The sequence below is a fragment of the Eumetopias jubatus genome, unplaced genomic scaffold (genome assembly GCF_037043125.1).
Source record: "Eumetopias jubatus isolate StellerSeaLion01/CBP00866 unplaced genomic scaffold, mEumJub1_p1.0 scaffold_11, whole genome shotgun sequence".
Classification (NCBI taxonomy): Eukaryota; Metazoa; Chordata; class Mammalia; order Carnivora; family Otariidae; genus Eumetopias; species Eumetopias jubatus.
In genome coordinates, this window is record NW_028274817.1 from 29,059,815 (window position 1) to 29,124,245 (window position 64,431).

General features: G+C 45.0%; 2 protein-coding genes across 3 annotated transcripts; one reads left to right on the forward strand and one right to left on the reverse strand.

Annotated features, from left to right (window-relative positions):
- Positions 1 to 29,892: 29,892 nt before the first annotated feature.
- LOC114196951 (A-kinase anchor protein 17B) lies at positions 29,893 to 37,496 on the forward strand. Of its 2 annotated transcripts, none has more exons than XM_088028934.1 (4): positions 29,893 to 30,735; positions 32,154 to 32,281; positions 33,758 to 34,025; positions 35,853 to 37,496. In XM_088028934.1, exons 1-4 carry the CDS (start codon positions 29,893 to 29,895, stop codon positions 37,494 to 37,496), a joined length of 2,883 nt encoding a protein of 960 aa, XP_087885060.1. The 2 variants fall into 2 exon arrangements, with proteins under 2 accessions (XP_087885060.1, XP_027943570.2); XM_028087769.2 differs by having other exon boundaries at positions 33,758 to 33,992.
- A 5,274-nt stretch (positions 37,497 to 42,770) lies between these two features.
- On the reverse strand, positions 42,771 to 51,185 carry PGRMC1 (progesterone receptor membrane component 1). The gene is made up of 3 exons (XM_028087785.2): positions 50,768 to 51,185; positions 47,253 to 47,408; positions 42,771 to 44,159 (listed from the first exon to the last, which is right to left on the reverse strand). Exons 1-3 carry the CDS (start codon positions 51,093 to 51,095, stop codon positions 44,056 to 44,058), a joined length of 588 nt encoding a protein of 195 aa, XP_027943586.1. The 5' UTR covers positions 51,096 to 51,185; the 3' UTR covers positions 42,771 to 44,055.
- Between the last annotated feature and the right edge of the window lie 13,246 nt (positions 51,186 to 64,431).

Genomic DNA, 64,431 nt, shown 5'->3' on the forward strand with positions numbered 1-64,431 from the left:
CATTATTCATAATAGCCACGGTATGGAAATGACCTAAGTGTCCATCAACAGATGAATGGATAAAGAAAATATGGTATATACATACAATGGGTTATTATTCAGCCTTAAAAAAGAAAGGAATCTCGCCATAAACGACAACATGGATGGACCTTTAGGACATGATGCTAAGTGAAATCAGCCAATCACAGAAGGACAAATAGTACATGCTTCCACTTAGATGAGGTATTTAAAATAGTCAAATTCATGAAACCAATGAGGAGAATGGTGGTTGGCAAGGGTTTGGGGAACGGGGGGGAAATGCAGAGTTGCAGTTCAAGGGTATAAAGTTTCATCCTGTAAGATGTGTACATTCTAGTGATCTGCAGTATAGCACTGTGCTTATTGTATGCCTAAAAATCTGTTAAGAGGGTAGATCTCACATGAAGTTCTTACCACAATAAAAAAGAAGAAAGAAGAATAGCGCAGTGTTTAGGAAGTCATTTAGAGCTTTGTTTAACCCATGCTCCATTTGAACTAGCTATCCTACCTTGAGCAGCTTAACTCTCTCTCTGCTTCAATTTCCTCTCTGAAATGGGGATAATCATGCCCACATCACAGGGGATACTGAGAATTCAATGAAATTTTCCAGGTAAAGCAGGTAGAACAGTTCTTGGCACATGATAAGCAGTCAATAAGTGGTAGTTACTGTTAAAAAAGAAAAGAGGGGCACCTGGCTAGCTCAGTCAATGGAGCATGTGACTCTTGATCTCAGGGTTCTGAGTTTGAGCCCCACATTGGGCTTGGAGATTACTTAAATAAATAAATAAATACATACATAAATACTAAATAAATAAATAAAAGGAAAAAGAAAAGACACTTCCCAACACAGTTCCATACAGGGGGATTGATAAAATGTATAACTTATATTAAGAATAATAGAAACTAGTTATCTCATTGTCTTAACTTGCTAGAAATACAGAAAGTGATCAAATTAGAATGAGCCCTGTGGTGTTGGATGGGATATATCATGGTGTTGGATGGGATATATCATGGTGTTGGATGGGATATATCATGGTGTTGGATGGGATATATCATGGTGCTGGATGGGATATATCAGGGTGCAGATGGGATATATCAGGGTGCAGATGGGATATATCAGGGTGCCGGATGGGATATATCAGGGTGCCGGATGGGATATATCAGGGTGCCGGATGGGATATATCAGGGTGCTGGATGGGATATATCGGAGTGAACTCACGGTTAGATAGATAGATACAGAGATAGCCGTAGCTATAGATGCAGTTATAAATATAAAATCTGTGAGTGTGTGAGTGTGAGTGTGTGAGTGAGTGTGAGTGTGTGAGTGTGAGTGTGTGTGTGTGTGTAAGCATGTGAGGAAAGGTATATAAGTGAAGCCTCTGAGAGGATCAGGGAACAGCAACACACTGATAGCAATATCTACAACTAGCACCCAGATTTGGCTCCTAAATGGTATTTTCCCCTAAAGGGAACCAGGGCTTCTCAGAAAGATGGCTGATTTCAGGACTGAGTAAGTGAAAGCACAAGATGAGCCTAGACTATCTTGGGCCAGAAAATAAGGAAGCACTCAAGGAATGATGGGGACATGTCCAAGGGACACAGAAGCCAGCTCAAAGGAGCCCCCAGTAGCCAAATCTAGGACAACTTGAGCATCAAAGTAAACAATGAAAATAATGCATTACAACCCATAGAATAAAATAAGAAACCATAAGGCTATCCCGATATAAATAAACAAATGAATACACTGAAAGTTTGATGAGAAATGGAAGATTTACACAATTTCAAAGCACTTTCCCATAATATATTCATGAATTAAACACCATAACATCCTGGTGGAAAAGCCTGGCACATACCACTTGAGTCAAGTGATCATCCAATGAACACCGTCAGTAATGGCGCACATAGAAATCGCACTTCACCCTGATGGGATGCCGATTACAGTGTCCCTTCTGTCATAGTCCCGCCAAAGACGCGTAACCTGAACCTAATCATGAGGAAACTTCAGACAAACCCAAATTGAGGGACATTCTCCAAGATAACTGGCCTGTGGTCTTCAAAAGTGCCGCCAAGGTTTTGAAAGTCAATGAAGGACCAAGGAACTGTTCCAGACTCAAGGAGGTGAAGAAGATGGGGACAATGAAAAGCACCATATGGTTCTGAGCTGGATCCCTTTGCTATAACGGACCACTGGGGACAACCGATGAAGCTTGAGTGGGACCTGAGGATTAGATGTTAATAATCTATTAATGCTAATTCCCTGATTTTGAGGGCTGCATCATAAATAGGAAGATATCCTTGTTGGCCACAAAACCCACACTGAATTACTCAGGGGTAATGTGGCACCAGGTCGGTCGGTAACTGATACTCAAATAGTTCAGGAAGAAAACCCCAGGACATTCTGTACTGTACCTCCAACTTTTCTGTAAGTTTGTGATTGCTTCATCATCATCATCACCATCATCATCATCATAAGGGGCGCCTGGCTGGCTCAGTCAGTGGAGCGTGTGACTCTGGATCTCGGTCGGGGTTGTGAGTTCGAGCCCCACATTGGGTGTAGAAATTACTTAAAAATAAAATCTGAAAAAATATAAATAATAAATAATGAAAAGAATGGCATGGTCTGAAAGGCAGAGACACTCTGAGGGACTATTTCAGATTAAGGGAGGCTAGATGGAAATGACAAATGTCATGTCTGATCCTGAATTGCATCCCCACCCCCAAGTTCTTTTTGCTGCAAAGAATATTATTTGTACAACTGAAGAACTATGACTATGGCCTATAGGTTCAATAACAGTATTTTATCAATATTAATTTCCTGGTTTTAATATTTGCGATGTCCTTATGTAAGAGAAATATTTTGTTCTGAGAGATACATGCTGAAGTATTTAGGCTTAAAGGAACCCTGTGGGTAAATTTATTTTCAAATAGTTCAGGAAAAAAAGGAATATCATATTATCGAAAGGAAATGATAAAGCAAATTAACAAACTCAACAATTGAGGAAAATGGGTTAAAGAAACATGGATGTTCTTGCGACTGTCTGTAAGTCTGAAATTATTTTATAATAAACAGTGACCAGGGGGCACATGGCTGGCTCGGTTGGTAGAGTGTGAGACTCTTGGTCTCAGGGTTGTGAGTTCGAGCCCCATGGTGGGCATAGAGATTACTTAAAAAAAAAAAAAAGTTCTCAGGGCATAACATCTCTGATCTGCTCTAGAGATAGGACTGGGATTCTCAAACATTTCCTCCCGAGCTGACTTCTAGCATGCAAAAAAAAAAAAAAAAAAAAAAAAAGGTTACCAAAAACACACACGCTCTTCGTCCTGGCAATTGCTCTGCTAAAAAGTACCCAACATGTATATAAAGATATTCATACATCGGTGTTGATTGCAGCATTATTTGAAATAGCTGAAGACCAGCCTCCATCCAACTGTCCGTTGATAGAGGTTTTTTTCCATACCATGAAACACCATGTAGCTGTTAAAAGTAAGGAGTCAATCACCTCACACCTATTAGGATGACTACTCTAAAACAAAACAAAACCAGAAAAACCAGAATATAGTAAGTGTTGGTGAGGATGTGGAGAAACTGGAGCTCTTGTGCCCTGCTGGTGGGAATGTACAATGTTGTAGCTGCCGTAGAAAATAGTATAAAGCTTCCTTTAAAAAATTAAAAATAGAGCTACCATATGACCCAGCAAGCCCACTTGTGGGTATAAATGCAAAAGAACTGAAAGACATTTGGATACCCATGTTCATAGCAGCACTATTCACAATAGCCAGGAGTGGAAGCAGCCCAGATGGCCACTGACAAATGAATGGATAAATAAAATGCCATGTGTCCATACAATGGAATACTATTCAGCCTTAAAAAGGAAGGAAATTCTGTCGCCTGCCACAACATGGATGAACCTTGAAGACATTATGCTAAGTGAAATAAGCCAGTCACAGAAGGACAAATACTGTATGAGACTACATATATGAGATCTCTAACCTAGTCAGATTCATAGAAACAGAAAGCACGATGGTGGTACCGGGGGCTGGGGGACAGGGAAAACAGTGGTGAAGGGGTATAGAGTTTCAGATTTGCAAGACAAAAAAGGTCTGGAGATCTGTTTTACAACAGTGTGAATATACTTAATGCTACTGAACTGTACACTTTAAAATGATAACAAGGGTAAATTTTATTTGTGTTTTTTACCACAGTGAGTAAGGTTCCCGAGGGAAATCATTAAGTGAAAAAACAAGGTGTAAAATGGTGTGTATGCTACGATTCTGTGTTTGCACACAAGTGTGAGTTTAAAAGATACGTGTTTGAGGTTGTCCTTAAAAATTCTGGAAGGATAACGTAAGAAGCTGTTAACAGTGATTACTTCTAGAAATAAGGCTGGGGGTTCAAAAGGGGAAAATTATTTCTACTTTCTCATTTTACCTTTTATTTTAACGTCTTCTGTACTATTTTTTTTTTACCACATGCATACATTATATGTATAATAAATGTTTAACCTTTTAAATTATGGTTAATATTGAGTGCTTACAATGTGCCAGACATTGTTCTAAGCCTTTACATGGAGTAGCTCATTTAATCTGAAAATTACTCTATGAGGGAGGTTCTTTAATAGTATTATTGTTATCTTATAGATGGGAAACAGTCTCAGAGGGATTAAGTAACTTGGCCAAGGTCACACAAGGTCACTCAAGGTGGTAAGTCCTCTTTGAGTCCAAATCAGGCAATCTGACGCTAAATCCTACCATTTTAAATACTACTCTATGCTGTCTGTGAAAAGGATTCACTCTTCCTTCTGTTAAAGATATATATATACATATATATATATTCTTATTATAAACACAACGCATGCTCATTAAGTGTAAAAACTCAAAGCGAAAGTGAAGGGGAAAATCTAACCCTCAGTTCTGCCAGCTAAAGACCAGCCTGTTAACCTTTTGGTCGATGGCCATCCAATCTGTGGTAGATGCACTATTTTTTAACCTGGTTGAGATTATATTGAACATACAGTTTTGTGTTCTGCTTTTCTTCCTCTCTGTATAATGTCATTTTCCTTTTAAAATACCATTTCTTGGGGCACCTGGGTGGCTCAGTCAGTTAAGCGTCTGACCCTTGGTTTTGGCTCAGGTCATGATCTCAGGGTCCTGAGATCGAGCCCCGTGTGGGGCTCTGCATTCAGTGGGGAGTCTGCTTCTTTCCCTCTGCCCCTTCTCCTCCGCTCACATGCTCTGTCTCTTTCTCTTTCTAAAGTAAAATAAATAAATCTTTAAAAATAAATAAATAAATAAATAAATAAAATACCTTTTCTCAAGTCCTCTTATAAATAGTCAGCGTGTTTTCAGAGCTGGCAGTGAAGGCCCCACATTCATTTCAGAGAAGAGGCAGAGTAATAAAATCTCTGGAAAAGAAAAGCATGGAAAGGTGGGAAGAGGAAAGTATGGGTCAGCAATTTCTAAGGAATGGCTTCCCTGGTGCATGAATGTGGAAGTCTAGATTTTATTTTTTCCCTTCTTTCTGTATCTGTATCATATTTTCCTCTATTCATGTTGGGACAGTTTTGTGGGGGTCAGTATACCTAAGTGACTGTGTCTGGGGAGCAGCAGGACATTGTGGAAATTTTTCCCAGAATCCAATTTGAGGAAAACTAAAAGTGGATGATTGCTATTTTAAGCTACTAAAAAAAAAAAAAAAGTATACGTATAATGATGGGGAATCCTAGAGCGTTAGAATGTTAGACCAAAAATAGAGAGATAATCTAGCCCAATTCCCCCTCATCTTACAGGTGGAGAAACGGAGCCCCAGGGCAGGAAAATAAATCACTATAGGCCACAGAGCTACTGAAGGCAGAGCCTGGACTAAATCTGGGTCTCGTGATTCCTCCGCCTCTGTTTTATAAAACTTCTGACACCCTTAAAACCAATTAATTAATCGTCGTAAGAACTCAGTGAAGTAGGTTAGTGTTATTTATTCTGACTTTAGAGCCATTTACTGAAAAAAATGATTAGACGTCTGTAATTGAAAACTGATTCTACTGTAATTAAACACGTTTTTAAATGCTCCAAAAAGAACAGACTATTAAGTGGGCTTATCATCTTAGGAATTAGCTTTTGGTTTCTTGCGCAACCAGTTTAAAGATCACCACTTCTCACCTGGCATCTTAAATTCCTTTTATATTAGGCATGAAGCCTGTCTTTGCTTAGTAAGATTAAGCAAACACAGAGTCATTAGATGAGCTGCATCTCATGCTCTCAGCAAATGAATAAGTGGGGGAGGGGTAGTGGGGCACCCCACGACTTGCATAAATTATTAGAATGCGTCCCTTTGCCTGTTGGTTTTCCTTCCAAATGACTTCCTTGGGCTGCAGTTCCTTATCTGCCCTTTTGTTACATGGAATAAGCAGGGCGGAATGTACAATAGGCTTATGGAATTGAGTATGGTAATTTTTATCTGAATATGATAAAACAGTTTGCCAAAGCCGACTTTAATTAAGCTTTACATAGAAGAGTCTTTCACCGTTAGAGCAAATGGGTTGGAATTTTTAGTTCAAAATCTGAATTGAAGTGGTTGCATTAGAGACCCAAGGAATAGGTAAGTTTGGAGTTCAGGGCGTCTTGTCTTTCCTTTCTCAGATGTTCTTCCTTCTAGTTTTCACTGCCCTCATGCAGGAGCTTCTCCCTTCCAAGATGTACTTCTGGTGCCCCAAATATTTGCTGCCACCACAAAAATGCCCAGGGTCCCAGTGTCCTGATCTCAGCCAGCAGGAGTGGAAAGATTATAGACAGAGCTGAAAGAAACCTTGGAAAGCATCTCATTTGATTTTATTGATGGGGAAACTGAGGCCTAGAGTGACCTGGTCCCTTGTCCGAGGTTAATAGCAGAGCTGGGATTTGAGTACCCTGAAGAATGATTTAATGGAGATGAGTCTTAGCTTCCTCCCGCATAAAATGGAAATCAAGAGATTTTACACAGGTCACTCTGAGGATCAAATATGACACCATAAGTGAAACCACTCTAAAAACTGCACCTTAAAACGTTTCTTTTTATTAAGCTATGCTGCTTTCCTTGTGCTAAATGTTAATAATTAAAAAATGTTAGCATGTGGCTCTTCCAAGTGGGGTTTGCATTTTGAAAGGGGAGATCCTGAGGACACATCTCACCCTAGAGGAAAACAGTGGACAGAGAAGCATTCTGGGTGCTCCTCAAATGCCTTAGTTGTGTGGAGACAGTATTTTAACAGTAAGAGCACACCCTGTTTTCAGAGGCCAAGGAGCTAAGAACTTTGTAAAAAACTGCCCACATAGTAGTTTCTAGCATCTAGGGTGGAGTTTGATTAAATTAACTTAAAAGTCCCTTCTAACACTGAAGTTCTGTAGTTACATGATTCCAATGGATTCGTTTTTTAAAAGATTTATTTATTTATCTGAGGAGGGGAGGGGCAGAGGGAGAGGGAGAGAAAGTCCCAAGCAGACTCCTTTGCTGAGCACGGAGCCCGACACAGGGCTCGATCCCACAACCCCAAGATCACGACCTGAGCTGAAACCAAGCCAGATGCTTAACTGACTGTGCCACCCAGGCGTCCCTGGATTCATTTTTATAACATACAGTCAGTCCTGTTCATGTGCTTTCTCTTCAGATCCAGAAACATCAATGCCTATGGTATGTGACAAATTGCTACCCTGATCTGTTTATCTAATTGTTTGAGATATAATTGACATATAACATTGTGTAAGTTTAGGGCGCCTGGGTGGCTCAGTCGTTAAGCGTCTGCCTTCGGCTCGGGTCATGATCCCAGGGTCCTGGGATCGAGCCCCGCATTGGGCTCCCTGCTCGGCGGAAGCCTGCTTCTCCCTCTCCCACTCCCCCTGCTTGTGTTCCCTCTCTCGCTGTGTCTCTCTCTCTGTCAAATAAATAAAATAAAACCTAAAAAAATAAAAAATAAAAATAAAAGGGAAAAGAACCCAACATACGCAATAAGCACATACTCTCTCACATACAGAACATCTTAACAAGTTGGGGTTTTGTAAGTTAAAGTGAAGGAAATGAAGGAAAAGGGCCATGACCTCTGGCCTTCAAACTGCCAACCTTAATGGAATGAGTCTGAATATTATTTAATGACACTCCGCAGGAAGACAATCCCAGTCTCAGCTGCCTGGAGGAATCTGAAGTCCAATCATTACAAATAGCTGCCTGATGTCTGTGTGGCAATGGGAATGGAAGCAGCATCATTACCCTCTATTCGGAAGCACCTGATGAAGGGATCAAGTCAGATTTTTAAAAATCACATTGTTATGCCTCCATACCTGACACATGTAGGTGCTCAGGATATGTATTCAATGAATGAATCAAATACATCAATAGGTCAGGATTAGGAGGGTAGGGAGCAGTTTATTCCAGACTTTGTATCAAAAGGGCATAGAAGTGGTTGGAGACTGTGGCTCATTTGAGAAACAGCAGGAAGTTCAGTCGATCTGAAGTATTGAGTGCTCTGGGATGGAGGTAAAACAGCTAGGAATGAGGCTGGGCGGGTGAGGCCAGATCACCAAGGGTTTCACAGGCTCTGCGGGGGTTCTGGATCTCATCCTGGAGGCAAACGGTGGGGGGGGGGGCTGGAAAAGAACTAGGAAAGGATTTGAAGCTGGGGGTGGGCTTTTAGGCTGCGTGGGGTGACAGGATTATCTGTGTTTTTAGAGACCACTGTGGCTTCTGGTGTCAGATGGATGAGGACAGGAGCCCTGGCAGGCCACCCAGGAGGGTACAAGCCTAGAGGTAAGGTGCTCTGTGAGGAGACTCTTTGGCAGTTGTGCACACAGGATGAGGGCCTGAGCTTGGCGGTGGGAGCAAGACAAATGGAGAGAGATTAAGTACAGAATGAGCTGGCAAAGAGGTCTTGATAGAAAACAGTGAAATTAGCACCCCCCCCCCCACAAAACCCAATGACATTTACCAGCTAATCAAGTAGAAAACAGAGCCTTGTGTTAGCAGCAGCAGTGAGAAATAGCCCCGGGGGTTAGTTGACAGTAAATCTAATATTCGTCAGCTATGATATGGCAGTCAGGAAAGCAAATGCCATCCTAGGGAGCTGGACTAGAAAAATCTACTGTCTAGACAAGGGACGTGACTGTCCCAGTCTGCTCTATGCAGAAGGGCCTGTGCCTCCAGGCTGGCGGTTAGGGGGGAGGAGAGACTTATTTCCCACCTTCCACTTTTGAAAGATAATAAAGGAATTGGCTTAAACTCAAAGAAGAGCCTCGAACTTGGTTCCTTGGAGCAACAGAGCCTGGAATAACTGTGGGGCCAGATTTGTCTTCAAATTGTTGGGCCCTTGTGGGAAGAGGGGCAAAGCTGCCTTTGTGTGGCTTCAAGGGGGCAGAAGTTACCAGGGGGGCCTGTTTCACTCAGCCTCGTGCTACCCAAGGGGCTGTTCGTGGTGCCAGTGAGTCCTTGTCCCTGGAAGTCGTCCAGCCTAGAGGGCAGAGCCTCTGTACACAGGACAAACAACAACAAAACACAAACAAAACACGCAGCATTGCGGGGACAGGGTCAGTGGATGACCTTCGAGATTCTTGCTGACCCTGTGATGTGCAAGTTCTGGCCAGGCGGGTGCACATTTCGCGGCAGCCCTGCTGGGGGATGAGGAGGACAACAGTACCTCTCTCATTAGCTCTTTAAATACTCACTTATTCAAAAGACTAGGTCGCGTGGGGGTCGGCAGACCAGGTGAGTTGCAGCCTTGAAATCAGTGTAACTTCGTGCGGGGGCTTGGGGGTGGGGGGAGCCTGGGCACAGCCTCGCCATCGTCAGGAGCAACCGCGCAGGGGGATAAACTTTGGCTGCAGCTTTGCCGCACGAGAGGGGCGGGGTTACTTGAACGGGTCCTCAGGAGAAGGCGATTGGCCCCAGGGGAATCGAGGGGGCGGGACTAGCCCATTGTTGCCATTGGTCCTGCGGGCCAGTTGAGGGATGGCAGCGAGGGGGCGGAGCCGGCCAGGGGAGGCAATTGGTTTGGCGAGAGCCCACCGAGGGGAGCAGGCGGGCGGGCGAGCCCGCAGCCGGGAGCCGGGAGCCGGGAGCGCGGGGCCGGGAAGCAGCCGCGGCGAGCTCGCCAGGGCCGCAGCGGGGCGAGGGGCGCACGGGGCGTTGGCACCGGCGCGCGCGCGCGTCGCCGACTTGGATGCGACGGGGACGCTTCTGCGCCGGGTGCGCTCGGCGCGAGCCATTCAACAGCTGGCCTCGCGGGCCACAGTCGCAGGGAGAGACCGGGAGCGTTGGCCGTTACGACTGCGGCGGTTGGAGGGAGACGGCGGCGGCAGCGGCAGCAGCAGTAGCAGTCCCGCTACCCCAGCGGAGGCCGGAGTGGAGACGCAGCGGCTCCTTAGACTCCCGGTAAAATGCCCACCTCCCCCCCACCCCCCCGCTCTGCTCGCAGGCAGGCAGCCACGTCCCGCTGCGTCTCGCCGCTCCGGCCTAGGGGAGCTCCGGTACCTTGCAGAGCCACGCGGGGCCCCGGGTGGGGGCCGGGGAGGGGATGCGCGGGAGACCCGGGCCACCCCCACCTGCCCCTGCAGAGTCAGGTTTTCCAGAGATGCGCCTGGGCTCTTCCCCTGGTCCTCTCCCTTCTCCCTAGACCGTGCCGCACCTCCTCGGGCCCTGGCGCCGCACTAGGGGGCGCTCTGGCACCCGCTCCGGGGCTCCCTCAGGCCGCTGTTCCAGCAGAGGTCACTCGAGGCACTCCCCTGGGCTACGCTGGCAGTGGCATCCCGCTTCTGGGAACTGAAGGTGCCCTCTCCTGTTCGAGCCACACGCCAAGGGCCGGGGCTTCCTCCCCCGGCTCCGCCTGCACTCACCCACTTAATCCTGAGCAGGGCTCCACCGCCTCCGCCCCACTGGTGACCGGGTCCTTGGCTTCACTTGTCAAGAGTCTCGCTTGAGGTTTCTGGTACGGGTGCAGTAATACCATTTCCAGTCTGACTGGGAGAGCGGGACTCACCCACGGGGCACGAAGCCCCGGGTCCTGAGCTTGGGTTGGGGGTCAGCGGGGCGAGGGGAAGAAGCAAGTTGGAGAGGCCCAAGCTGTGGGAGAAGCTGCGATTCCCGAACTGGGGGGGGGGGGATCAAGGGTAGTCTTGGTCCTTGGGACCCGCGTCCTCACGTTTGTTCTCCTGCCTTTTCTGCGTTTTTTTTTTTTTTTTTTTTTTGGGAAGCCAACCGTTACCGGAGAACTTTTGAGGGCCGCTAACACTGAGGCGGGACTTACTTGTATTGATTGGAACACGGGCTTCTTACCTTTGGGGTCTCTTCATTTTCCCCGTGTCTTTTCCAGTTTGAGAATAAGGTCTCAAAGATCAGGCCCATGTTGTGCTTTTTTTCTTGCCTGCTTCTGCTACTAACTTTGCCACTTGGTGCTGTGGAAGTAGTGTAGACTTGTCCGGCGGCCTCGGTGGGGCTCAGTCCTCAGGCTGAGGAAACCACTCCTTGGGGTCATCTAGTTGGGACCTCTCAAGGGTTTTTGTTTGGTTGGTTGCTTGGTTGCTTTTTAAAGAGTATGGCATTCCAGGAGTCACATTTTTCTATGCCCCGTTTTTGTTTGGGAGGGAGTCACTCAAAGCACGAGTAACTGGAAGGGGGGGCGGGGTGGAAATTGCACCAAGGTATTTTTACTCTGATTCTTGTTAAGCCCAGAGAAAAGTGAAAGTGACAAGTGACCCAGGGGATCCCAGCCATGGTGCTTGTGGCAGGATGAATGGGCCTGACCTGAGGTGGAGTAACACTGGGGGGACAGGGCCTGCAGAAGCCATCTTGAAGCCATCTTGGCTCCTGTTGTGAGTCACGGGCTTTCCATTTAATCCCAGCCAAAATGACGCTTGCTGTGTGGCCCATTTGTCCAGGTTCCCCCGCATCATACACTCGTGTGAAGAGAGTGGACACTGACTGGCTTTGTGTATCATCTCCAGCATCAGAAGGAAAGGTGAGGAGCCCGGAGCAGGGAATGTGAAGGAGGTGGTGAGGGGGAGGGGGAGAGCTTGTTTCTCTCTGTCCCTGGCTACGTGTGTCTCTTCCCAGCATGCATTTCTGCCGCTGCTTGAGAGAGGGACTTTTACGGAGTCGTTTCAGAGCCAGGGTTGGGTTACTTGGGCAACTCTCGGATTTAGTGTCCTCTTGGGTCTCTGTGAGTTCTAGGTTCTATCCAACATGGCCCTGGAACTTTAAGAAGCGTTAAAGCCAAGCTGGGAACTGAGGTAGACCAACGCCCGGGGCTCATTCTGAGCAAATGTGGGCCCTGTGGAGTCCATTGGTGCTTTGCCCAGAAGAGAGAGACAGTGTAAGGCTAGAACACTTTATAGGAGGAGAGGGAGGTCAACCATAATAGGAATAAGAGTCCACATTAATTGAGCACTTACTGGGAGTTAAGTATTTTATTTGTATCATTTCCCTTAATCCTTCACAATTTCTGTAAGGTAGGCACTATGACTGATCATCTTCTGAAGCTCCAAGAAGTTTGGTAAATCATCCAGCTGCTTGATGGGAGAGGTGGAATTTGAACCCAGGTCTCCTAGGCACGAGCCCTTGAGCTCAGAAGCATTTTCCTCTTTACTGTCACAAAGGCTTCTGAAAGGAGGTGGGAGGTGAGCCAGGCTTTGAAGGGTGGGTGGGATTTACATAGGGAGAGAGGACGTCTGGCTGAGGGGATTACTGGTTTGAGTTTGAAGGAGCTTGAGGAACGCTGGCCCAACTAGAATGGAGAAGGGACACAGGAACACGATGAAATATAAGGCTACTGAGGTGGGTGGGCTCACATTTCGGAGAGCCTGGACAGAAACTTGGGATTTGATGTTGTAAGAATTAGGGAGATGCTGAGGATTTTTCACCAAGGAAGAGCACAGTGAAACCAGTGTCCACCCCTTGGCGGGCCCTCCTTGGGTCCCCGAGCCTATCCCCTGTCCTGCTCTTTCTTGAGAACCTTGCCCGGTTGTCAGCATATTTAACTCTTGTTTTTGAATTTCCTGAACCCTCGGGGAGCACCAGTTGCCTGCAAACAAACAGATTCCGGGGTTCAGTGTACAAAAGGAGCAAACTAGGTGAGGGGCCCCAGATCAGCCTCAGATGAGTGTGCTTCAGCCTCCACAATATTTTAAAAAGCCATTGAATTAGGGGTCAACATTGAAAATCCAAAAGATCTTGGGGCGCCTGGCTGGCTCAGTCGGTGGAGCATGGGACTCTTTGTCTCAGGGTCATGAGTTTGAGCCCCAAGTGGGGGGTAGAGATTACTTAAAAAAAAAAAAAAAGAAAGAAAAAAACCAAAAGATCTCAGTAAAAATCGGGATTTCCAGTTTCTCTGGAAACCTCAGAAGGCTTGATCCATGTTCCATCTGTGAAGGGCAGAGCTGTGCCTGACGGACTCCCTTAGCTGGGGCCTGAGTGCTCCACATCCGCCCAGTCTTGGGACCTCCTTGCTCCCTGCTGCTGTAGGCCCCAGACCACCACTCTAGGGAAACAACCCCCACTCGGGAAGACTGATTCAGGATCAGCTTCTTGTCTTACTAATTGCTGGACATGCAGTAGAGCCGACTCAGAAATGCAAATAAAGATCCCCCCCAGGGAGGTCAGTGTCACTGGGGACAGTCTGATGGCCAGGGACTGAGCATTATCCACAGGTGGCACCTTTCTTTTGGGCTGGGGTTTTGAAGCCCACGATGCTAGGGCCCCAAGGAGACATTTTGGCGGGCCTTGCTGTTCCCCTCCATCCTTTGCTTGGACTCGGGTTTCCTTTCTGCTGCGGACCTGGTGGATACGTATAGCAGGTACGTGGAAATGGTAAAAAGAGTTCAGGGAGAGAAAAAGAACTCAGGAACGACTACCTAGTGACCAGCATGTTAAGCGTGTCAATCCAGAAGTCCCCGAAGGTACTCCCTGTGTTCTGGATGGACAGGCGTAAGCCATTTCTGCATTGGCATTTGGGGTGGTGGCCTCTTCATTGTGCAGAGGACGTTTGGCACCTCTCTGGCCCCCAGCTGACCACATGGCAGGGGTGCCCTTCCCTCTGCCGGCCCCTGTGACAACTACAACCCACTGTTGCTACACACGTCCCAGCGCTCTTGAAGGGAGCATATTCCAGAAGCCCAGAAGCATATTCCCAGGGCCTCTCACACTCATTCCGTGTGAAAGGGTGTTCAAACCCTATTCGCTTACCTGTGGCCCAGAAGTATCCTCTGCTTCTCGTGGCACTCGCCATTTGATTTCTCACATTCCAGTTTGCCTTTGTTTCTTTTCCTCTCAGTTCTTTGAGGGTGACTCCTCACTGTAGCCCCTAAAGTGTCACAAACAGCGTAGTTGCTTGGTAGGTACACCTGATGGATCTTGACGACATTCGTTCCCTGATTAACATTAATAGCTCTAGAAGCCCGAAGGAGCATTTCGCTGTTCAGCTCTAGGCGCTATTATTAGTATTTTCAATATGGAAGTAACACCATTTAAATGTAGCTGATGTGCATCATCTCCGAGGTAACGTTTAGCATTATGAAGTTCCCTCGATGTGCCAGACACCATTCTAGGCTCTGAAGATAAACTGGTGACCCAGACAGATGCCATCCCTGCCCTCAGGGAAATTCCAGACTGGGGGTGGGGGCAGGGCAGATAAAAGCCACATTAACAAATGCACCCGACTGAGCCTGTCAGTGTTACAGTGGAAATAAGATGGGTGTTATGCCTCAACACTATGGGCTGGGGTGGGGGCGTGGGGAGGAGGGGGAGCCGTGCTATTTAAGATAGTGTTCTGGGAAGGCTTCTCTGAGGAGGTGACATTTAAGCGAAATCTGAGAAATGAGAAGGAGCCAGCCATGAGAAAATCTTAGGGGAGAGAGCACTTGAGCCAGAGGGAACCGCAAGTGCAAAGGCCCTGTGGTGCATTGGAGGACCAGTAAACAGGCGGAGATGGAGAGAGAACCAGAGCAGTAGGGGAGAAGGGTACAAAATGAGTTGAACCAGGTGAGCAGGGGCTGGATTTGAGGGTAAGCAGTTTGAATTTTGTTCAGAGCATGTTGAGAAGCCCCTGGAGGGTTTTGAACGGAGTGACACGATCTGATTTAAGGTTAAAAAAAAAAAATCATTTTGCCTGTCACTTCTTAGCATAGACTCTATGGGAGCAAGGACAGCAGGAGAGACTGGTTGGGAGGCTGTGGCAGTAATCCAGGTTCCAGATGACGCTGGCTTGGACCCGGCGGCAATGGTGGACCTAGCCTTGGAATGTGGTAAAGGTGGGGTCAGGAAGACTTGGCTCAAGGGTAGAATGTGAGGGGAAGGGAGGGACAGCTCCTGATTTTGAGCCTGAGCAACTGGGAGGAGGGTGGCTCTGGTTAGGGAGATGGGAATCACTGGGTGGGTGGGGGGCAAGTGGAGGTGGAGAGCAGGTTGTTGGGGCGGGGAATGGAACTGAAGAGTTCTGTTGCACTTGTAAGCTTGGGATGTGAACGGGACCTTCAGGTTGGAGACCTCGAACAGGCTGTGGATTATCAATGTGGGCTGGAGCCAACCTTTAATTTTTATTTAGTTTCATAAAAAACGAAATGCAAACTCAAGTCACTTCAGGTGGGCTCTTTAATACTACTGATGTCATGATAAATTGTCATCATCTTTCACAAGAGCAGTTTGCCAGTATGTCATGAGCTATATATAAGCCCATTCCTGCCCTCCGACACGGTAACATGTTTTGAGGAAATGATGTGTTAAGAGACGTGTACAAAGATGTTCATAGTGGTTCTCTTTCCCATTCTAGTAGTATAGAGTAGCAGTGGTACCCCTTTGGAAAGAGTGCTCTTTCAGTCAAAAAGACAAACTGGAAAATGCAAATCCCTGGAGATGGGGGAATAGCCAACCAAATACATAGTAAGTCTCTCCAGCACTTCTATATAGAGTTTCTTTCTATATAGAATTTCTGCAGAAATTTGCGGTGGCCACAAAAAATGAGAAGTGTGTTGACCACGTCGATATCTGGAATTGCTATTAAACAGGTACAAAAACAAAACAGAACGAACAAACAAAAAAACGGTCACAAAAACCAGATCGTGATGGTCTGTAAGCACAACTACGTAAATCTCAGCGCTGTCTGTGCCCAAAGTCATAAATATACAGGTGCCTTATTTTCTCAAGTCATTTCATCTGCTTTTGACTTTGTACCCCTTTCTCTCTTACAGCGTTCGGTGGTCCAGATGCCACGACGTAGCAGGCTACCGTGACGAGCTCACGTGAACTGTGGCTTCTCCAGTCTTTCCTTCCTTGATCACATTTTCGCCATAAGGTATTGGGAAATATCCTCTTCTGTAGGACTTGTATTCAAATAAGTTCACCTCGGGATTATAAAAAGGTGGGGAAATAACTGCTTAGTTGTACAAAGCCCAGTCCCATGTATGGCTTACTTTTCCCCTGTAGGTGGCGACTAGCGGGCAGGGATTTTGTTGGTCCTTTTCAGATGGGAGGGTAACACTGAGAAGGAAAACATTGGTTACGCCATGAGATGCACTTCCCGCAAATCATGCCCTGACTGTTCAGTGAGTGAGGTAAAAAGATTCCCAGCCACATTCCTTTAAATCCCTGGTAGCTCTTATTTTGTAACGTGAAGGAGAAGTCTGCTTCAGGAGCGTTATAGTATATTAATCTAAGATATGAAGTGGTGTTCCTGGCTAGAAAGGGTTGTTCTACAACAAGAATGTTTCTGGTGCTGAAGAAGGGGCCAGAGACCAAAGGATCGGTCAGCTGGGTCTGCTGTCCTGTGCATATTTAAAAAAAAAAAGCGCCCCGTCTCCAAATTAAAAAATAAAAAATAAAAAACCAGCTTCCTCCCATGCTCCTGTCCTCACCAATATATAGCATTATGTAAATGCATTTGCATGGAGAGGGCTAACACATATCTTTCCTTAGGTTAATTTATTTTTATTGGTTTTATTTATTTATGTATTTATTTAAGATAGAGCATGCGCACACAAGTGGCACAAGTCGGGGAGGGGCAGAGGCAGAGGGAGAGAGAGAATCTCAGTGCGGGGCTCGATCTCACAACCCTGAGATCATGACCTGAGCCAAAATCTAGAGTCAAATGCTTAACCGACTGAGCCACCCAGGCACCCTGATTAATTTTTATCAGTTTTAGAAACTCTTTACTTTTACAAACATTATCACACCAAGGAACCATTTGTATGATCTTTCAAAATAAGGAAACGAAAACAGGAAATTAAGTTGCCCAAAGAGATGAATTAACAGGAATCCAGGTTTCTTCAGTTCAGGGTCAGAATTTCCTGTACTCTTAGGGAAATGCAAATCAAAACCGCCGTGAGCTGTCTATCACCTCACACCTCACCTGTCAGAATGGCTAGTGTAAAAGACAAGAAATCACAAGTGTTGGCCAGGATGTGGAGAAAAGGGAGCCCTTGTGCACTGTCGGTGGAATATAAGTTGGTGCAACCGCCATGGAAAACAGTGTGGAGATTTCCTCAAAAAAATTAAGACTAGAACTACCATATGACCCAGCCAGTACATTACTGGATATTTACCTGAATATGAAAACACTAATTTAAAAAGATATATGCACCTCTATATTTATTGCAGCATCATTTATAGTAGCCGAGATAGGGAAACAACCTAAATGTCCATTGAGGGATGAATAGATAAAGAAGATATGAAGATATGTGTGTGTACACACACACACACACACACACACACACACACACACACACACACACACACACACACACACAGGAATACTACTCAGCCATCAAAAAGAATGAGATCTTGCCATTTGTAACAACGTGGATAGACCTAGAGGGTATCATGCTAAGTGAAGTAAGTCAGAAGGAGAAAGACAAATACTCTATGATCTCACTCATACGTAGAATCTAAAAACCAAGCCACACGAAGACAAGCAAAACAAAACAAAGCAAAAACAAATTCATAGATACAGAGAACAGATCAGTGGTTACCAGAGGGGAAGGGGGATGGAGGATGAGCAAAAGGGGTGCAGGGGGTCAAGTGTAGGGTGATGGATGGTAATTAGACTTTTGGGAGCGATCACTTTGTAGTGCAAACAGATGTCAAATTACAGCGTTATACACCTAAAACTTAATAATAAAAATGGTCGAACTGAACTCTACCTGAGAGCAGATTTTCTTTGAGTGCTGGTAGAAGAGATTCTCCCTCAGCAGGACTCCGGAATTCAGTGGTCACTAATTTATCACTGCTGCGTGGCTGTGGGTGCCCAGAAGCCCCTTTCTCTCTGTCCCCAAAGCCCCCAGTGCCCCAATAAACCCTCTGGGACCATCTTGATTTGTAGTCATTTGATGGGTCCCATATTGGCTCTATTTCTGTTACTGCAACACTGAGTGCCATTCATTTTAATGATGTGATTTTTAATTTTGTTAAGATCAGAGCATATGGTCAGCCTCAGTTTGAAAATTGCTGTTTGGGTTAATGGTGTGTCAAAACATATGAATGTTTATCTAGGACCTCTCGACTGGAGAGCCAGGGAATATTTCTCTTTGGTCAAGAGTCCCTGGGTTCTGTACTAGCCAGGAACCGAAATTGGCTAGGTGGCTTTGACCCGAATACATTTTGGCTGCCCCACTGACTGTAAATATGTTGATAGAATCTTATCCATCTTAAATGCTTTCAAAATGAACAACTTTAAGGTTCAAAGGCCTGGAAGGAAACACAAAGGCAGCAAAGAACTACTTTGAAAGACGATATGCAGTTGTGCAGATGGTCCCATTTTTTTTCCCACTGTTTTTAAAAAAAACATGCCTCATTGATGTGGCCTCGCTAGCACTCTGATAGCAAATATTTATGAGCGTGAGGAAAAGCGAGAGAGGATGAATGATGCATACTTTGCTTATGATTGAAATGCTTTTAAAGTTGTAAAGTTATACTTCTGATCTAAAAGCCCCGTGACATGGGGCGCCTGGGTGGCTCAGTCGTTAAGTGTCTGCCTTCGGCTCAGGTCATGATCCCAGGGTCCTGGGATCAAGCCCCGCATCAGGCTCCCTGCTCAGCGGGGAGCCTGCTTCTCCCTCACCCACTCCCCCTGCTTGTGTTCCCTCTCTCCCTGTCTCTCTTTCTGTCAAATAAAATGAATAAAAATCTTTAAAAAAAAAAATAAAAGCCCCAAGACATAGCAGAGGACTCTTTCTGAAAGAAGGTATTGGAGTGGCTTTGGATGCAGACCTGGCAGAATTTCTGGAATTTTCACTGCTGGTCAGAAGAACCATTTTACACTTGACCGGTTTCTTTTCTCTGTTCTCTTATCCTGCTGCTGTTTGGTCAGCTTTGCCACCAGGTATAGAGACAAGAAAGGTGAGGTGAACAGATGACTAGAGAAAGCAGTCTTTTTCTCTGCAAATCTGCTAGAAACGTTCTGGCACTGGGAGCGAGTTGAGTGAAATGCCTGTGTACGCAAGATACCGCTGGAATGCACGCTGTGTAAACGTTATTGAATGACCATCATTTCTGAAGGCTGGAGGAGCTCTTGTTTGCTTTTGCAAAGGTGTTAAAGAATTAAGCTTTCTCAGAAGTGTTGCTTTTAATCACAAGGACTAGAAGAAAGGTGTGGGCACGTGGGGGGGGGGACTGGGGAGGTCATGGTGGAACATTAAGAGAATGTGAGAAGAGTTAAACTTTTTATTAAAATTCAGCTTTTTATAATTTATGGAGGCATAATTATGGCCTTCCTTGCGATCCGGGCTTGGTTGATACGAGGCTGTCAAACCTTCGTCGAATAAAGTGATCTGTGCCACTGACAGCGATGGGTGAAAATGAAGGGAAAATTGTCAGTGAATTCTACCACCACTGTCAGTTGAAGCACAGATGTATGAAAGGGGAATTTAAAGGGCCAATTAGGATGTGCTAGAGAATCAATGTTGTCATGGCCTAATAACTTGATCTTGGTGATTCCATCTATTTTAAGTAGATATAGGTTTATTCCTATGTATAAATATGCATAAAGTATACAACTGTATCTACTAAATAATATATCTCATTTAGAACAGATAGTTTTTTGAATGTTTGTTTGGTTTAACCAGGGTTAAGAACAGGGATTGTATGGGGACAGCATAAACCATTTTAGATCTATTTTTCAAGAGCAAAGTAGGGCCCTATACAGCTTTTTAAAACATTTTAAAATTTAAATTCAATTTAGTTAACATACAGTGTATTATTAGTTTCAGGGGTAGAATTTAGTGATTTATCAGTTGCATATCATACCCAGGGCTCATCCCAACAAGTGCCCCAACCCAACAAGTTACCCCATCCCCCCACCCACGGGCCCTGTACACTTTAACTAGATTCAAGGACTGGCATATTTAAACTTGGAGTTGAGAAACTATCGTGACAAAGAAGAAAGCACCTGTTAGTTGAGTACTAAGTGTAACTATGAGTATTTTCCAGTAACATCTGTGTGCTTTTGCTAGAAAATAAAAATCAGTTGTGACTTAAACATTCTGCAGCCAGATCAGTGGTTGCTGGGGGTGGGGGAAGGATTATGAAGGGGCACGAGGAAACTTTTAGGGATGACGAGCATTTTCACTATCTTGATTGTGGTGATGGTTTCATAGGTTTGTGTACATAGGTCAAAACTCATCAAAATGTTTAGATACACATGTAGTTTGTCATGTTATGAAACGTGGCCAAGTGCTTCCTCATTATCCAAAGTTCTAATCTCCCAGGCTTCAGTCATGACTCACACAGATTTTGGTTATGGGAGCAGATGCCTGTGGGCCCTTCCAGTGATGGCGGACTGAGGGGTGTGTCCGATTGGGGAAGGGAGGTGCTATTCTATGACTGTTTTCATCCTTTCTGGGCAAATTTAGATCAGCAGTTGTGAACTGCCTCCTTTTAATCGTTTATCACCATGTGACTTTCCTCTTTTTCATAAACAATTTTAATATAGGGGCGCCTGGCTGGCTGAGTTGGTAGAGCGTGTGACTCTTAATCTCAGGGTCGTGAGTTCAAGCCCCACGTGGGGTGTGGAGCCTACTTAAAAAATTTAAAAAAACCTCAAAACAGTTTTAATACAAAATTAACACATGCTTATTGTAAATATTAAAAATCAAAGGAATAAGTGTACAAAGTAAAAAGGGCAAGCCCATTCCTCTCCTATACTTTTAGTCCATTTACCAGGGGAAATAGTGTTCACAATTTGATGTCCATCTTTGCAGACTTCATATGTAGAGGGACATGTATGTGCCTGTGCATACCCATGCATGTGTACTTATATTACTTTTATTACTTTATTATATTACTTATACAAAAACAAGATAATATTGCACATTATCCTGCAACTTACTTTGTTTAAAAAAGATTTTATTGAGAGAAAGAGCACAAGCAGGGGGAGGGGCAGAGGGAGACGTGGGGCTTGATCCCAGGACCCCGGGATCATGACCTGAGCTGAAGGCAGACACTTAACCGACTGAGCCACCCAGGTGCCCAATCTTGTAACTTGCTTTTAATTTTTCCCTGTAATAAGTATCACCGGCATCCTTCCATGTTAGGGTGTACGGAACTAGCCCTCCCTCCCACCCTCCCTCCCTTTCTTCTTTCTTCCCTCTTCCTCTCCCTTCTTCTTCCTCTTCCCTCTGTCCCTCCTTCCTGTCTTCATGGTAGTAATCCTCCTCTTCTCCCTTTGTTTTTTGTTAGTTTTTGGCTGAGTTCTTAAGGAAAAAGCATCACAACAGGAATTATTGTGCACCTATAAGCCAGGCACTGTCTAGTTAATTTTTAGTGATCTGGCAGAAGTTGCCAGTGACATTGCTGTAACATTGAAGCCATGACATACATAAAAAGCCTACTTCTTGGTACAGACTTGGTCCTCTCTCTATATATAATATATATATATATTATATATATTATATATATATATGAGAGGGGGTATGAGGGAGATATTTATATATAATATATTTATATTATATATATTTATATATTATACATATATATAATCTATATATATATTAGAGAGGGGGTGCAGAGAGAGAGAATCTCAAGCAGACTCCACACCCAGCGTGGAGCCCGATACAGGGCTTGATAAGGGGCTTGATCTCACGACCCTGAAATCATGACCTGAGCACTGAAATCAAGAGTCAGACACTTAACCGACTGCACCACCTGGATGCACCCCCCCATATATATATATATCACAAGTTTTTAATTGAAGTATAATTAACATACAGTGCTATATTAGCTTCAGGTATACAACATATTGATTCACCAATTCTATACGTTACTCAGTGCTCACCACAATAAGTATTGTCACCATCTGTCACCAAAGAACGCTATTACCATCTTATTGACCATATTCTCTATGTGTCAATATTTTTATACTTCTTTTATGGAAGCATAATTAACATACAGTGTTACATTCATTTCAGGTGTACAATATAATGATTCAACAATTCTATACATGGCTCAGTGCTCATCACCATAAGGATATTCTCAATCCCCTTCATCTATTTCACCCGCCACCCCCCTTCTCTGGCAACGAGCAGTTTGTTCTCTGAATTTAAGAGTCTGTTTTTTCTGTTTGTCTCCTTTTTCCTTTGTTTGCTTTGTTTCTTAAATTCCACATATGCAGTAATCCCATCCTGAAATTTTATCCTAGGGCAATAGTTCAACAGAAGTTTGATTCTAGATTCACAAAAATACATATTAATAATAATAGTGCCCATATTTATTAAGTGCTTACCATGTGCCAGGCACCGTTTTAAGCACATTACAATTATTTACTCATTTAGTCCCTGCATCAGTTAAATTACATGCTGTGATTGTGATGATACTTATACTAAAATGAACAAAGTATAGAGGACTTAAACAGTTTGCCCAAAATTACAGAGCTAGTAAGTGATAAGAGTCGGGATTTAAACCCAGGCAGTATGGTTCTGGAACCTACAATCTTATCCCTATGCTGTATTCTGTCTCTACTATAAAGGCAATGTCCACAAGAGAAACAAAGTGAAAATAACCCAGACCCTCCATGAGAGGAATGGTTCTATAAATTATGGTAAGATCCTTCATAAACAAGACATTTCTAAAACAATACAGCATGAGTTTAAGATTATTCAAATTCTTGGCATCATCCCCCGAAATTCTGATTCAGGAGGCCTGAGGTGAGACCCTGGAATATTTATTTAAGACAAGCCTATCTGGATGCAGGTGATTCACATGACTATATTTTGTGAAACACAGCAACAGACCATAAAGTGCTTGAGGTCGGGGAATCCAGACATTCCTTCTTAAAACCCCAGCACTGAAGGACAGCACATAGAGCAGAAGAAGTGCTCGTCTGTCTCTTGAGCTGAACACCTCTCAGAGTCTCTTCTTCCTCCACTCTCTAAATGAGGGTGTTCCCCAGGGTTGCGTCCTTAGCCATCTTCTTTCTGGATTTCTCTTTACACATATGTAGCAAGTTACAATTTCCAAATCACTTTCTCATACATTATATCCCACGATCCTTAAAGCCTGAACTGACCATATAACATGCTCCCAATATTGCCTGCTTGCTTGCTTGCTTTCTCTCTCTCTCTCTCTTTCTTTTCTTTTCTTTTCTTTTTTAGTGAGCTCTATGCCCAATGTGGAGCTCGAACTCACAACCCCGAGATCAAGAGTCCCATGCTCTACTGACTGAGCCAGCCAGGCACCTCTGCTCCATTTCTTAAAATCATAATCTACACACTATCTCTGCTTCTCTACTTCTTTTTAACTCTTCAACTTACTATAATTTGGGTTTTGCCCTCAACAGCCTCTATGCTGCAAAATTCAGTGGACACTTCTTGGGGTGCCTGGCTGGTTCTTTGTTTTCTCATCCCAAGAAGAGCTCATCTACAGCTGTCATTTTAAACACGATTTATTTGCTGAAGACATATTACATATAGAAAAAAAAACCCAAAGGCACAACCAAAGTTAAGGGGAAACTGAAGGCAAAAACCAAGGCACAACAAATAGTTGAGGGAAAGGTAGATGAACAGGGACCCACAAAGAAGACGAGGAGGACCAACTAGGAAAGTGAGAGGAAAGCCAGAAGAGTGTGGTGGCCTGGAAGCCAAAGGGAAAGCAAGCTTCAAAAAGGCACAAGTGTCAGCTCCCATCTGTATTCACGGATGCACAGAAGGAAGACTGTAAAGAGCCACTGAAATTTTATAAAGAAGGAAGTCATTGGTTAGTTAAAGAGATATGCAGTGGAATGGAACAATAACACAAAGAGAAACAGAGATGAGAAATCATATGGTCCCTGAGAGAGATGAAAAAGTAGCAGCTTCAGTCCCTTAGCAGCTTCAAGAAGAAAAGTGAACTTGGCAACAGTACAAAAAAAAAAAAAAATCTAGTGCCTTGGTGGACCATAAGTTCATTATGAACTGACATGTGCCTCAATATTTTTAAAAAATAAGATTGGAAAATTAGCTCCTTATTCTGGAAGAGTATTTTAAAATATTCATAAACATTTAATCTTAAAGCCTGTGAACAAGAGGGGAAGAAATGAGAACAACTGTTTCATTTCTTACTGTTTTTGGGAAACAGGGATTTGCGTTGGGGATTTTATTTTTTTAAGTTTGTTTGCTTGTTTCTTTTTCTTTTCTTTTCTCTTCTCTTCTCTTTCCTTTTCTTCCTTCATATAATCTCTACACCCAACCTGGGGCTTGAACCTACCACTCCCAGATCAAGAGTCGCACACTCCTCTGACTTGAGCCAGCCAGATGCCCCTGTGTTGGGGATTTTTTAAAAAAATATCTTATTTATTTATTTGACGGACAGAGAGCACAAGTAGGCAGAGCTGCAGGCAGAGGGAGAGGGAGAAGCAGACTCCCCGCTGAGCAGGGAGCCTGATGTGGGGCTTGATCCCAGGACCCTGGTATCATGACCTGAGCTGAAGGCAGACGCTTAACCAACTGAGCCACCCAGGCACCCTGGGGATTTTTTTTTTTTTTAGATTTTATTTATTTATTTGACAGCACAAGCAGGGAGAGTGGCGGAGGGAGAGGGAGAAGCAGGCTCTCTGCTGAGCAGGGGGAGCCTGATGTGGGGCTCAATCCCAGGACCCCGGACGACCTGAGCCAAAGGCTGTCGCTTTAACCAACTGAGCCACCCAGGCACCCTGTGTTGGGGATTTTAACGGAGGCTGGGTTTTGATTTTTAAGAACAGCTGGGTCCTCTTGGGCAAGTCCGAAAATAACTCAGATGCTTCCTAATCCAGGTGTAGAGTCCTATCCCTGGAGAAACAGCCGAGAAAAGATAATCTAGAGCAGAGAGCTCAAGGACTGGCAAGCCTGTGAGTCATGCAGATATGTTTATTTGCACCCGGCAGTGCTTTTAAATTGTTTAAATTGATTGCCAACATCTGAAAATCAGATTTCACATAAGGACCTAGATTGCTGGTCTCTTTGGAATAATAGGAGTATCTGGCCATCCCAGGACCTTCTTCTGTCACTGCAGCTGGAGCTGAGGAGCGGCTGCCCCTTTAGATCATCCCATTCCTCGGTCTCTGCTCAGTACGCTTTGCTCCCTGAGACCATCTTGCTGTTTGCTGTAGTTACCTGAGTTATATCCTCGGCTCTAGAATTTACTGCTTATTCTGACTTTGAGATGGAGGTGATAGCCAGTTTTTTGAAAACTGTCAAAAATTCAGTTCATCAAACACTGTAGAATAGTATTGGACTCATTTCTGTCCAAATTTGATAAGAGCCTTTTTGACACTTCAGAACAATGGAGAGATCTGGCTAAAATATAGACACTTGTTTTATTCTGTGGAAATTGCCCTTGTGAGGGACATGAGGCATATGGCAAATCTCAAAAAATTTATGATTTTTAGTAGTCTTTGTGAATTTAATTTTAAGTAGAAGAACTTTTTAAAGAAGATCCATTTATAATTTGAAACGAGTGACTAAAAAACCTATTGAAAGTTTGATTAAATAGAACATTTTTATTAAAACTACTTCACAAAAAGTCATAACTCAATTTCTGGACTTTATTCCTGTGCATACATGGTTAGGACAAAATTGTATCCAAATGACACTGTAATAAGCAGCTTTGAGCATTTTTTTTTTTTTATAGCAGGCTCCATGCCCAACGTGGGGTTTGAACTCACACCCCTGAGATTAAGAGTCACACGCTCTACCTACTAAGCCAGCCAGGTGCCTCATGTTTTTTTATTTGCAATTATTTCTCTAGGATAAGTTTCTAGAGCAGGTTACTTGATCAAAGGAAATGAGCCTTTTTATGGTTCTTGGTTTGTTTTGCTAAATTATTATAGAAAAAAATGATTTACATTATCTCTAGCAAGATATGGATATGAAGGTACCTGTGTTTTTCTTCCCAAAACTCTCCCAGAAATTGGTCTTTATGATTTTTACTCATTTGTGTAAAAACTATTAAGTGGAATTATGTATCTTGAAACTAATTAGGAGCTAGATGTTTGTATCAGTTAGCTATTGTTGTATAACAAACCATCCCCAAACTTAGTGGCTTAAACAACGGCAATTTATTATTTCTCACAAGTCTATAGGTTGGCAGGACTATTGCGCTTGCTCACCGGTCTGTGGTTAGTTGGTGGGTTGGGGACTGGCTGGTTTAGGATGGCTCATCTGCCACAAGGGGGCTCTTTTTCGTGTGGTCCGGCATCTTCCAGCAGGCTAGCTCAGGTGTGTCTTCACGGCATGGCTGGGTTCCAGGAGAGTAAAGGCCACTTGAGACCTAGGCCTAGAACTGGCACTTTGTCACTTCTGCCACATTCTAGTGGCTGGGGAAAAAAAAAGGCCAGCTCACATTAAAAAACTGGGGGAAAATAGACTCTGTCTCTCGATAGCGATAACTCAAAGTCACATTGCAAGAGTATGGATGTGGGGCTGGGTGGGAACCTGGGATTATTTTTGCAACTGTTACACCACGACATTCAAATGAATGTTGTCTTTCAGAGTTGTCATCTTTCAAAGCTCTAAACTCATTCCAACGATGTATGAACTAATTAAAAAAGAAAGAATTAGGGCCTTTATTGGAATCTCCTTTTAAGGGGGGGTGGTTATAAGCCAATTAAGAAAATCAGGGTTTTTTTTTTTTTTTAAGATTTTATTTATTTATTTGAGAGAGAGAGCGAGAAAGCGTGAGAGGGGGAAGGTCAGAGGAGAAGCAGACTTCCCGCTCAGCGGGGAGCCCAAGCCGGGTGTGGAACTTGATCCTGAGACTCCAGGATCATGACCTGAGCCGAAGGCAGATGCTTAACCCACTGAGCCACCCAGGCGCCCAGGAAAATCAGTTTGTTTTTTATAGTCACCCATTTTGTGCTACATTCTTGATTCTAGGTAATTTTTGATAATTTCTAAATATCAAATCCATGAGAAAAGAATTTCAAAATTGACCTCCATCAAGACTATTTAAAAGAATATAACCCAGACTTGGAAATCAATCCAAAAGGAAGCATTCGAAAATGTTTAACACAAAGGCAGTATCACTGGAATAAGTGGGAAGAGCATGACAAACCTGATTACTTTGAAGTGATTAACTATGTGTGCATTTTTTTCTGGAATGTTTTTTCAAACCTGTTGCTTTAAGGGCACCTGGGTGGCTCAGTGGGTTAAGCATCTGCCTTTGGCTCAGGTCATGATCCTGGAGTCCCGGGAGCCCCAGGATCGAGTCCTTCAGTGGAGAGTCTGCTTCTCCCTCTGACCTTCCCCCCTCTTGTGCTCTCTCAAATAAATATAAATAAATAATAAATAAATAAAATCTTAAAAGAAAAAGCTGTTGCTTTAAATTAGGTTGTATAAACAAATACCTATTGACTATAGATACATTTTGGAGTTGAGTATATCTTAGTTGAATATCAAATTAATTTTTCTTCTAAAGGAGCTTAGTGTTAACTCTTACTTAGGTTGCAAATTGCAGCAAACTAACTGGATTTTCTTCTTCATTTTGCTATTTAGATAATGTTTTTGGAGAAAGAGAACATGCTTGTTTTCATAACGTCCCAGTTCAGTGTTGCTATTATAAGAATTTTTAGTATCTTAGTATCTTAGATATAGCCTTTGGAGGCCTTTTGAAAAAACAGCTTGGGGCGCCTGGATGGCTCAGATGGTTAAGTGTCTGCCTTTGGTTCAGGTCATGATCCCAGGGTCCTGGGATCGAGCCCCACATCGGGCTCCCTGATGAGCAGGGAGCCTGCTTCTCCTCTCCCTCTGCCTGCTCCCCCTGCTTGTGCTCTCTCTCTCTCTCTCTGTCAAATAAGTAAAATCTTAAAAAAAAAAAAAAACAGCTTATGCAAACTCAAGGAAATTGATTTGGATTGTCCTTTATGGACAGTTATTTTGTAAATGGGTATTACATGCAACTGATGAATCACTAAATTCTGCCCCTGAAACTAATAATACACTATATATTAACTAAATTGAATTTAAATAAAAATTTTTAAAAAAGAATTATGTACTTATAAAGTTTTTATAACTTTATAAAAACTAATTTATTTAATAGTAAATTTTGTGTTAGAATTTCCATCAGCTAACCGTATATGTTTGAGTCTAAACCTCCCTGAAGTTGACAGTGAGAAACTCAGGTTATGTGGGGAGTCTGAATATATACACTTTAGAAAGAACCCCTCTTTTGGGAAGTTCTCTTTGAAGTCAGCAAATAGCAGAAATCCTTAAGTCCCAGCATTAGCAATCTTATTCACATTGGGGCAGCTTAAAAGAGTTTGTTAATATGAAATGTCAGCAAGCACTCTTGTTTGGGGGGTTTTCCAGTCCCAGAGTAGAGGGCAAATTCATTTGGTCACTCAGTAGAGGAGGTTGTCTCCTCTGTACTTGAACTTAGAGTTCAGTTTAGTTCATGTCCATAGATTATAGAGGCCTCCAAGCCAGTGTGTCCACGTATGACCTAGGATGCTCAGTCAGGTGCATGTTTGTGAATGCGCTACAGGTATTTCACCCTTGCCCTGTTTCTGTAGCACCCCCCGCCAGTTTTTATGGGAGTCTGCCTTTGAGATCAGTCACTCAATAGATTGGAGATTTGGAATCTTGGGGTTTCAATGTGTGGGCAAGTCATTTCATTTTCCTGAATCTGTCTGAATTTCCCCATCTGTAAAACAGGCATGAAAATGCCTACTTACAGGTTGCTTCATGAATCAGCTGAGATAAAGTAAGACCAATGCCACTAATAAATAATCATTATGGTTTGTGTTTATGGAGAACTTCCTGTGTGCCAGGCACTATTCTAAGGATTTCACATGTGCTCGCTCACTGTATCCTCTCGGAAATCCTAGAATCTCCATTTTTCAGTGAAGGAAATGGAAACACACAGTACAGTTGACCCTGGAACAGCATGGGTTTGTACTGCATGGGTCCACTTATATGTGGAATTTTTTTCGATAAATATAGTACTGTAAATGTATTTTCCCCTATGATTTTTTTAAAGTAATCTTTACCCCCAACGTAGGGTTTGAACTCATGACCCTGAGATCAAGAGTCACACACTCCACCAACAGAGCCAGTGAGGAGCCCCCATTTTTTTTTCCTTCCTTAATGATTTTCTTAATAACATTTTCTTTTCTCTAGCTTACTTCATTATAAGAATATGGTATATCACACATCTAACATACCCAATGGGTGTTACTCGATTGTTTCTGTTATTGGTAAGGCTTCCAGTCCATGGTAGGCTATTAGGAGTTAAGTTTTGGGGGAGTCACAAGTTATATGTCGATTTTTGACTGCACAGGGGTGGGGGGGTTGCTGCCCCTTGCCCCTGTATGGTTCAAGAGTCCACTGTATATGGGAACTCTTTGAAAGCTCTGAAACACATTAAACAAAGGTAAACTATTGTCTCAATTCTCCCCAAAGTACACTTTCCCTTATTGATTGAGCCGAAGTCCGGGAATGCTAGCACCATTCAAAATCCAAATCCGTGTCTTGCTCCATCTGTATGAAAATGTTCTCTTTCGCTCTCTAAGGTCTCCGGGGGCTACCATGACAGTCACCGTGGTATATGATAACTCTGAGGCGACGGAGCTGTGTGCGGCTCAGCACCTCTACCTCAAGCCCATAGCAAAATTGATGATTAATGTCTTGCTCCCAGAGAACTCAGAACCAACGAGGCCCTTCTCCAACTGGGAAGTGCTTGACCAGCTGAAGAGCCTGATTTGCCCTGACCAGTTCACCACCGTTCGGCTCTCCAAGAGCACAAAGGACTTCATCCGATTTGAGGGTGAGGCTGAAACACGCAGTTTGGTTCAGATCTTGAAGGCCAAGTTACATGGGAAGATCATCAAGCTGAATGGTTTGAAAACAGACTTAAAAGTCGTGGCTACAGATGCCCAGGGAGAGTGGGAGCGCTTCCCCAGGGAAAAGGAGGCCCCAGCGAGTGATGGGGCCGAAGAGCAGGACCAGGACAAGAGCCCAGATTCAATCTATTTCGAAGGCTTGCCCTGCAAATGGTTTGCGCCCAAAGGCTCCAGCGGGGAGAAGCCCTGTGAAGAGATCCTTCGGGTGGTCTTTGAGAGCTTTGGGAAGATCAAGAATGTGGACATCCCTATGCTGGATCCTTACAGAGAAGTGATGACTGGTGGAAACTTCGGGGGTTTTAGCTTTGGCTTGCAGACGTTTGAGGCCTTTATCCAGTACCAGGAGTCGACTGACTTCGTGAAAGCCATGGAGTCCCTTCGAGGGATGAGGCTGATGTTGAAGGGAGATGATGGGAAAGCTCTGGCCTGTAACATCAAGGTAAGAAGGAGCCAGAATTTCTTTCCTTTCCCGTCATTCGGGTGGTCCTGAGCAAAAGCTGGAAGGAAGCATCTAGAATAAATTTTCTTAGACCCCATTAGGCTCTGATCAGTAGCTGATGTAGAGATTTGTGTTGTCACTCATAAATGGACATTTAAGAAGAAAACTAATCTGGATGTGGACATTCTTCTGCCAGCTATGGTTTGGAAGGGAGGAGTCTTATAATGCGGGGTCCTGCCCTAAACTTCTTGAGGGCACTGAAGAATTCTTCTGGCCCTCATGGAGCTACCTCTTATGCATGTTCCATCTGACGAGTTGCTGAGAGAGAGGATCCATGCAGTTTGAACCCCCAGGAGAGCAGGTTACTCCCCTTTACTCTTGGGGACAACTTACATTTTCAGGATGTCTGTCAGGTAAATTGCTGGAACATACTCTCAACAAACTGGACACCTTTCCTTTCAAGATCATCCTGTCTATCCAGTCATGTCACCTCATCGACGTCTGCACGCTTGGCCATCTCCTTTTTGACCTCTTAATCCAGCAGAGGAAAAGATGCAGCTAAACACTCTTTAGTCTCTCAGTTAGCCTTGAGCATGCATTTGGATTTTCGGCTTAAGTAGCTTCCTATGTATGAGTGTGTGTGTGTGGTGTGAAACTACTTATGTTAAAATATATCTTTTAAAAGTATGAGCTATTCAGCCAGACAAAGGATAAAACACGTACTATAGCGGCCGTCCGTGTACCCACTGCACGGTGTAAGAAAAGAAACATCCCCTGTGAGATGAGACACCATCCCCCTCCCTCCCCGCAGAGGTGGCCCTGATTGTGAATTTGGTGTTTAGCATTCTTGTGTACATTTAAAGGGCTATTTTTGCCTCCTTTTATTTTTTAAGCAACTTTGTTTGTAGCACCTTGACAGGACTTTTACTTCATTTTGGGGATTTGCAAAGTAGCTTAATAATCACTACAGTCCGATCTCGTACCCCATCAGGTCAGTTCTCTGGCATCTTTGCTTCCCCGATCCTTCCTCCACCCCCAAGCATTTTTTTTTTTTTTTTTTTTGCCTATTTTTGTCTCTGGCGACTAAAATACCTGAATTCAGTTGATCTTAATAACGAGCCAGAGGTAATAAACTCACATCCCTCAGAGCCTGTGCCCATAATGACACGGTGACGCTGTATATAACTATATGAGAACTCCTCAAGGGTTCTGCCGAAGGCAGTTCTAGAACCCACGGGGCTGTTGTGTAGGTGACCAAGAAATAGCCGAACAGTATGGGGATGGGGATGCGAGGAGGACATTTTGAACTCACCAAGTTTTGCGTTGTTCTGTACATACTGGTTTCATTTCCCTGGCCTGGGACACACCCAGCCAGCCGGCAGACTTTTCTAATGGAACTCTGAATTGTTTGTGGGCAGGTTATGTTTGATACAACCAAACATTTCAGCGAAGGGGCTATAAGGAGGAGAAATCAAGAAAGGCTAAAGTTACAAGAGCTGGAGGAAGAAAGGAAAAAAGTAAAGAGAGACGAGGAAGAGGCTGCAAGGTGAGGAGACCAACATAAACCAAGAGGGGTTTTCACTCGTGACGTGTGGGTTTGTCTCTTTGGGTAACTGGCTGCACTCGATAGATAAGATTGACGGGGGGAGGCGGCAGGAATTGGTACAGAATGGAAAACTCGGTGGAAGCCCACAGTCTTCCAGCTGTGCTGTTACAAAACCAAAATGGCCAAACGATTGAAAACGAGAAACTTAAAAAGAAAGTTCTCAGGGAGAACAGGTAATGAGCTAGATTAAGATATCTTACTGGGAAAATCCTAGCCCACCAAATTAAAAAGTTGACCAGTTTACCCCAAATTTACCAAAGTTGACCTTGCCTACTAATTTAAAATTAAAAAAAAAAAAATCTTTTTAGGTCTGGGAGAGATTTTCTTGGTCAACAGTCAAACCAAGCCCTGGACAGGAAGGCATGGATTTCTTGGCCTTCTATTTCTTGTTGGCTTAAGTTCTTTCGGTGAATTAGAGGAGCCTCTGTGTTTATGTCTTTGAGCTTCTCCTTGTTCTCTTAATTTAGGGAGTTGAGCCTAGAAAGGGCTATTGGATTGCCAGAGGTTTGCCAAGAAGGTACAAATGGGCTCTCAAAACCAATTTTGCCTCTTGGCCCCTCCCCTTGTGTGTTTATTCTTTCAGTCTTTCATGTAAATTAGAGTCATTCAAAAAAGGAGATAAAGAGTCCCCTTCCGTGTGTCTTTCATTTTTTTGGCTGGCGGGGTGATAGGAGTTGCCTGAGATCATGTCTGTGAAACTCAGCCAGAGTTTGAGCCCACTCAAGGCAACTATCCCCCCAAATTTCCGGACTAAACATGCAGTTGAGATGATAATCTTGCTTTTGGCTAAGTCCTCACTCAGGTGACTGTCCCTTCTTTCCCCTTCCCCATGGTTCCATAAGGGCCCAAGCAAAACAGTTTAATTTTTTGGAAAATACCAGTAAACAAAGCCCATATTCTCCTAAGCCAGTATGCTTTTATGATAGTGTCCTGTGTTAAGTAATAGATACCAAGGACCAGTTCTCAGCCATAAGAGTTTCTGAGTGCCTTGACTTCCCTTTATTTATAAGCCTACTTGAAGCCAGCTCCATGGAAGGTTTTGATCTCGGAGAGAAATGAAATCACCACTGTGATGGCTAAGTCCACAAGCTGGACTGCTGGTGGTTTGAGAAAGTGGGGACTTCTAGAAGCCCCTTCTTTGAATTCTGTAGCCTTCTTCTTGTATACTGTCTCCTGTACCTGCTTCTAACTGACTGCCTCAGTTTTGTGGCCTTCCCCTTTGACTGATGCACCAACAGTGTCTTATTCCCTAAGTTGTCTAGGTCAAACCCTGGGGTTAGCACTGCGTGATTCCGGGAAACCTCAATGATCTGTGTCCCCCCCGCCCCCACTGCCCCGGCAATGGGGAAGGAGCTGGAAGGAGAGCTAATGCCTAATCCATGCCTCCTGAATGATTGAATCTTAATCGTTGTCCAGAAAAAGAAAAGAGGAAGAAAGGAGAGCCCAGGAAAAGAGGAAGAAGGCCAGGGTGAGGAGACGAGGCCCGAAGGAGAGAGACAGACGCCGGCGCAGGAAACCCAAGGCCCAAGCCCCCACTGACAGCGCCCGGGAGCCCGATTCTTCGGAGGGGTGGGAGGAGCGGAAGTTCCTCCTGGCCCAGAGGCGGGTGGAGGCTCTCCGGCTGCTCCGGGTACTCTTGAGGAAACTTGCAGTAAGGCTCTTTCTCAATCCATCTTCATGTTTGGTAGGTACCTGATCTTTCCGAGACGCACTTTGACACGCCATGGCCCATTTAAAATCGACTCCATGGAAGACTCTCTTTGCCTTCCTTGGGGTTTGTTTTGAATAGGCTGATCTCCAGTAAACCCAATTGTGGATTTACAAAGGGGGAGGGGGCACCCAAATGCTCCAACACAGTTGTGTCTCACCCCTGAGGTCTGGCACACCCACACTTTGTGGTCCTGAGCTCTGGGACCGTGTGCCCCAGAGCAGGATAGCTAGTGAATCTATTCCTCTAGGCTCCTAATGCCAGGGGGCAGGGATGGATGGCGTGGGTGTTAGGTTGGTAGGAGTCTTCCATTAACTTGACTTGTCCATTCATCTGCAATGGGTCTGGATGGGAAGGACGAGCCTTGGACAGAGAGCTTTGTGTAGCGAGCTCCAGTTAGTGTAGTCTTAAACTATTTGCTAAGGAATTTCTGACCTCACAGAGCAATTTGTTTTGTTTGGAGAATTTCCATTTTGGAGTTTCGGGGTTTTGGGGTTTTTTTTGCCCCACTTTACTGACCTAAAGATAACCAGATTCCCGCAGATGGCCCAGAGGAAAGGCCGGAAAGGTTCCCAGATTGTTCATTTAAAAATGCATCCTCAGTGTTTTTAAATATGCAGAGTGAATGGCATCAGGATCAGATAAGAGGTACTTTCATGGATAGCTACATTCCCAGTCTTTCTCTCATGAATGCGGATGACCAACCTTAGTGAAATCAGGATCAGAAAAATCTCGCATTTACATTTATAATAAGGCGTGCTGAATCTTTTAATTTACCGTGATGACCTCCAGAGGTGACTCCTTTCTAAGAATTTGTCTCTTTAAATGGACGTGGTGCCTAACTCTTGGCCCCATTGATGGGGCCTCACACTGCTGACGCAGTCTCCAGGTTCGAATCCCGGGTAATGGGTAGGCACTATCCCAAGGTGCGCCCTGTGTGAGCCAGAGCACGGGGTGATCTCTCCCAGCAGGGTGGGGCCCGTGGGTGACCTTTCACCTGCCCTGCACTTCTGCAGAGCAGACATCACAGACCGACCCATTGCCACGGCCACACTTTCTACCTGCCGCTTTGCTTCCGACTGAAGCAGGTGAGGGGGTACAGCTCAGGGACATCCACACCAGCAACCCATGGGAAGAGGCTGGGATGACAAACAGAGGCAAGGTTCTCTTTTAAACCAGTTGATTCCCTTTTAGACACACATTTCACCCATCAGTCTTTTCCTGTTCTAGGATTTTCTGGAAAGGCTGTAGAGCATTTCTTATTCCTCTTTCTATCCCCAGCCCCTAGCCTAAGACCTGGAACTGTAAGTCCTCACCAGTTTGTGAACAAATTAAAAAAAAAAAAAAGGGTCATGTGCTTTGAAGGTACGTAAATCGTGGCGCACGGACCTCATGAACATGGCTCACGTTCGCCCGAGAGATTGAATCCTGTACCTCTTTCCTCCGTGCAATATTGTTCCTAATTTGGATCTACCTTACATGTTAGAAACCTCTTCAGGGGCCCCTGGGTGGCTGGCTCAGTTGGTCCTAACGCCTACGTCTGCCTTCGGCTCAGGTCATGATCCTGGGGTCCTGGGATCGAGCCCCGCATTGGACTCCCTGCTCAGCGGGGAGCCTGCTTCTCCCTCTCCTCCCCGCTCATGCTCTCTCTCACTATCTCTGTCTCTGTCTCTCAAATAAATAAATAAGATCTTAAAAAAAAAAAAAAAACCTCTTCAGAACCACGTCAGAAAGCCCAGTTTTCTTTGAGATTTTTACACTGTGAGGTTTTTCATGTGAGATTTTTAACCTTTTTCTTTAAAGGGATCCACACAGTTTAACCCGCAGGGGGTAGGTGATGCAAGCCCAAAAGTGAATCATGCTCCAGGGAGCGCGTTGGAAACTCTGAAGAAAGAAGAGTTAAACACTCAGTGTCTTCAAAATCAGGAAGAAATGCCAAAATATCAGGTTGCCAAGTCAGACAATAAGCGAAAACAAAAAATGAGGAAAAGAACTAGGGCTCACTTACGTAAATCTTCCCACCACCTTGGGAGAAAAAAAATAAGATATTCAGCTAGGAAAGAGAGAACTGGAAAATTATCAACCGAGGAATACAATCACAGTTTGGTCTCTGACCAGAATTCTTTGCGGAATGTGATGATTCAAGATCAGTCTCTTGAGAAAGAAGACCACTGCAGTTCTAGGAAATCCGATTCTTCCACATTATTTGAGCCAGACCATGGCAGGAAACAGAAGATCTATGAAACAGATGAATTTATTGATTACCTATTAAACTACTATCAAACTCCAAAGTATGCCCGGATCTGCCTAGAGCCAAGTCATATAGCAAGCCCATGTCAGTGGCAGAGGTCTGTCCATGCTAAGGGAAATGGATTTCAGATCAATCTGAGAAAACGTAGACATCACTCCACCAGTCTGGGCCAAATGCAAAACCTGGCAACGAGAGAATGGGTTCAAGAAGATGACTACCCATCAGAGGTCTGTACTAAGGATCCTGAGCATAAACCACAAAAGAGAGGAAAAGCGGATGATGCCAAAGCATGGACCAAGGAGTTAAAAGATCATTGCCAGGACACAGCTAGTGAAACTGGTGATCACCTGTCCCCAGCTGATGGAAAGAGCCATCTGTTGGAAAAGACGCAAGCTTACCAGGTCAAAGATTCCAACTCCCCATGTCAGAGTCCCGTTTCCTCACCCAGTCGGTCAGCCGACTTAGATTTGGACTTGACAGATTTCTTAGAGGAAATCAGTAGTGATTCCGAGTGCTTTAGTGAAATCCTTAGCATAAACAAAGAGGAGAAAGAGAGGTCTGTAGCCCCAGATGATAGCTCCCCAGAAAAAAGATCTCTTGATGACGACGAGATCACCGCTAGCGATCGAGAAATTAGGGCAAGTCCGCAGACCTTGTCTTCAAAGTGGAACTGTTATGGGGAGGACGGCTCCTCTAAATCCCAGCTGAGGCAACCAGGGGAGAGGTCCAAGCCTGAACTGAGATGTTCATGGCTGGAGGGCGAGAACAGTTCCAGGAGAGGTGAGAAGAGCACCAGCAAAAGGAGGGCAATGCTAGCCCCCAAATACTTGTTCGACAGAGGCTACTACCACGAGCCTGGTCCTAGTGATCTGTTGGACCACAGCACAAGGAAGAGGAGGAGGTTCGGCGATAGCACGCCCGGACAGCAGGTGCACTGTGGGCCCGCTCCCGTGCCGATGGCGTCATCAAAAAGTGCTCCTGTTTTCTCTGTGGGGGATTTGCCCCAAAGAAGAGAGACTCCGCGGAAGTCGGAATATAACCAGGAGGCCAGAAGGTTTAAAAGACACGAGCATTCTAGAGATTCCATGCTGAATTCTGGTAATTATTATATTAGACATAACAGTCAGGAGCACCTCGGCTACGGAAGCTATTTTGGAAACGGCTACGCTAGTTCTCTCTATTTTCAAATGTTTTGAAGGCCTCTTAGATCAGAAGCACCCTCATCCTCAGCAAACAATGTGCAGGATAGAACATTTAAAACCAAATACAGTTATGTGGCTAGCAACTGCAGAGAAAGACAGCAGCACTTAGAAGCTTGAGCAAGGTCAAATGCAAAAACCTTCTTTCTCTTGCCAAAGTATGAAGCATAAATGACTGCAGGTGTGTTGGCAAACTTTGAGAAATAAGAAACATCCAGATTCCAAAGGTTGGCAAAACAACATGCCTGTACAAGTTGATCCAAGGACAGACTTTTCTAGTTTGGCTGCAACCTGAACTTGGTGCCAGTGAGGAAGCAAATGAACACTACGAGGAGTTGATAGCCCTCTGTGGCTCTCTAGCTGTTAGAACATCATCATTTAGTGTCAGTTATCTTCAAAGGGGACAGCAGTGAATGGCATAGGATCTTTTTACAAGTGCTTGGATTGGGTCAGAAACGCCAGCCACAAAGCCGTCCTGACTTTTATCTAGAAATAACTACAGGTAGCAGAAGAATGCATCATAGACTTCTTCGTGACATTGGAAGTTTTCGTGACCACCCACCAGAAGGGAATTAATCTCATTCGTATGTTCATAGTACTCGAAAGAGTTGTCCTTTGAGAAATGGAACTTGGAAGAACCAACACAGAGGGGCTCGGATTGTCCTTTGAGGCTTAGACGGATGGTGGACCATTTGCAGAGCTGTTTTTGGAAGAACCCCATGTCATTCCATCCTAGAAAATCAAGAGAATTGAAGTAAAATGACCAGTGGGATTTGCAAAAGACAACATGGAAAGATCCCGGGACACCACTAATGGCACTTGGGAAGATAGGACATGGCAGTATTCCATTTCAGGTTATGTAATTCTTTCACTCAGGGTTGGGTGACATCAGTTTGTAAAAAGCCACTGACTATCCCCAAACTGACTTTTATAAAACATTAACAAGTGCCTCCTCAATCCTCAATAATGCCATGGAGTTAGGAGGAGTCAAGGGCAAAGCCCTAGTTTTCTAGCTGGGGAAAAATGGTATGTGTGCAGGATTTGTAAACTCTTAACAGAAGCAATTTATCTTTTTACCTACTGGTTTTGGACTTCTTGAATATGTTTTTAAATGGAGATATTTTATAGATTCATAAAGACTTACATCTTAAAGCAGTGCATGTTCTCTTGAAAGCTCAGCTGATTCATTCTGCCTTATATAGGATTTAGGACCTCAGGGGCAGGAAATGACCTTTTTTTTCCCAACAAAGCTATCCCTGACTCGGCAGTGGACGACATCAATGAGATCTCAGACTGGCTGCGGCAGGAAAAGGAGATTTCCATTCACAGAAGTAGTGGAAGGCAACATTTTCATAGGGCGTGATTCATTTCGGTCTTAACTTGACATTCTGTAGAAAAGTACCAGCTGGTAGGGCCAAGGGTAGGATGCCGGTCAGTGGGGTTGCCCTGAATGATGAGGCATGTTCTGTGCTCAGAACCAGCCCCTTGAGCAGCCTGATGTCTGAAGGGGCTACACCATCTTCTAATTCACCGAAAGTTAAGAACCGCACATTGTTTCATTGATCTCTCCTAATCACATGTGATCGAGATATGCTAGTTCATGCAAAAGTTCAAAAATGAATGTAACGTAGCAGGTCATGCTTATTATTAATGAGACAATAACCAACGAATGATTTGTGGGCTTCCTTGTATTCAGTTCCACTTTCAAGCTAGTGACTCTGCCATCAAAACTAGGTTTGGCTTGTCACATTTGAAAAATCGCTCATGGGGTGAGTGCCTTTTCTCTTCTGAGGACTAGCAAGGACTATTAATGTTCAAAGTACTGTTGTCCAGAGTAGCCTTTTAAAACGCTAAGAGCTTGTATTTTGTCAGACTTTTGGTAACTAGGTATTTTCTCTCCTCCGGTGAGACCCTGCCTCATTTTTTTTTTCATGTTTCATGCCATTGAAACAAAGAACATTAGGGGTTTGTAATGGAAAGCAGTTATGCTTGTTTTGAAAACAAATCTTCATTTCTTCTGCCATTAGATAATTTTTCTTTGCAGAGATTTTTAGGCATGAAAACAATTTGCTGCTCAGTAACCAGACATAAAAGAAATAAATTGCAGAATACAGCATGTGCAATTTTTGGGGGGTATAATAGAACTGGTGCTAAGTCACTTCTATCTAATATTTTATCTGGTTTTGTTTGTTTGCTAAGTACCATCCTGGGGCCTAGAAGTAAGTAAAAATACTGGTTTCATGTTTACTTTCTGTACAACCTTGGATTTTTATATGTCTTGTGGTAATGCATTTTAGATTTGAATACACCTTTTTTTGTGTGTGTGTGTAGGCCTTAAATGAGGAAGAGAACAATTCATCCTGTACTTTTTGGTGGAATGAATGGCTTAGTAAGGAATGAAATAGAACCGAAAATATTGTGATCACTTTCTATTAATTAACATTGTTCTTCTTCGTTGTGCTGTTACTTAAGTGGTGCAAAAGTATTTTCTCATATCTTTTTTCTATGACCTATTAAGTAAGTAAGGGCCTGAACTTTAAACTCTGTCTTTTTAAATAGGTGTTTTCAATGTGTTTCCCTTGTATGTGCTGCTGATAGCGCTTTAAGAAAACTAAAAATCTGTCAATGTTTTTTTTGTCCAATTTGTTTGAATTTCTCAGGTAGAAAGCCACATAACCTGGTAATTTTGAAAGTAAGAACCAAATAAATGTATTTTTATTTGTTGCGAGACTGTTTAAAATGTTTTAAATAAATGCTAATAATTCCACTGGGGCGGGGGGGGATGAATTTCTACTTGTAGTAAGCTGCTTTGCACTCCTGTGCCCGACCCTTTGTCTCATTTGCATTGTTAGAGAAATAGTACATAGTTAATTTTCAGATATATTAAAAATAAAATGGTCATGGTGACTAGAGTCTGTTCATTTACCATGCACATTGGCTAGGATGTCACACATCTCCAGCATTTTCTATGAAAATATACACACACATCCAGTTTTAATATTGATTCTACGCAACTTTTCCCTATATGATGCTGATGTTTGGGAATGGACTATGTCAGAGGTCATGCAGCTGAAGATCACAGTTTTATCTTCATTTTGGATAAATTGAAATAACAGTATTGGACTGAAGACTATCCTCCCTTCAGCAAAGGTTTTATCAATAATCTTAGTAGGCAGCGAAATGGACCCTGTGGCGTTTCCCCTCTCCCCTTCAGCACCTGGTGGCAGTGTTCAAGTTTCTACAATCTCTTGATATCAGTGAGGGTGTGGGATGGGGGGGTTCTAGTCAGAGAAGCTAGGGGCTTCACTAGTTAGTCTTTGATCAGTCAGGAGTTACCTGCGTTTTGACGTGACACATACAGCAAACTGTTTCCGAGTGTTCTGTAACAAAGGCTGTACCTTAGTACAATCTGGGTACTTTACAGCTGAAAGGGTCCTTGTTGGTGGGGGGCAAAGAGCACTATCTGAAACAGCAAGGGCTATCTGGATGTTTGTTCTAGATCCTGGATTAGCCTCTTGGGCCCTCTGAGGTGTCACTATGCAGAGAAGCCACAGATCTGGAGAGGTACGGGAAACCACGGAGAGAATGCTTAGGACCCAGAGGTGCCAATCCTGAGAACACAGTGCCTCTGTGGGGGAGGGGGGGTGGTTAAAGCAGGGGAACCAACCCGTGGGTTTCACCTGACACCGCCCCCACTGGCTGGGCACCTGTAACCACCACTCCCCCCATCTTAAATGGTGCCTTTTATGTAATGTGATTTCTGAATATGCTAGCTGGATTTGAGAAGTTTTTAGACCGAAGTCCTGCCTTATTGTAATATCCTTTTACGTGTAATCGATACAATGTTGATTTCATTCTGAATGGCGGGGAATCTGACTATTTGAGATCGAAGCTTTAACCAGGCTCTGGACGGTTTCCTCTTGGCATCAAACCCATTTAACTCAGAGAAAGGAGTAGCCTAATCTTCGCATCTGAATGAGATTTCAGGCTGCAAGGTGGCCCAGCTTCTCTCTCCCACCCCTTCCCCGAAGCACTCGGTGTAACAGGGTGCTTGGCACAAAATGGGCAACTCGAATATCGGTTGAATGAAACCTAGTGGGGGGGGGCAGAGCTCTTTTAAAAACAATAGAAACAGGCAATGGTTTGGGAACATAAAAAGCGGAAAGTTGAGTGTCCTCTCCCAGTAGGAGTACATCCCTTGTAAGAAAACTCTGATTTGAACGTTTAAAACGGCAAAACACTAATATTCAGAGAAAGAAGTTGTGCTGACACAACGAACTGCAATATGCAAATCTGATGTTTTGACAGGAGGTGAATTAACTTTCCTAGCCATGTTAAGAATTTCCAAACGCTTTCCTGATGGATGGTGTCTGAAAACAGAACCAACCAACCCTGCCCAGGCACTTTTAATGTCGTCCTTAGTAAAGTTACCCCTTAATAACCTTGCTATGGACCTCAAGGCAGGGGTGCATTTGAGTTTAGAAAGTTCTGATTTAAAGAGGCAGAATTTGAAACAAGTAATACATTATATGTTAAAAAAAAAAAGATAGCAGGAAGGGAAAAATGAAGGGGGGGAAATTGGAGGGGGAGACGAACCATGAGAGACGATGGACTCTGGGAAACAAACTGAGGGTTCTAGAGGGGAGGGGGGTGGGGGGATGGGTTAGCCTGGTGATGGGTATTAAAGAGGGCATGTATTGAATGGAGCACTGGGTGTTAAACACAAACAGTGAATCATGGAACACTACATCAAAAACTAATGATGTAATGTATGGTGACTAACATAACATAATAAAACAAAATTTAAAAAAAATAGGCAGAATTTGACAAGTCATAAAAAATAAATTCACACTTTTTAAAAAGTCAGTTTGCACATTTTCATTAGGGCAGTTTAGCTAATGTCAATTCACTGGTGTTTTTTTTTTTAAGATTTTATTTACTTGAGAGCCTGCACGTGGGAGGTAGGGGCAGAGGGAGAAGCAGATGCCCCGCTGAGCAGGGAGCCCAGCATGGGGCTCGATCCCAGGATCCTGGGATCAGGACCTGAGCTGAAGGTAGGGGCTGAACTGACCGAGCCACCCAGGTGCCCCTCAATTCACTGTTTCTTAACAGGACAAGGTGGTACTTGGTTTGTGGTGTGAGATCCCTGAAGTTTTGCCCCTTTACTGGTTTCTCTTGGCACACACACACAGAAGGGAAGCTGAGTATTAAGCTAAAGTAAAATGATCGAATCTGGTTTCTTAGGTTAAGGTTTAAAAACCCACCACACTATACTGGGTAAAACCATTTTTATTAACTGACCAAAGCACTTCATTTTGTTTCCTGATTTGAGGTAAATCCATGAGACACGGTTCACAAGAAAATACAAGGACTATTCAACTACAATTACAAGAGTTTGAAACCTCACTAGTTGTTCATATAATACTTTTACAAATTCACACAACTGTACAGTCTACTTAAGCGAAGTTTATTGTTAACCAAAAGACCAGTATCAAAGACCTAGACGCTTGGCCTACTACTCTTGCAGTGGCTATGGTTTTGTAACAACAGAAGAATAACTGTTACCTTAAGGAATATACTTTAAAAACCACTTGGCTAGTGATGTGTACTTTCTTCATTCCTGGGGGGTGGGGTGGGGTGTGTGTGTGTGTGTGTGTGAGTGAGTGTGTGTGTGAAGGCTCTCCGGAGAGCAGAGGCCTGCTCCTGTTCAGCATACGCCCCCCCTCGGCAAACCGTGTGAAATCACCGTTGTCCCACCGTGAACGTGGGGATAGGGGAGATAGTTCTATGTTTTCTTCATATATTTAGGTTTTTCGGCAAGCCAGCGGATCTCTTCTAAAGCTTTCTTTTGAATGTTCAGATCCTGTTTTAAGTCTTACCATACGTTGCTGTGTTAGTAGGGGCATCTGAGTGTCCAGAAGACAAAAAGAATGATGCAGTCTACGCACACAGTGAATGTACTTTTCCCAACCGAGCCCAGCTTTGAGATTTCTTTCTTTTTTTCTTTTTTTTAAATGGGCAGCTCTCTTTCATCAATACCAAAGGCGGCTCTGGAACACTGCAGATTTGCTTTAGAGGTAGATAAAACAGAAATCATGCAGTTAAGTCAATTGAGAAATAAAGGATTTGCTATCTTGAGGACAGCGAGACTAGAAATTGATCCTTTGTTCTCGGGGCTAGAAGGACTTTGCACAGTTAACATTTTTTTTTTTTTTTTTTTACCTGTTTGGGGGAAATACCCAAGTCTTACCTGACTCGCTCAGGAAAAAACGAATTTTAAAGGCAGCCTGCACTAACTACAGACAGAAGGGGAGAGTCCTAACATTTGGATCGCAGCACTGCAGTTCATGGTCTGGATTTGTGACACACAAACACGCCATGCACTTGAAGACAGAAGAGTTAACTGGTTCAGTGTCACTAGTGATGTTAATTACAAAAACTTAACAGCAAGTTCGAAACTGCTCGAAATACTGAAATCACCATGTTTTAAAGACAGACTGGAATGTTACAAATGATTCCGCAAAATACAAAAATAGATATGCTTCCACGGGATGCTTTAATCATTTTTCCGAGCATTCTCATCTTTTGGTTCTTCCTCGTCAGAGTACACAGTGGGCTCCTCCCCCTCCTTCAGCAGTTTGCCCACATGATGATACTTGACTGGAGGGAGAGAAGAAAACACAAATGAGCACTCTCAGGCTTCACAGAGGGGCACTACATTTCAGCTGAAAGCATTCGGGAGAGGCCTGCGGTCCTCAAAGCTGTCAGTCACACAGGACTCACCCCGCTGTCCTTGCCCACGGGGAATTAAAAGAGTTTCGTTCGGAAGAAATACCAAACAGGCAGCGATGTCGGGCACCAAGTGTGCAAGGGAAGGTCAAAGTGAGTCGTGTCTGCGTGCAGGAGGGGGTGAGAGGAGCAAGGGCTCGTGAGGAGTTCGTTAGAAGGATTTCAGAACACCTGACGAAGAAGGCTATGCTTTGGAAAACTCATGGAAGGATCTGAGGCGAGAGGGGTTTCCAGAAAATGTCAACGCCGTGTACAAAGGCACTCAGGTGAGACTGAACCGATCTGGGGAGCACCAGAGAGACCAAGCTGACAGCAACAGAGTGGGAGTGAGTGTGGGGGGGAAGCAGTGTGGGGAAGAGACCAGGAAGGTTGTGGAACGCCAGCCTGAAGTGTTCGGACTTAATCCTATAGGTGGCAAGGATTTATGACAAAGGAAGCCAGTGCCCTGGCACACATGGGGTGGTGGTGGCCTAGCAGGTGGATCACAGCAAGGAGACCAGGCGCAGGCGGCCCAGGAGGCCAGCGGGTAGATCTGTGTGTGAAGGAATGAGAGCCAGGAGTAGGGTGTCCATGGGAACGGAAAGGCTAGGATATGAGCTACTTTAAAGGAAAACTGGAAACATGAGTTAATGAAGTTAAAACTGGAGCTTCCGTGGACCCAGCTGGGGACTCTGGAGAGGGAGTCCCTCGGCGGGGGTGGGTTGGGGAGGGCACCCGACAGGAAATCCACAACAAGGGCTGGAGAAGTGAAGTCAATGCTGGCAAGAAGCAGGTCTCTGGAAAGCTCTGAGAAAGAGAAGCCCAGTGGAACTGGGCTGGAAACTGTCGCACGGAGTAAGGAGGTGTGGGGAGGAAATGAAGCCGTGGCTAGGGACAAGCACTTCGCAGGCGGTTGACAGTGAAGGGAAGGGATGAGGAGTCTGGTGGATGGGGGGAAGCAGGAGACCAAATTTTTTCCCAACACAAGGAAAAAGCTATGCATAGCAGTTAAAGCGAGTGGTTAAGGAGGCCAGGAGGGCACGGGAGACGCTGGAGAAAACAGATTTAAGAGTGCAAACCAGAAACCCAGCCACCGGGAAGAATGAAATCTGGCCATCTGCAATGATGTCGATGGAACTAGAGGGTATCATGCTAAGCAAAACAAGTCAGAGAAAGACAAGTAACCATGTGATTTCATATGTGGAATTTAAGAAAACAGATGAACATAGGGGAAGGGAGGGAAAAATAAAATAAGACGAAAACAGGGAGGCAAACCATAAGAGACTCGTAACTGTAGAGAACAAACGGAGGCTTGCTGGAGGGGAGGGGGTGCGGGGCTGGGGTAACTGGGTGACGGGCATGAAGGAGGGCACGTGATGGAAAGAGCCCTGGGTGAGAGAGGCAACTGACGAATGACTAAACTCTACCTCTGAAACTAGTAAGAGTATAGGTTAATGAAATTGAATTTAAATAAAAAATTAAAAAAAAAAAAAAGACGTGAGAAGGGCAAGAGTCCGCAGACCACCATCCCGCCGGCCGCATCCTTGCAGCCCAGCTAACGCAGGGTTAATCCTGCCGCTGTCTGAGGCGAGGCCCAGACTTTCGCGTGTGGGCAGGAATTAGAGGAGTAACCAACCTGTCTAACCAGGTAGCCGGACCTGGTTTTGTGTGGAATAATCGCCGGGAACAATGGGGACTTTCCTATTTGAACATGTTATAAAGGTCCCTAGAGTGCTCAGGACCACACAACAAATACACGCCGGCTGGCGCCAGGGCAACCTGCTTCAAGGGGCACCCACGCCAGTCTCGAGTGGCGCTCCAGCGTTACCACAGAATTGGGGGCTGGTCTTAGTTTAAGGGGGAGAACGTTTTCCCACAGTTTTCGCCTCCTTGGGGAAGGCAAGCCCTAGGAGATAGAGCTCTGTGAGTTAGAAATTACAACTCGCTGGTTCCACATAGAAACATCTATGTTTACAAAGGCATCCTTAGGATACCAAAAAAATCAGGGGCGATGTTAGATAGGGGAATTACGTTTTCAAAGTAAAAAGACCTGCCTCTAGGCTTGAAAGCTCTACTTCTGTCTGCTTGGGACCCAGAACCTAAAGGTGGAGCCACAGCTGGCTAATAATTAGCCCAGAACTCTGAAGTCAGCATTATTTTCAAAGAAAATGGTTGGGTTTAGCCAAAAGAGTCAGTAATATTTAACTGGCTATAGAGAACAGCAAATAGAAAGGATACATTTTTAAAATAAAAAAATCTTTAAGCGCTGGTCACGGTCTTTATATACTGTTTTAAAGCTGGGAAAGATTAATCAAAATTCTTAGCAGTGCAATGTTGCTAAAGTGATCATTAGACACTTAGGTCTGACAAAAGCCGATTCCTCAATTCCCGAAATTTGAACTTAACCCCCATCCTCACTTCCCCCTCCTCCCAAAGACCTCAGCCTTATAGCATAAGCCAGGAAACAAGCGGCTCCTTTTTTTTCTCTTTTTAAAAATGCAGACACCATTGTTGCTGGGCAGATTTAAGCATCATTTGTAGATGAGGCCTACCGTTAGGCTCAATTAGATTCAAAGAGAAGCTGTTTTGTAGAACACAAGTCTCCCATTCTTCGACAGAAATGTGGGCTGCTTTTAAACGGCAAGCCTTACTAGTGAGGACTTCTGAAAGTCCCTCTCTGTAGCCTACAGATCCTTTCCCCTACACACCAAGCACCAAATCCTAGTGTGGAATCTACGCGAACCTGTCAAAGACTTAAATGAAAGCCAAGTTTCCACAGAGAACTAGCTAAAAATTGGATGCAATCACAGCAAGTGACTCAGCATTGCTGCAATTACTTCAAGCCATGAACTTGATCCGTCCAAGATTCAGGAGCCTATCAAAATGCTCCCCAGTTTCAGGCTGCTTAGTAATAACTATTGTACTGCTGTGAATCCCATTACTGGTAGAAATTTGATCCAGGCACAATTTTTAAAAAATGCTTACAAGTGAACTGAGAGTCCCAGTCACTCAGGGTCTCCTGCTGGGCAGGAGTGAGGTCAGAAAGGTCATCGTACTCGTCCTTCAGTGCTTCCTTATCCAGGCAAAATGTGGCAAGGCCCCGGGATGCGTCTCTTCCAGCAAAGACCCCGTATGGCCCCTCTTAAAAAACAAACAAAACCAAAGACCAGTTCTTTATTAGACAGTCAATTTCTCTGTGGTTCATACACAGAAAATGGCTTCCTTACCCATCAACAAAGACAGCCCTCTTTTGCAGTATCAAATTCCATCTGGAAACCAGAAGTGATGTTGATACTTTCATCATTATGTGGTGGATCCCCAAGGACCTGTTATCAAACTTTTACAAACCAATTTGCTATACATTATCATCCATTCCCTGTGATTCTCAAATAGCTAATAAAAAAGCCATGAATGATTATCTCCTGGGGCGGGATGGGGGGGTGGTGGGGGTGGTGGGAAATCATCCAAGATAATACTGAATCCAAGGGTCAGAATTCAACTTTAGGACATTGAACCCAGAGCCTGTCTCTGTTCTAGGCATTTGGGCTACACCAGTGAAAGTTACGGCTCCTTAAGGTAGTAAGTACTAAGACATAAATGAGAACATTTCCTTATGAAATGTATTCTGATATGTTTTAATGAGTCAAAAGTATCTTACAGTGATCTTCAGTTGTGAGACTGGCATTTGCAGCAAAAATCATTTGATAAGAGTATCAGTGGTCCAGAAATGTATCCCCATGTTACATAATCTACACTCTCAGTAAAGAGGTAGCAGAGGAGATCAGCTCCGTCACTGGTGAGCTCGAAGACTCAAAATACTTAGATTTTCATGGGAAAAAAAAAGACTGAATTAATATCTCCAAATAATTATATAAAACATTAGAATGTTATTATATATTATACTGAACTTTTGTCTAAAAGAGTGGTGAATTATTTGTAGGTACTTAAAGTAGATGTTTAGACTTATTTAAATATTCACAAGTAAAGGAAAAGAAGCCAGTGTACTTTAAACTATGTGTTGTTTCCCCAAGGTAGATTGGGTAGCAACTCTGACATTAAAGTTTGTAGGTAACCACTATGCCAAGTATGAGAAGAGATCAAATTTCAAGATGGCCTGGTCACTGGAAACCTCAATCCCCTAGGAATTTTTTTTTTCACAAATTAGACAAAATTTATGATCAACTTTTAAATGCAAATAAGGTTCTAAAGAAAACTGGTTGTTTGCGATCTTCATTATATACTATGTCTACTAATGAAGGTTAAAAAAAAACCCATTACAGTTTTCACAAATGTGTGTATGTGTATACACTTCTAGTGGATATGGTAGCATCTAGTACTTGAAAATAGGCCAATTGTTCTGGTTTGGGACCAGAACAAGGGACCTCGATACTTCAGAGATTATGGTCACAGAATATTTAAAAATGGCTCAAGGGGAGCACTAAAAGTTTTGGGAGAATATAGGTTATTCACCCGAATGTATCTTCACTAGAATGTAAGCTCCATGAGAGGAGATGTGTGTCTGTTTTGCTCACAGCTGTATTCCCAGTACCTACAATGAATAATGGGCACTGGAATGAGTAATTTTTAAGAATCCTCTGTAACATGAACGATCATTTGCACATCATGTCACATATTCATGGGCTCACGGGATGATACCGCAGAGCAGAGACTGAGGAGATCTCACAATGGGCCATCCTTAGCATTTTTCAGAGGGACAACTAAGGCCCAGAGAGAACAATGCTTTGCACCACGTCACACAGCTAGTCAGTAATCCAACCAGGATTAGAACTCTGGTCGCCTGACTCCCAGAGTTTTGTGTTTCTGTGCACAGGCCTGCATTCCTCTCAATGACTTTGCAAATTACAACTCTATGATGTTGCCCCACGTACCCGGCTGGAATCCTTGATGGTGTAGCTCAGGAGAGACAGCCGTTTACATGATTATGTAAAGTGGAAGTGACAGGGAAAGTGACAACAACAAAGGTGTGGTTCTCAAATTCTTTGGACAGTTACATGGCCTACAGAATGCAGGTCTTCTAAATCAGCCACAAGGAAAAACCGCAAAGGGGACCAGTTCGGGAAGAACCTGAACCCATCTGATTTTGATTAGTTGGGCTGGGCGAGTAAAACAAAGCAGGAGTGGAGATGATGGAGATCACCGCCTTCTAAATCCTCTTCCGTCGCTCCAGGCCAGTGAGCCAGAGGGCCCTCCATGTGGACACACTCCCTGAGCTCCCCGTTTTTAGGAGTCCATATTAGAGGAGCTAAAATCTCTTCCTCCCCCTCTCCGGAATATTCTACAAGGCACGACTTTCCAAACCTGGCCGCTTCTCAAATGCGCCTGGGCGAGCCGCTTAAAATGCAGATTGCTGGACCTCCCCCACAGAGCCTCCTCCACCGTGGCTGCGAGTAAGCCGGGAATCGGTGTTTTTGCTCAAGCTCATCAGGTGATTCTGATCCGCAACCAGGCTTAGAAAGCCTCATCCCTAAAACCCTCCAAGCCTGCCCCCCTCCAGCGGCTCAGCAGTCATCCACCCCCATTTCCCCTCTGGTTGGCTTTTCCTGAAATCCCCACACCCAGCAGCCCTCACAGCCCTACCCCTTTTGTTTCCCAGGATCCTCCCACTTCTCCCTCCCTCCATTTTTAATTTTTTTTTTTTTGGCTTCCAGTGCTTTCTCTCCCGCTAAAGACTAAAATGCTGTTATTACCTTCTCATCTCGCCACGTTCCCATTGTCCGCTACGTTCAGCCTCCTTCCGCCCTCCGTCAGCTGCCCCCCACCCGCGGAGGCTCCCCGTTCACCTTCCAGCTTTTCGGTCGGCCACACACAGCACGCGCACACACATACCAAACACATGCCACACACATACCTGACACATGCCACATTCCGAGCGCGCGCGCGCACGCACACCCGCGCCCGGCAAGCCCCAGCCACGGACCACGCACTTCACACATCACCTGCCCGCACGCACTCGGCTGCTACCTGCCGCCCATCCCACCTCCGCTCTCCTGCTCCCGCACCTTCACACACGCCGCGGCCACTCCCGGCCGCAGCGGCCTTCGCGTCTTCTCGCAGGCTGGACCTCCCCCCTCCGCCCTCCCCTCCCCGCTTCCCTCGAGACGCCCACGTTTCCCTTCTCCAGCCCGACACCGCCTCTCCTTCCAGGAACCCCCAAACCCCATGCCCTCGAAGCTCCCTCGACACTGCGCGCGGCCGTGACCCCCCCTTCCAGGCCGGCGAGCTCGCCCCCCACCCCCCCAGGCCCCCCCGCCCTCGGCCCCGGGCGCTCCAGCCTTCTCTCCGCCCCCCCAACCCCCATCCCGGCGCTGGCGGCGTCCCCCGCCAGCCGCAGCCCTTCTAGAGCGCCCCTTGCCCGCTGCCGCCAGGGAGCCGCCATTTCTCCCCTCGGGGGCGCCCCGCTCCCCCTCGCTTCCCCCGGCCCCGGCCCCGGGCCGGGGCCCCTTCTTTTGTCTCCGCGTCCCCTGGGCGGCCGCCGTTACCGGGCCCGTAGAACTTGCGGCCTTTGGTCACGTCGAACACCTTGCCGTTGATGGCCATGAGTATGCGCGGGTCCTGGACGCCGTCGAAGCGCCGCAGTTCGGCAGGGGTGAAGTCGCGCCGCTTAAGGCGGGGCAGCGGGGGCGGCTCGTCGTCGTCGCTATCGCTGCTGGCCGCCGGCTGGTCCCCGCGCACGATCTTGTACAGCAGGAAGACGCAGAGGCCGAGCAGCAGCAGGTTGAGCGGCGACGTGAAAATCTCGTGCAGCAGCCCGCCACCCTCCAGCTCGCTCGGGTCGGCGCCGGTGGCCGCCACATCCTCGGCAGCCATGATCTCTGGAGCAAAGGTTGGGCCGGGCTAGGGAGGGCTCCGGAACTGGCTGCTTCCTCCTCCCTCTCAGCGAGCTAGTGGCGCGCGGGGCTCGGCGGACAAGGACTAGCCGGGGGAGGAGGCGGGGCGGGGCGGGGCGGGCGGAGCCTCCGGGCCCCGCCTCCCCCGCCGCCCGCCCGCCCGCGGCGCCGCGGCCCGTCCAGCTCCGGCCCGTCCAGCTCCTGCCCCCCACCTGGCCCCCGGACGGTCGCTCCCCTTTCCCCGGCCGGATCCCGCCGCCCCCCACCCCCCACCCCCGCTGAGGCGGCGGGAGCGGCACGCCCCCCCCCCCCCCCCCGGGCCGTACCTGCGAGGCGGCGGCCGCAGCCTCACGCCATCCCCGCGCCAGCCTCTAGCTGAGCGCGACGCGGCGCGCAGCCCTCCTCTGCACCCTCGCCGCCTCCTTGCACCCCGACCCACTCCGAGAGCCTCGGCCCTGCCGAGCTCGGTTCGAGGCCCGCTCGGCCACCTGATGCGCGCCACACACGACTCCATTTCTCTTGCTTCAGCTTCTCCCTCGCCTTCCATTCTGAAGCTTCACCTTTCCCCGCCCATCCCCCCGGGCACCGTGAGGCTCCCTTGGGGGACAGGAAGGAAACTCTCCTCGAGCTCCTCTTTCCACCTTGGAGTCCCAGACTACCCATTTCCACCTTGAGAACCCCCTTTTACTCTCCTTAATGACCCTTCTCCAGGCCTCCCCGCCAGAGGCTGTGGCGTGGACACCCCCGTGTAGCCCAAGTCAGCGCACAGGCCCCTGCCTGACAACTCTCCCAATATCTGGGGGAGGCCGATCGGCTCGCCGGATGAAATTGGATTCATTCTCGGAAATCTAAACCCTTTCGCAATCACAGATTTGCTCAGTCCCAACGCATCAGCAAGCGGCCTTCTGTTGTTGCGCTTTTTTTGGCTCAGAATAATGACCGAAGTTTCTTTGTTGGCAGAGTTGTTTTATTTGAACTCTGTCGAGCTACCCTTGGCAGTCTCAATAACCCTGTGCTGTATCCCAGACGAAAGCGGGAGTTTGGAAAGATCCTAAGTTTGGTCCCTTCCTTTCCTGGGTATTTCCGCCGGCTGTTGATGGGCTAACCGTCTGCACAGGAGCAGGCCTTACGGAGGAAGGGCCGTCTCTACCCATTAGAATCGTAATCCGGCCGCCCTCTTCAGTGTCACGGGGTGGGGGGAGGGGAGCGGAAGAAAGGATAGAGAGAAGGGGGAAAAATAATTAAAACCAAGCCCTGCACACATCTGCAACCCAGAGCAGTACTTTTCCATCAAGAGTTCTGTTCGCTTGCACATAATTTACTCCCCCTCTCAACACGCAAGAGATTTGAGAGAATTGGCGTCTTACCTCAGAATTCTAAAAATTTCTGGCACCAACTTCTTCCATCCCTGCCCCCACCCCATCTTCTTAAATCCTTTAAAAGTACATATGAGCGGAATAATCCTTAAATCGGGCCCACACATTTTTTTCCCCCACAGATCTAAATTTAGGGTTAGCTGAAATGGCCCTCACAGATCTTTTGTCAAACCTCTTCCATGTAATCAAGGGGAAATAGGCTTAAACTGAGGGCCCAAGGCCGGAGTTACACTCTACTCATCTTTTGTTTTAAAAGTCTATGGCCAAGATATTTTTAAAAACCAACAAACTTGTGAAATATATTTTCATCTAATGACAGAGAAAGGGTTAATACCTTGCAAGAGTTCATTTTAATTGATAAGAAAATCCAGAAGAGGCTTAGTCAATGAATGGGCAAAAATGGAAATAGGTAGTCCACAGAAGAGGGGATACCAATGGTGCCTAAGCATATGAAAAATGTTCAGTCTTACTGCAATGAAAAATGGAGATACCGCTGTCACATACCACCTTCCTGTCAGAAAGATGCAACAACAACAAAAAAGGATGATCTACAAGGCTGGCCCGAGGGTGACGAGACTCTTGTACACTGTTGGGAGTAGAAATTGATATAATCTTTTGTCATTCATAGAAATACTCTCTATCCATTAATCCCACTTCTAGAAATCTACTCTTTGGTCCAGTTCTTTGACCTCTAGGTATCCATGGCAAGGAAACACTTAGAAATGCAAAGATTTCATTACTAAGATGCTTGTCAGAAAAACTTTTTTTTTTCTTTTTTAAGTAGTGAGCTCTATGCCCAATGTGGGGCTCGAACTCATAACCTCGAGATCCAGAGTTGCCTGTTCTACTGACTGAGCCAGCCAGCCGCCCCAGAAAATCACTTTTAATATGAGAAAATTGGAAACAACCTAAATGTTAAACTTTAAGAAATAGCTAATTAATCCACTTGAAATGTGACAAAACCACAAAATATTATTATGACATGCATGACGTGGGAAAATGCTTATGTCTTAAGAGAGAAAAACAGGCTACAAAACTATGCAGTATGAAAACTCAGCTATATAAAAAAACATGCATTAAAAGGAAGCCTAAATGGAAACATGCTAAAATGTTAACTGTTGTGATTGTTAGTTTCTTCGTACTCTTCTATATTTTCTGCAATGAGCACATGTCACTTTTAGCCTCAGGAGGAAAAAAAAAAAAGATTTATTATTACTTTTGTGAAAAAAATGTAGAAGGGTAATACATGCTCATTGTAACAAACTTAAACAATATGTAAGTGCATAAAAGAAAAAATGAAATTCATTCTCTCTCTCCCAGCTCCCCAGGCAATCTTTAAATGGGGCCCACACATTAGCAGTTTGGTTTATATTCTTGCAGACATGGGACACACACACACACACACACACACACAGATTTTGTTTTACAAAACTGGGGAAATTTAAAAATTATAAATGGTTTACCAGGTTTTTTTTTCTAATGAAGAGAGATACAAAGTAAAAACTAAGAATAAGTCATGAGCTCCCACCCAGATAACACATGTTGAAATTTTTTTAAAGTCATATTTGTTTAAGGTCATAAAATTCAAACTATGGAAAGACACAAAAGGTAAATTAAAGCCCTTCTCTTCAGCCCTGATTCTCTCTCCTCAAAAATAAGCACTTTTGGAAGTGGGGGAAATGCCAAACACAGAAATACAATACTGTATGATATCTCTTATACGTGGAATCTAAAAACAGACACTGAACTCAAAAAAAACAGTGGAATGGTGGTGACCAAGGGCTGGGGGTGGGGGAAGGGGAGAGATGTTGTTTAAGGGTGCATACTAGCAACTAGTAGATAAATGAGTCCTGAAGATCTAATGTACAGTACAGTGATTATAGACAACAAAACTGTATCTTAAACATTAAACTTGCTAAAAGACTGGATACTAATTGTGCCAACCACTAGAAGAAATGATAATTACATGATGAGACAGAGGTGTTAGCTAATGTTACAATAACAATTGTATTACAATATAAATGTATCAAAGGTACACCTGAAACTTACACAATGCTGTATGTTATCTCACTTATGCTTTATTTTATCTTTTTTTTTTTAATTTGAGAGAATGGGGGTGGAGAGCAGAGGGAGAGGGAGAAAGAGACTCTCAAGCAGACTCCCCGCTGAGTCTAGAGTCTGATGTGGGGCTCGATCCCACAACCCTGAGATCATGATCTGAGCTGAAATCAAGAGTCAGACACTTAACCCACTGAGCCACCCAGGCACCGCTATATTTTATCTTTTTTTTTTAAGATTTTTTAATTTATCCATTTGACAGAGAGAGACACAGCGAGAGAGGGAACACAAGCAGGGGGAGTGGGAGAGGGAGAAGCAGGCTTCGTGCAGAGCAGGGAGCCCGATGCGGGGCTCGATCCCAGGACCCTGGGACCATGACCCGAGCCGAAGGCAGACGCCCAACGACTGAGCCACCCAGGCGCCCTATATTTTATCTTAATAAAAAGTGGGGGATATGCCTTTATGTAGGGCTGGGGAATTTATAATTTTCTTCCCCCACACAGAGGGTAGAAAAGTTGTGCAACTTGAAACCCCAAGCAGTGATACAGCTTGAAAATATAAATGCTCTCAAAACATATTTGATATTAAGGTGGGCTCTTAAATAACCCTGGGATGTTGAAATTTTTGAGGAAAAGTATCACCTTCACCTCCCCCCCCACCGCCCCACCCCATTCTGGCTTATAGTCGGTGGAAAGGTCCAGAGTTCTCAAATTCTGTGGAAATTGGAAGGGAGCTCCTGACTAAAAAGCCCTCTCCAGAACATGAGAGTTGCATTATATGTGCTCTTTGGCTTCAAATCAATTTCTAAAGCTTATGTACTAGACCTGAGGGCTACCTATTTCACAAGATATATATTAAGTCTGTTGATGTTTCCAAACTTCCTGCCTCCTTTAAATTATTTTCAAAGGTTTTCAAAAGCTTTTAAAGAAAAATAGGACAATTGGTTGATTAGCTAGAAAATGTGTGGGAAGTAATTCAACTTCACTAGTAATCAAATCTAAAAGAACATAATAACAACGTACCACTTTTCATCATTCAAATTACTGGAGCATTCTGTTTTGCCTTTTGTTTCTTGAAGCTTTTTAAGAATGGTAATTCTTGGTGTTGGCAAGCATACAGCAAAGGCAAGCACTCTGACACAATGCTGGCAAGAGTGAAATTGCTAGAATGAAAGATTCGTTTTGTTCACCGGTGTATTTCAAGCCCCTAGACCATGTCTGCCTCAATAAAGTAGTAGGCACTCAATATAGTTAACTAAATTATATTTTAAGTGAGTATAGACTTTCTAGAAAGCCCTTTTGGCAATATGCAGCAAGAGCCTCAAATTATTCCTAACCTGTGACCAAGGAATTTAACTTCTAGAACTTTTTCTTAGGGAAGTGCTCAGAGATGTGAACAGAGGTTTGTATAGAAAAATCACAGGGGCGCCTCGGTGGCTCACTTGGTGAAGCGTCTGTCTGAGGCTCAGGTCATGATCTCAGGGTCCTGGAATGGAGCCGGAGTCGGGCTCCCTGCTCAGCCCGGGAGTCTGCTTCTCCCTCTCCTCCCCGCTCGTGCTCTCTCTTGCTATCTCTGTCTCTCTCTCTCAAATAAATAAATAAAATCTTAAAAAAAAAAACAGAAAGGAGAAATCACAAAGCATGAGAGATGGTAGCAAAAACTGGAAACCACCTAAGTGTTCAAAGATGCTCCCCATCTCACTCAGAGTAAAAGCCCAAAGGCCTTACAGCAGCTTACAAGGCCCCACGGGATTCAGCGCCCCCCACCCTTACCTTTAGGACTTTAGCACCTCATTTTCCAGTTCCTTCCCTGGTCACTCAACTTCCAGCCACAGCCATCTCCTTGCTGGCCCTGGAACAACCAGGCATGTTTCCAGTTCAGGGACTCTGTACTTGTGATTCCTTTTGCTGGAATGTTCTTGCCCAAATATCCTCATGGATCATCCCTTCACCGCTTTCGAATTTTGAAACATCCTTCCCCGCCTCTCCACCCCCCTTCTTGGCTTTATTTTTCTCCATCGCATTTACTGCTTCCTCAGATATATAATATCCTTTACTCACTTTTTTGGTTGTCTCCTTCAACTTGAATGTGAGCCACACAAGAAGAGACATTTTATTTCCTTCCCTACCGTAGCCCCTGTACTTAGAATAGTGGCTGACGCATAGCAGGTGCTCAGTAAATATTTGTGGACTTGAATTGATTTGAGTATGGAAACCCACTATGTGAAACATACATGCACAGACAAGACATGAAGGAAATACACCTACTAGTTAATGGCAATGGCGCTTCCGCCACCGCCGCAGCCGCCTCGTGGTTCCCGGGCTTCCCAGGGTGGCGGTGTCCCTGTCCACCTGTCTGCACCTGATGTCCGGAGGCCTTTGGAAGGCACGCTGCGCAACGACTCCAACGTGGAGCTGAGCCAGTACCGGGATCCGCCCTTCTGGGGGGACCATGAAGAACAGGAAAAATTACTGAAGAAGAGCTGCACGTTGTATGCTGGAAAACTTTCCTTTTGCACCACGGAAGGGCACACCTATGAACTCTTCAGCAGAAGTGGCGGCATAAAGAAAATTGTGATGGGCCCGGATGTGGGTTCTGCTTTGTGGAGTCCCATTCAAGAGCAGGTGCCGAAAATGCCATGAGGTACAGACATGGAACTTGTCTGGGTGACCGGATCATTCGCACAGACGGGGATGCAGGCTTTAAGGAGGGCGGGCAGTATGGCCGTGGGCCATCTGGGGAGAGCCCCATCATGAAAACTCACTCCTTTGGCCTGTTGAATTTGCGGGGCACTACCCAGGGTCTGCAAAGTTGCCCACTCTTACCAGCCTTTTTTATTTTTTCAAGAAATCTCTACATTCAAGGTGGGGCTCGAACTCACAACCCCGAGATCAAGAGCGGCTAGCTCCAGGGACTAAGCCAGACAGGCGCCCCCACCATGCTTTGTTCAAGGTCTCTACTGAGCTGGAAGCCTTTTCATGGTTTTCCTATTAAGGGACAGAATCCAAAAGGAAGCCTTTAATTCTGTAGTCTTAGAATCTTGGCCATGTGTCAGGTTACCAGAATGATTTTATGTTACCAGGTTGCGTTCGGTGGCAACAGATTTGATCTCTGATGTTGATCTATCAGCCCCCAAACACCACACTTCTTCTAGGAAGATGGAGATTTTAAAAAATTGATAGTAGATTCATGGTCTACATTGGGGCCTGCAGTTATTATTTAAACATTTTTAAGTGTGCAGAAGATAAAATGTAATAAATGGGGTTTTGCTGTGCTGTACAGCTTTGCTCTAAATTAGTAGCTCTTTGACAACTGACTTCGCTTTCTGTTTTGAGTTCTCATCTCTAAAGGCAAACTCAGGAGTCAAGGGAACTTCCTAATTTGTTGGGGCAAAAGTAAGCCTTAGACTGTCCCAGGGGAGACCGCCAGCTTATGTGTTTTATGTATTAGGACTTGAAAAGTATTGACTGTACACATTTTTCAAAAGATGTGTTTTACTTAAAGCTACCAAAAAAGGGTTTATGCATCACACTGATGCATTTTCAGAGTGATCTTAGGAATGGACTGGGTTTCAAAAGAGCTTGAAGATCAAGAGAACACTTAACCAGGACAATCCGAATTGCTTCCCTCAGGAAATGTGTGTCGACCAATTCTCATACTGAAGTCTGTTTCCCGCCCCCCCCCGCCATTCTGCCTACTGAGTTTCAGAGCCTTGTTAGTGAGCTGATGGCCTCTACAGAGAAGGGGGTCTACAAAATTTATTTTGCCTTTGTAAGGCATAAGGTGATTTCTCTAATATATGTGAACTCTTGCTCACTTAAACTGTTCATCTAATACAATTTTCCCTGACATAAGCGAAATTTTTACATCTAGCAGCAGAGCATCTCCCAACTCCCACTAGAGTCTGTGGAAGTTGGGGCTGAAGTATCTCGATGTGAGCACCTTTCCCATTATGGGAAGAATAGGTTCTCTCATTAAGTTCAAGCTGATTATTTGGATTTTTAAAAGCTGTGTCTAGTTGGATGTGTTTAGGAAAGAACCATTTGCAGATGTTTAATGAGGACGTATCCTTCATTTTGAAAATTTCTTTTACAGTGTAGTTTGAATGAATGTATTTTATAATTTTGTAGTAAAACATAACTCAGATTTCTATAGGCCTTAACGCAAACAATGGTTCCTACTTGAATTGTTGGACTGAGTTATCATTGTCTCTGCCCATTACTTCACCTAGAAAGAGGGACATTGGAACTCTTAAAAAGACAAAGTTAATGGGGGCGCCTGGGTGGATCAGTCATTAAGTGTCTGCCTTCGGCTCAGGTCATGATCCCAGGGTGCTGGGATCGAGCCCCGCATGGAGCCCCGCATGGAGCCCCGCATGGAGCCCCGCATGGAGCCCCGCATCGAGCTCCCTGCCCCGCATGGAGCCCCGCATCGAGCTCCCTGCTCCACGGGGAGCCTGCTTCTCCCTCTCTCACTCCCCCTGCTTGTGGGGAGCCTGCTTCTCCCTCTCTCACTCCCCTGCTTGTGTTCCCTCTCTCGCTGTGTCTCTGTCTGTCAAATAAATAAATAAAATATTAAAAAAAAACTAAAAAAAAAGAAAAAGTTAATGACATCTAGTATGTTAACTACGGTAGAATTAAAATTTTTAAAAAGTTAATGACAACTATTTCTGGGTTGTGAGATTATGGATAATTTTGCTTCCTTTTTTGTACAGTGAGCATAAATTACTTTTATTATTGTAAAAAGTAATACAAAGTTCAAACAATGAAAAGGATAAAACCCAAAACTTCAAAGTTGCCAACCATGTCTTACATAGTAGAAATATATGGATTCCAAAACAACCAACCAACCGAGTGTATGGATTCTACATTTTCAATTTCAGAGGTTACAGTAGGCAGCACTTGGTGCTGAGATTTTAAAGAGACCCAAAAGGGGCCTGTCCATTTTTTCACTTGACCTTGAGGACCTCTTGAGACCCTGCTCCGTGCTAGGCTCTGTGGTAGACGTTAAGAATGCAAAGTCTTTGCCCCTCAAGGAAGGAGCTCACTGTCTAGCAACAGGAGACAGACAGTCAAAAGGTTATAGATGCTGTGATCGTGGTCTGCACACGATAAGGAGGAGGTAGAGAAAGGAGGGCTGGAAGGTCTGATCTAGGAAGATTTCATACAGGAGGTGAGTCTGGGCTGAGCTTTAAAAATGTTCACCAAGTGGACAAGGAAGCAATGAGTTTTCTAGGGAAACTAGTGGTTCTCAAACTTTAGTGAGGATCAGAATAATCTGGAGCGGGGGAAGGGTACTTATTAAAACGTCTATTCCTAGGGTCAGCCCCCAAAGATTCTGATCCAGTAGGTCTAAGGTAAAGCCTGAGAATCTGCATCTTTAGTAATAGCTAACATCGTTGGAGCACTTCCTGTGTGCTAGGCAATGTTCTAAGCCCTTTGTATGGAATGACTCATGTCCTCTTTTTTATTGAAATATATTTGATGTGTAATATTGTGTAAATTTCAGGTGTACAACATATGAATGATACATTTATATATTGCAATATGATTGCCATTGTAGTGATAATTAGCGCCTCAGTCACATCACATCATTAGCATTTCTTTTTAGTGGTCGGATAACTCATGTACTCTTCATAAAACACTGCGAGGCAGGTAGTTTGTGGGGCAAACTCTGTGGGGCCACCTCAGTGTCAGAGCTCCCTGTGGGATCGACTGAGGCTGTGTTGTGACTGCTCTCTGGATCCTGCTTCCTTGCCTTACCCTTCAGGTGTAGATCCCAAGAGCACTCTCCCATCAACTTCTGATCAACTAACTCGCCATTGTAGAGTCTGTTTTCCCAGGGAACCTGACTGAAGACTCTAACCTTCCATGATCTGGCCTCAGCCTACCTACCTAGCTTGATTTCTTTCTACTTCTTATCTTACCTTCAACAACTATACTAAAACTAGGAGTGATGTGGCTGACATCACAGCTAAGGTGTGTTGAGTGCTACAGACACTTTCCATATATTAACTCATCTATCTAACCCTCTGAGTTAGGTTCTATCATCATCCTCTTTCTATAGATGAGGAAATTGATACACAGAGAGGTTAAGTTATTTGCCCAAAGTCACACAGCTAGTAGGAGGCAGAGCTGGGATTTAAACCCAAAAGTCTGGCTCCAGAGTCCAGGCTTTACATGAGATCATTTTTCTTTGTAGAAGTATTATGCTGGGAGGAACCTTGAGGATGCATTGGAGGGATGGGTACTGGAGCAGGGACGCCAATGAGGAGCCTTCCTCGGGAGGAAATGGGGACGTGAATCAAGGCTGTTATAGTGAGGACATAAACACAGGGATGAATGTGACATATGCGAAGGAGTTGGATGCAACAGGGCTTAGGATTCCTCTACTTTTCCCGTTCCCTCTACAACAATAATTTGCCCCAAGCCCTTGCTTGGGTGAGTGGGTAGATGGTGTGTCATCCACCAAGAGGGGGTATGTATACAGGGGAAAGAGCAAACTTGCAGAAAGGACCTTGTATTCAGATGGGGGTTGTGTCTTAAAGTGTGATTCATGGACCAGCAGTGTAGGCATCAGCTGGGAGCTTGTTAGAAAGGCCCCATCTTTGGGGTGCCTGGGTGGCTCAGTCAGTTAAGCGTCTGCCTTGGGCTCAGGTCATGATCCTGGGGTCCTGGGATCAAGCCCTGCATCGTAAGGCTCCCTGCTCAGTGGGGGGCGGGGGGGATTTCTTCTCCCTCTGCCCTTCCCCACCCCTGCACCCCAGCTCATGCTCACTCACTCTCCCTCATGCTCTCTCTCCTAAATAAATAAATAAATAAATGTAAGAAATGCCCCATCTCGGGCAATATCCCAGAACTACTGAATCAGAATCTCCAATTTTAATAAGATGCCCACGTGAGTCACATGTGCATTACTGTTTAAAAAGCACAGGCATAAGGAAGATCTTGGTGGAGATATCCAGTAATGTGTCCAGTTGGATCTTTGGGTTTGGAGCTCAGGCCAGACGTGTGCAATGGAGAGTTAAAAGAGAGGAGAAACCAGCCTGTGAGCGGATCACCAGGGAGAATGTATGCAGCAGAGGTCTCGCCAAGGCTCATTGTACACTGTGCTAAACCAAGGTTGAAACTTCTTGGCCCTGGTGATTAGAGCTGTCTCGAATGCATGTTTATTTGACCTTCACACTGTGTTAATTTTTAAAACACTAAATGTAAATATTTTAAAATATTAGATGTAAACACCAAAAGACTTTTACGTAAACCCGTATTTCCTACTTCTTGTGAAGAGTCAGACAGTCTGCAGTCAGATCCCTCTGTGGCAGAAACCGGCCAGAGCTGACTGGCAGCTTGCTTCCACTTTTCCTTTTACTGTATCCCCCCCACGCTGAGACCAAATATCATTTGTCTTTTATCATAGTTGCTCTGTTTTTATTAATAGTGAAGAAGAGAGTCAAATGTTTTATGTACTCATGACTCTATCAAAAATGAAGAGAAGAGGGTTACTGTTTCCTTTTCTTTTTTTAAAAAAAAGATTTTATTTATTTATTTATTTGTCAGAGAGAGAGAGAGAGAGAGAGAGAGAGCACAAACAGGAGGAGTGGCAGGCAGAGGGAGAAGCAGGCTTCCCGCTGAGCAGAGAGCCCGATGGGGGCTCGATCCCAGGACCCTGGGATCATGACCGGGGCAGGGAGCCAGCCACTGGGCTCCAACCCAGTTCCTTGGGATTATGACCTGAGCTGAAGGCAGACGCTTCACCGACTGAGCCACCCAGGCGCCCTGAGGGTTACTGTTTCTTAAAAAAGGTGGGGGGAGGTATATTTCTTTGTGAATTGCAGCACATACTCTCCACGGTCACACACCCATCATCCTCCCATTATGCATTCATATTATTTGCTCGGCATCTATAGGGGGTTCGTGGGTTGTGGAGAGAAAAAGAGGGCCGGGATCCCATCTTGGGGAAGATTACCATTATAGGGATAGGGAGAGAAAGAGGAACCCGCCAAAGAGATTGAGAATCACAACTGGGAGAATTCAGTCAGACCAAAGCCGAGAGAGGAGAGGTTCACAATGTTGAGCACTGCTGAGTCAGCAAGGAGTCAGACTAAGGAGTAAGTTGGCCAAGGCCACTAACAAACCCCAGGTTACCTAAGCCAGAGTCCTTTTAATGTTGCATCAGGAGGGCGGAAGCCTGGTTCCAGGGGCCTCAGGAGCGGGTGAGCTGTGAGGGTCGGGGAGATCTAGCTCTCAAACAATAAGCTTTAGAAGCTTGCCTACAGGGAGCAGGATGGAAGACAGGGAAGTTGGATTTCTTGGTTTGACTTGTTTTTCCTAAAGCGTAATAGACTTAGGCCAGCAGTGCCCATGGCCAGTCAGCCGATGCTCAGAGGCGGAAAATACAGGAGGGGGCGGGATAGTCACCAATCTTGTGGCAGGAAGTGAGACAGGAGACCTTGAAATCAAAAGGACAGGCACAGGGATGTGCCTTGTCCTTTAAGAGGGGAGGAAGAGATTGTGGGGACCTCAAGGTTGAAGGAATTTACACCTGATAGCCTCCATGTTTTCCCTGAACTAGGAGGGCAAGGTCAACTGCTGGGGGAGTTGAGGGGGGAGGGGGAGGGAAAGAGCAGGGACTTGAGTGCTGGCCAAGGTTAATATTTTCTCCATTCCCTCCATAGGGGCTTTTAGAGACAGGAAGAAACAGGAGAAATACAGGCATTACGTTGCCTAGGAAACTCAGTGGTTTGCTAAAGCAACAGTAGGGTTGTTTTTAATCCGATTAACCCATTCCTATCCATTGTCACATAAAAGAGGAATGGTGAATAGGGGTGGAAACAGAATCCTGCATCACAGGGGACCCAGAGGCATCCCTCTGGAGCTAGGGAAAATTGGGGGCATAAGTAGCCCTGGGACAAGAGACTTAAATAAAATGGGGGGAATCCTCAAATAAGTGGCAGGTATGGGATATCAAAGACAAATTTCCCCTATCTCCTTTTGCTTGTGTGTAAACACACACACACACACACACACACACACACACACACACACACACACGGAGGCTCCATACCTCAGCATGTATATACCTGTGTTCCTACTATCCCACCTAGAAATATCTAGGGTTAAACTTCAGGAATTACTCCTTCTTTTATTTTTTGTGCATGGCAGGATAATCTCATTAATTGTGGCTTTGCTAAATAAAATTGATTTTTCTCTCCCTTACTCAATCTTGCCACAAAAGGTGGCCAGGGCTGGTGACAAGGCGGTCTGGACTTGAATTGCCTGAGGACTTGAATTCAATACTTGAATTGCCAAAGAGGAATTGGTTTCCATACAGTCACGGTTAGGGAGAGCTTGCAGCTGGATTGTCTGAGATTGGCAGCCTCTCAGGGTAGAAGGACTGGTGTGTGGGCCAGCCCTGGCCAGTGCTTGATCCCCTAACTCTGAGCATATATTAGGGAGGGGGGCAGAGTCCCAGAGTGTCTGGGATCTACGCCCTGGGCCCTTCCGCCCTCTAGAAGCCCAGAACAGGAGGTGTATACATTCTACTGAGGGAGCCTCTTCCTCCAGACTCAGTTGTCCCCCTCAAGTTTATCATTCTTGGGGACTTTTAACATCCACGTGGATGACCCATCCCATACCCTGGCCTTCTACTTCCTTGATGGTCTTCAACTCCAACCAGCTTTTCCGTCTACCCTCCATTGGCCACCTTCCCTCTTGGTCACATATTAGACCTTTTCAAAACCTAACCCTGGTGAAACCCAACTGTCCCCCTATTCCCTCGACACATAAACTGCTGAACATGGTAGCGGGGAGCACAGTACCCCACTGGCTGGTCTCACTTGAAAAAAATTAATTTCTTTTTGGAAAAGAAGAAGTAAAACTTTTT

What these genes read in the sequence shown, in the direction of transcription:
- LOC114196951 (XM_088028934.1), top strand. Translation starts at nt 29,893, where the DNA reads ATGCTAGCACCATTCAAAATCCAAATCCGTGTCTTGCTCCATCTGTAT. An exon ending in CTCTGGCCTGTAACATCAAG is followed by an intron (nt 30,736 to 32,153) that starts GTAAGAAGGAGC and finishes GTTTGTGGGCAG; the next exon opens with GTTATGTTTGATACAACCAA. An exon ending in TCAATCCATCTTCATGTTTG is followed by an intron (nt 34,026 to 35,852) that starts GTAGGTACCTGA and finishes TTTTCTTTAAAG; the next exon opens with GGATCCACACAGTTTAACCC.
- PGRMC1 (XM_028087785.2), bottom strand. Translation starts at nt 51,095, where the DNA reads ATGGCTGCCGAGGATGTGGCGGCCACCGGCGCCGACCCGAGCGAGCTG. An exon ending in CCGCAAGTTCTACGGGCCCG is followed by an intron (nt 47,409 to 50,767) that starts GTAACGGCGGCC and finishes TTGTTTTTTAAG; the next exon opens with AGGGGCCATACGGGGTCTTT. An exon ending in CTGGGACTCTCAGTTCACTT is followed by an intron (nt 44,160 to 47,252) that starts GTAAGCATTTTT and finishes CTCTCCCTCCAG; the next exon opens with TCAAGTATCATCATGTGGGC.